At 34.8% G+C, this 62,471-nt stretch overlaps 2 protein-coding genes across 2 annotated transcripts; both read right to left on the reverse strand.

The window, feature by feature from the left end:
- Positions 1-27,639: 27,639 nt before the first annotated feature.
- Positions 27,640-37,278, reverse strand: LOC129253894 (sperm microtubule inner protein 8-like). The gene is made up of 7 exons (XM_054892330.2): positions 36,863-37,278; positions 36,318-36,379; positions 32,802-32,854; positions 32,035-32,099; positions 31,010-31,074; positions 30,330-30,394; positions 27,640-29,244 (listed from the first exon to the last, which is right to left on the reverse strand). The coding sequence occupies exons 1-7, from the start codon at positions 37,044-37,046 to the stop codon at positions 29,181-29,183; spliced, it is 558 nt and encodes a 185-aa protein (XP_054748305.1). The 5' UTR covers positions 37,047-37,278; the 3' UTR covers positions 27,640-29,180.
- Positions 37,279-41,265: 3,987 nt separating this feature from the next.
- Positions 41,266-53,071, reverse strand: LOC129253893 (inositol monophosphatase 1-like). The gene is made up of 7 exons (XM_054892329.2): positions 52,894-53,071; positions 49,605-49,738; positions 48,609-48,713; positions 47,316-47,470; positions 46,832-46,940; positions 45,236-45,387; positions 41,266-44,681 (listed from the first exon to the last, which is right to left on the reverse strand). The coding sequence occupies exons 1-7, from the start codon at positions 52,987-52,989 to the stop codon at positions 44,575-44,577; spliced, it is 858 nt and encodes a 285-aa protein (XP_054748304.1). The 5' UTR covers positions 52,990-53,071; the 3' UTR covers positions 41,266-44,574.
- Positions 53,072-62,471: the final 9,400 nt, after the last annotated feature.

Raw genomic sequence — 62,471 nt, forward strand, 5'->3', positions numbered from 1 at the left:
TTAAGTGTCTTGAATTTACATACAGGAGTATGCACAAATTTATTCTCTTTCTAATTTGCTTGTTCATCGTGTTATAAGTAATTCTATTTTATTAATCTTTGTAAATCATGTACGTTTTATTATCATATTTAAGATTTAGGTTTCTGTTCGTTTACAAGGCCCCTTTGCAAAACAGCCATGCAGCTGAATCTGGTCTTTACCGTGAATGAATAAATAGATGAATCAATTAATTAATCAATCAATTGTGAACATTATGAATCCAATTTTGTTAAAGAAAACAACAAAAAAGTGTTTTGTTTTTCTTATCCGTGAGAGTTCAAGAGAAATCCCATCATCACGTGTCATAGAAAGTACATTCGGTACATGTTCTCTGAATCATTTCACATCTATGCCGCATTTTATTCGTTTCCTCTGGAAGATGCTAGCTTATCCCATCCCTCCCCGATCGAATCATGCCCTGTCATTAGTTGTGGTAGCAGCAGTTGAAGGCCAATTAGGAGCACAGCATCATGATCATTACCACCATCACCACCATCATCATCATCATCATCATCACCACCACCCCCACCGCCAGCATTATCATCATAATCAAAATCACCACCATCATCATTATCACATAGCAGGGCCCGCTGGGAGAACAGTTTTTGGAACTGAAGTGGCTACCCTGGGTAAATATGCCGTTATTATTATTATCATTATTATTATTATTATTATTGTCATCATCATCATCATCATACACCATCATAATGCATATTGTAGTCACTGATGTATTTATCTTGTTTTACCAATGACCCGGGGTATTTCTTTGAACGTCAACATTTATCTTATCGCAATAATCGTTTTGTTCTTACTAAATTCATCGTAACATAAACCAATTATTTTCTCCATCTCTTCATCTACCAAAATAACCTTTTCCACCAACCCATCTCTTCCTCATTCCTTGTCATCTTACTTGCAAATCGACCTTTCCTCCTTCCTGATCATCACCAAAATTTTCCAACACTACAAACCAATCCTCCACCCAATCCCTCTTTCTGCAGCTCTTGACCGCAATCAGTTTACCTGGATGTCTAACAACGACCCCGACAACACGGCCACCACTAGGGCGATCCGAATGAGCTCCACTACCCATTTCGAGACAACTAGGAAACACTGCGGACACTACAACGCCAATCACAACACGTCGGCTATCTAAACAAAACGGAGCAACTTCTTCCAAGGTACGCCACCAGATCAGGTTCCATCTACTGCGCCTACCAGGTCTTGATCGCGCTGCACGATGAATTCGGTGTCTGTGGTGTCGGGTTAACACCGTATAATCACAAGGGTTGCTTCCCATGCAACAAGATCTGTGAATCCTTGCTGAGAATATTTCAATAAATTTCAGCGGCTCAGGTTTTGGACCGACATGGAAAAGGGCGATGGGCTTGAAGTTCGGCTTGTCCTTCATGACGTGCAGCGGTTGGCCAGTATCTAACCTTGGCGTTAGTAGCCTTTGGCACGCTTTGCTCGGTAGAGACAGGAAGAATACACACGACAGGAAAGATGATACATGTTTGCTTTTACATGCTTTGCACACTGCACACTATTATTCGTGGAAAACATCCTGGTAGCCTACCGAAGCATAAAGTTCATCTCATTCAAAAGAAGGGATCATCACTCACTTGAACTTTTAGAATTGGTATTCTGTGTCAAGTAAAGAAGAATCATAAGCAGATATAATAGGAGAGCTTTAATTCTATAGCAAACATTTAAGTGGTGATTGGCTGATCACTGGTCACGTGAGCTTCATGCTTTAATCTCATTGGATGAATTAGTTCACCCTGTTAACCTGGTCCATCCCCCACCCCGAAAATAAAGAAATGGTTTGTCGACCTAACAGGAAAGACCAAACAAGCATATCATTGATAACTTAATCGAGATCGGTTGTAAAATAATTCAATACTGGAAAACATTGTTTCATTTCACAAAAAACATGCAAAATCAAGATTTATATTAGTTTATTGTAACCAAGGGGAGAGCTTCTTTATCATAGGCGTATAGGCGTATCCCGCCACAAGCCTCAGCTTTTAGGGAATACGCCTTCTTCTTTAAACCCGACATTACAAATTGAATTTTGTATGTATTGATGTTTAAGAAAAATGTAATGAAATGGAAGAAATTAAATGTTTATTTGAATTGAATTGAAAATAGGATCTTAAAACAAATTTCGCGAGAGGTATGCACATTATGTAAAATATATTAGTGATCAAGCCGATGCTGTCACGTACCTCTCAATAAACACATCTTGTATTTGGAATATCAAATACACAATTGCTTACAGCCAAAAATATAAAACATTGTTCGATCCCTCAAGAAGCATAAAGTCATCATTCATTACATTTTGTTGTAAATAAGTGGGGAGCTTCATTATTATTATCAAATATTTAAAATGTGAGAAATTTTATATACCTCCCATGGATTAAAAGAAAAGAAAATCATGAGTCCTTGGTATTATGTTTCCCCTATACCGCAAAAAAGTATGTATATAAATATTTTGTGAAGTTAAACAAAATAAATATATAAATAAGATGCAAAATTTTCCCGTTTTTCACATCGGATATGTTTATTAATTCAATTAAGTGATGGATAATATTTCAAACACATACGCACTCTATGGGGGAAACTTGTAACTGAAGGGGACTTGATATTATCTCTAACACAACATGTTTGTTAAAAAACAATAAAACTTAAAACAAATAGAACCTAATTTAATTACTCTTCTTGTTAAAGCAAACAATGAATCTAATTATATCTCTCTCCCCATCCCCCCTCCTCATTTTCCCAGAGTGGCCGGATTTAAGAATGATGGATCCCTTCTTAATTCATCACTAAACAGACATAATCGAATTTAGTGTTTTAAGTTGGGATAATGTATAATCTGCACCGGGCAAATGTTATTGATCATGTTGATTGATTTCAGAAGGTATTTATTTGTTTAAAAATTGAAGTACAATGTATTTATGTTGCATTCTTACCTCTTAAAATAATGTCATTTGTTGCAAATCTATGAAAATACATGTATATTTTCTGTAAATCTGATGCGGATGTTGTACATAATAATATGTTAAGAATCTTGCAAATGTCTCTGTAATACGCTGTCAAATAATTTGGTGTGTTTTGCTTAGCAGTCAGATGAGAAATGACGTCTAGAACCGATTATGTTTTTTTTTTTCATTTTCTTTTTCTTTTTTCATTGGGGGTCCTAATAATGTTCTATATATGTTTTATAATTATGTTAGTTGTTCAATTATGTGTGTTGTCATCGATTTGTATGTCTTTGTAACATCCAATATATTTCGTGTAACCAGCAGAGAAGATATAAATGTATTTGAAAAAAAGATAATGTAAAACATTAAATTGGGGAGGGGTTATTTTGTACTAGGCCCGGATTTCAAAGTAATAGTAATTGAAATAATGATGAAAAGTTTTTAAAATGGTGCAAAATACTAAAAATCGATTAGAAAATAGAATTATACATAACCATAAACGAAAACAAAATTGGGGGAAATTACTTAATTTAAAGCTTTGATAAAAACTTTAGGACATTGCATACATTCAAGAATTTATTTTGAGAATATTACAAAAAAATACCATTAACAGATCCCAACTGAAATAGTCATAGGTTCAGGCAGCCTTGAAAAAAAAAATATGTACAGACCACGTCTGATCTGGGTTACCGTCATTGCCTAACAAATAAAATAGATAAATAAGAGAAGAATCAGTTGGTGAAAATAATTTTTTGAATAAATGAATATATAAAGAAATAAAATAAACATTCAGGTTTTTTTTAAGCCTCAGGGTCTTATGGATTCTGGTTCATGAATATTAATATGTGACAAGGAATAAACCGCCGTTTGGCTGGGAAAAAAAACAAGACGTTTTCATTGACTAACATTGGGAATTTACACCGTAGAGAAGACAATCAATATCTAATAAATGAATGCAAAAACTCTATCAACAGGAACATATGTAAGTTTGCTCACCTAAGAATGAATCAATCTTCATATTGACCACCACTCTTGTAATCTATCTAAATCTATGCCGACGAATACTACTATGCTGATGACCACCACTTTGGACACTTACGCAGAAGACGACATCTTGACTGACCATGTAGCTCTTGAGACTTTCACGCCAATGAAAACGATTATTCAATTATTGACTACTAGTTTGGGCATTTACGACCAAGGGCACAACTGTTTATTTAACTATCACTTCTGACATTTACGTTTAAGAACGCAACTATTCGATTGACAATCGGTTCTGACATTTACGCCAAAGTACACAAATACTCAGTTGACTATCACTTCTGACATTTTTCGCCCAGTAACACACCTTTTCAATTGACAACCAGTTCTGACTTTTACGCACAGGGACACGAGTATTCAAATGACTATCAGTTCTGACGTTTTCGCCAAAGAATACGTCTGTTATGGTTATTGACTATCACTTCTGACATTTTATAATATAAAAATATTTTGTGAAGTTAAACAAAATAAATATATAAATAAGATGCAAAATTTTCCCGTTTTTCACATCGGATATGTTTATTAATTCAATTAAGTGATGGATAATATTTCAAACACATACGCACTCTATGGGGGAAACTTGTAACTGAAGGGGACTTGATATTATCTCTAACACAACATGTTTGTTAAAAAACAATAAAACTTAAAACAAATAGAACCTAATTTAATTACTCTTCTTGTTAAAGCAAACAATGAATCTAATTATATCTCTCTCCCCATCCCCCCTCCTCATTTTCCCAGAGTGGCCGGATTTAAGAATGATGGATCCCTTCTTAATTCATCACTAAACCGACATAATCGAATTTAGTGTTTTAAGTTGGGATAATGTATAATCTGCACCGGGCAAATGTTATTGATCATGTTGATTGATTTCAGAAGGTATTTATTTGTTTAAAAATTGAAGTACAATGTATTTATGTTGCATTCTTACCTCTTAAAATAATGTCATTTGTTGCAAATCTATGAAAATACATGTATATTTTCTGTAAATCTGATGCGGATGTTGTACATAATAATATGTTAAGAATCTTGCAAATGTCTCTGTAATACGCTGTCAAATAATTTGGTGTGTTTTGCTTAGCAGTCAGATGAGAAATGACGTCTAGAACCGATTATGTTTTTTTTTTTCATTTTCTTTTTCTTTTTTCATTGGGGGTCCTAATAATGTTCTATATATGTTTTATAATTATGTTAGTTGTTCAATTATGTGTGTTGTCATCGATTTGTATGTCTTTGTAACATCCAATATATTTCGTGTAACCAGCAGAGAAGATATAAATGTATTTGAAAAAAAGATAATGTAAAACATTAAATTGGGGAGGGGTTATTTTGTAATAGGCCCGGATTTCAAAGTAATAGTAATTGAAATAATGATGAAAAGTTTTTAAAATGGTGCAAAATACTAAAAATCGATTAGAAAATAGAATTATACATAACCATAAACGAAAACAAAATTGGGGGAAATTACTTAATTTAAAGCTTTGATAAAAACTTTAGGACATTGCATACATTCAAGAATTTATTTTGAGAATATTACAAAAAAATACCATTAACAGATCCCAACTGAAATAGTCATAGGTTCAGGCAGCCTTGAAAAAAAAAATATGTACAGACCACGTCTGATCTGGGTTACCGTCATTGCCTAACAAATAAAATAGATAAATAAGAGAAGAATCAGTTGGTGAAAATAATTTTTTGAATAAATGAATATATAAAGAAATAAAATAAACATTCAGGTTTTTTTTAAGCCTCAGGGTCTTATGGATTCTGGTTCATGAATATTAATATGTGACAAGGAATAAACCGCCGTTTGGCTGGGAAAAAAAACAAGACGTTTTCATTGACTAACATTGGGAATTTACACCGTAGAGAAGACAATCAATATCTAATAGATGAATGCAAAAACTCTATCAACAGGAACATATGTAAGTTTGCTCACCTAAGAATGAATCAATCTTCATATTGACCACCACTCTTGTAATCTATCTAAATCTATGCCGACGAATACTACTATGCTGATGACCACCACTTTGGACACTTACGCAGAAGACGACATCTTGACTGACCATGTAGCTCTTGAGACTTTCACGCCAATGAAAACGATTATTCAATTATTGACTACTAGTTTGGGCATTTACGACCAAGGGCACAACTGTTTATTTAACTATCACTTCTGACATTTACGTTTAAGAACGCAACTATTCGATTGACAATCGGTTCTGACATTTACGCCAAAGTACACAAATACTCAGTTGACTATCACTTCTGACATTTTTCGCCCAGTAACACACCTTTTCAATTGACAACCAGTTCTGACTTTTACGCACAGGGACACGAGTATTCAAATGACTATCAGTTCTGACGTTTTCGCCAAAGAATACGTCTGTTATGGTTATTGACTATCACTTCTGACATTTTCGCAAAGGAAGTATCCGTTCGAATATTTACGCCCAAGAACACAATCATTTAATAGACTATCAGTTCTGACACTTACGTTTAGGAACACAACTATTCGAGTGATAAGGAGTTCTGACATTTACGCCTAAGAACACGACTATTGAATTGATTATCATTGATAACATTTACGACCAAGAAGACAGTTTCGATGTTCACGCATAAAAATCCAACTACTGGCTACCAGTTCTGACATTTACGCCCAAGAACACAACTATTGAATTGGCTATCATTGCTAACACAACTTTTTCGATTAAATACCAGTTTTGACATGTTTGCCCAAGAACACAGCTCTGACATTATACGCACAAGAAAACAACTATTCGATAGACTATCATTTCTAACAATTACGCTAAAGAACACACCTATTCCATTAACTATCAGCTCTAATATTTGAGCCCAAGAATACAAATTTTCCATTGACTATAATTTATGACATTTACGCCCAAGAACATAACTATTTATCTGATTATCAGTTCTTACATTACGCTTAGGAACACGACTATGCAATTGACTCTCAGTTCTGACATTTACGCCCAAGAACACGATTGACTATCAGTTCTGACATTTACGCCCAAGAACACAATTGCCTATCAGTTCTGACATTTACGCCTAAGAACACAACTGACTATCAGTTCTGACATATACGCCCAAGAACACAATTGACTATCAGTTCTGACATTTACGCCCAAGAACACAATTGACTATCAGTTCTGACATTTATGCCCAAGAACATAATTATTTATTTGATTATCAGTTTTGACATTACGCTTAGGAACACAACTATGCAATTGACTCTCAGTTCTGACATTTACGCCCAATAACACGATTGACTATCAGTTCTGACATTTACGCCCAAGAACACGACTGACTATCAGTTCTGACATTTACGCCCAAGAACACAATTGCCTATCATTTACGCCCAAGAACACAACTGACTATCAGTTTTGACATATACGCCCAAGAACACAATTGACTATCAGTTCTGACATTTACGCCCAAGAACACGATTGACTATCAGTTCTGACATATACGCCCAAGAACACAATTGACTATCAGTTCTGACATTTACGCCCAAGAACACAATTGACTATCAGTTCTGTCATTTACGCCCAAAAACATAACTATTTATCTGATTATCAGTTTTGACATTTCGCTTAGGAACACAACTATGCAATTGACTCTCAGTTCTGACATTTACGCCCAAGAACACGACTGACTATTAGTTCTGACATATACGCCCAAGAACACAATTGACTATCAGTTCTGACATTTACGCCCAAGAAAACAATTGACTATCAGTTCTGACACTCACGCCCAAGAACACAACTATCAGTTATGACATCTATGCCAAGAACACAAAAATTCAAATGACTATGAGCTCTGACATTTACGCCAAAGAAAAACATTTATTCAATTGACAATCGGTTCATCCAATTGCCAAATTGACTACCACTGTTAACATTACAACATTTACTGCAAAGTAGAGAATACTCAACTCACGTACTATCAAGTTTGTAAATTCACGCCAAATGATTTGGATTTTACGCCGAAGAAAACGAATTATGGTTGTGGTTTAATTTTCAGTTTGGAAATTCACGGCAAGACGATTACTGATTATCGACCGATCGGCCATCATTAAAATGATTAATGCTTAATTCCAATCGATTCAAGAAATACAAAACCTATTACGCTATCACCAATTATAAGATATTAACCATGAATCATGAGTAATTCCGCCGAAGAAGACGTGTTACTGACTATCGCTCCGGACAGTTACGCCCAGCAAAAAAGTACCAATGTGATGACCACAATCATCTCAACATCTAGACCGAAAAGGACTACTATACTAAAGAAGACGACACTCTATTGTCCTGCAGATTGTACATCTACACCGAAGAAGACCACTGCCTCAATAACATGACTCATTTACGCCGAAAATGACGGCTGCGTTATTGACTATCACTCCAGACATCTACGTCAATATGGTTTTGACCCTGACTTTTTTACGCTTAAAGATATTACTCCACTATTCCGTATCACTCCGGACATCTACATCGAAAATGTCACTTACCGAAGAAAACGGCCATACTCTTGACTTTGACACATTAACGCAAAAGACCAAAAACGAATGACCCGTTGACTATTATAATTATTCAGGACATGTACTTTTCACCATGACTCGAGCTTTTCTACATGTTTGGACGCCTGCGCCGAAGACTACAACTATAAATTCTATTGACTCTTGACAGTAGGATATTTTAGCAATCACTCAGACGTTTTCTATAACGCAGATATTCTTTTGTCAAAATCCCTTTACAACAAAACAGCCTTTGTCGAAAATCGGTGAATCAAAACAGCAGTGTCATCCTGGACTGTGCATGGACAAACGACATATTTGCAATGTTTCGTCCGAATCTGAAGAAGATATGCTGTCCCGGTCCACCAACTTTTGTCAATAACCTCTAATCTTTCCATTGTGATTTGACGGGCATTTTCAATAGATTCTGAACGTTGCAGAAAGCGTCTGCGAAATGGATGCTAAAATACGCTAGTAATGCTAAAGATGACTATCCTCTTCACTATTAGCCTACAGATTAATTTTTCTCCACCCCTACCCCCACACTACTCTGAGTCTGTAAATTTCGAGGAGCGTTCCATCATGGAAGGACTTGTCGACGTTTTCTCCAACAGACTCTCCTTTGTACGACAATTACCGTAGTAACATTGCTTCTCGGTCAATCCAAAAATGTATTATTTGCTACGTCTGACAAATATTGATGAAGCGCTCCCCGGATAAACTGACAGCAGCCGGATACAACAACTTCACCATTTGGCAATGTTGACTGTTCTCTAAACGTTACACCCCCATCACTTCCTGCATGTCTTCTTTAGTAAGACTTTTCACTCGGTCTCAACATCTAAACGCAATCTAATGTTGGATATGCCTCTAGACCTAAACAACGCGACTTTTTAGCGACATTTATTCTCAAAATATACCTGGCCCAGTGGACAACTTATTAACTGACTGACAGGCCCTGAAGGATATTGATGTCTGGATGTGTATGCCCTAACGACTGTAACGGAGTGAAAGATATGAAAATTAAGATGCGTTATAGTGAACAAATGTTGAAATTTATTTTTCATCGTATACATGGTTAAAACATTTTACAAGCAAAAAAAATGGCTTTAATTTGTCACGATATGGTCCTTGTATGTTGCTTTCTGATACCAATCAGTGAATGTGATCATTTTTAAAGATAAGAGAGGAGACTAGCTATCTACATGTAAATTTGAATTATCTTGAACTGAAAAATAGAGAAAAAAATAATAGATGTTTTTTAAATAAATAAATTAAATAAATAATGATGATTAAATTATGCGCCCTTGAATATTGAAATCCTAGTGAAGATTTTCCCAATGCGATCAAGATGTGTGAATTCATACATGGACAACATTTACATTACTATCCTATATTTCGATATTTCATTTGAACATGTTTCACAGAATGTATATAAATGTTTGTTTGTACCATCATTGCAATGAGCCAAAAAAAAATTGTGGCATGTTTATGTTGACCAAAAAGATACTGTTGTTAGGTATCACACACGCAACGTGGTCGCATTGCCGATGGGGGGGGGGGGGGGGGGGGTGTCCATAGCATTTGTGCTTTTGGTATTAAGCAGCTCATAATCTGTCCAGTATTTCTCAAACTTTCATCGTTCTTATTTTTATATTTCTCTATTATCACATGACTATGGTTTCCTTCTTCTTAGTTTAAACAACTTAATCTCAGAATGTCACAGAAAATTTAAATCAAACATGTCAAACTATAATTTTCTTATACACCAGTTTTTAACAGTATAACAGTTTAATGTATTAACTATTGTGTGAATAGCAAATATGTTGGTGTATGTTTTTTTCTTTTTACTCAAAAGTTATTGATTTGGAATTATAAAATAAAAAAGATACATTATTGTAATTTCTATTTTGGTGATGTTCACGCAGTCTTGTATTGACCAAACAGAAATAATTAAGGTCACAGGATGGCCAATTTGTAATTTAGTGATTCTACATGTGAGTTTTTGTTAAATTTGTCTTCAAACTATACTCTTATTAATTTTCGACTTGTTTTTAACCAAATTAAACAGGCATTGAAATATAATTATTGGTCTGTGTGACTTTGTTTTTTGTGTATGATCGATGTTACTAAACTAAATAAATGATGATCATGTTTTGCAATGTAAAAAGTTGTTTACTTTTGCTAAGATTTGGAGTAATTTATAAATGGTATCTCCAGATACACCATCATTATATTTATTTCCTAGGCATTTTCTTTGCCAAGATTTAGGTCCCGTTTCATAAAAGCTAACTTGTTATAACAACAGATGCACAATTTCTATAACGCATTTTCTCTAAATAGCCAATCACATCGAAGGATTTCAGTATCTTTTAACTGTTATTGCAAATTGGTTACTATAACAAGTGTTTAATATGAAACAGGTCCCTGATCTTTTTTAATCGAATATTTTCAGATTAATTCAATTTCCTGAAGTTGAATGTTACTATTTGATTTGGAACCATTATTATTATTTTTTTAATTGTTTTTTTGAATAATCTTTTATTCTCTTCTATCATCAAACAAATTTGAACATATCAAAATATTACATTCATGATCATAAATTAAAAAACAATATCAAATCAAATTACGCCATAATTACAAAGCTTGGTTTGAACGTACAATTATTGTGATCAGCACATCCATACATTTAACAATTCTTAACGAAAATGAAGTAAAACAATGTCATGAATAAATTCTAAATCAATTCAATTTGTTCTCAAAATATCTGATATACATTTTTTTCTAACAAGATTGATTTCAAAATTATTCATTTTCCAAGGAATGTATATTCTTTATATATATATATATATATATACATATATATATATATATATCATGAGGAATTTATGCGATTGGCATCTGTCTAGTGTGACCCGGCGCCATTTCATGAGAGCGCCATTATTCTAGCTACACGCCATTATGGAAAGCAAGCTGGTGGGTATTTCAAAAAGCTGTTCGTAAGTTAAGAATGACTCAACTCACGACTTGCGACCCTTTCTTTAGCTATGTGAGATGTCCCTGTGTAGTAGACTTAACATCTAAGAACATGTTCCAGTCTTATGTAAAGTCATGCGTATCTTTACGAACAGCTTTATAAACATCCACCTGGGTCCCGTAACACAAAGGTAAGCGATTAATCGTAAGCTTGATTTATACGATTGATTGTACATTGTAGTCAATGCAATCAATCGTAGAAAAATATTCTACGATCATTGCTAAGCTTTGTGGTACGGGCCCCTGGACAGTACTCACGTGAACAATTGTCTGCCTTTCATCACGCGTATACTATACTACAAACAGGGAAGTGTTACATCCCTGCTACAAAGACCCAGGACCGAGTCTACGGGTCTGCGTTTTGTCGAATCAGTGTTCATCTTTTCATTTATTTAAACCAAATTCCAGGAGTGTGCAGTTTAAGGCCTACGCATTTCAAATAAAGAAAATGATTTATTGGTGTGTGCTTATGATAATGTCCCAATTAACAGAATGGGGTTGACATGGGTACACTTAGTCAACGCGCCTGCGCAATACATTAACATAAGCCCCATAGGTCTGTTCATAAAGAAAAATTCAAACACAGAGACAAATCAAAATGTTAACAAAAAGACAACTATAAATTCAAAGCAAATTTGAGACAGACGATTATTGTCCAGCTTGGCTTTCCATACCATACAGATGTGACGCTTTCATGAAACGGGCCCTGTAGACCAGATTAGAAAAAATCATACGGGGTAGCCAGAAATAACCTCCCAATTGTTGTAATTCCCCCCCCCCCCACACACACATAGCAAACACACCCACCCACACGGTTCAGTGCACCCTCCACCCTCAATCCATCCCTCTGCACTTGCTTCTTCAGCAAGAAGACTTACCCATCATCCCTCCTCAGCACATGCCTATACCATGGACCTATTACAAGGTGCCCCAGTTACCTTCGCTCACCGGATACCTCTTCTTCTTCCAAACTAACATCTGCATCAAGTCCTCCATCTCTATCAATCACACCACCCTCATCATTGCTCTCTCTGTCCCCCACAAATTCCATTCCCATTTTCTCTCAAACATAATTTCTCACTTCCATACAGCATCACTGATCACACAAAACTCTTAATCACCATTCCTTTCAACTTCAAAGGAAATATTTTCCCATGTAATAACTCTCCACAATCCCTCACCTTAACTAATCCAAACCTCCTATCCACACTTACCTCCCCCCCCCCTTACCGTCCCCAAGTTAAGAACATTTTATAGAACACAATTTATATATAAAAATGAATATATAAGTACCATTCAGATGTATACTAATGGCATAATCGTATGGGATATTTTACATTTCATGGGAAGCTCATGGATATGTGAATTACTTGTCAATGTTGAGCCTTCAAACACACACACACACACACACCCTCACACACATTTATACCATGAATTCAAGACGTCTCTGGTCTGAAGGGGTGTCAGTTCAACAACAGAACTTGTGTAATCTAATCACAAATGTTTGCATGCCATCTTATTTAACAAATTCGGAATGAGCCATCATCAATGCAATAAAACTTTGTGAGTGACTTGATTTTTAAAAATTAACATACTTAATAATTATACAAAGAAATATAAATATGTATATTTAAATCAAATTTATAAAAACAAAATTTATATTTATACTACATTCACCCAAACCCTTACCTATTCGTTATACAGTACCTCATGTCACCAATTACCCGGGACGCTTCAGACCAATTAATGTAACTATCGGAGTGCAACAGACGACATAGTTCAATGTAATTGGAATATCAGACTCATGCCATCAAATTACTTAATTCAATAATTAATGAAATCTATGGGTATTGGGAAACAGTAATGATCTTATCACATGAATTTATGTAATATTTAATTGAATAAAGCCAAAATCTAATTGATTTGATTACAGATCATGAGAACTTTTTCTTTCTTTCTTTTATCAAATTGGACAGCAATGACTGAGGAAATAGGAATGGAAAAGGTAACATTCCAAATTGAACAAGAATCGAAATTGTTGCTTTGCTAATTCACTTTAGCAGATGTAAAATAATTCCTTCATTAGAGATTGTGCTTAAAAGGCAATTTGCGAGTTCAACTGAGTCTAAATGTTTTATTGCTGTGATCATGGTGAGTTCAATGAACAGAGAAGAAGTGCACCATTCTTGAATTAAATCCCAAGCTTTTTTGTATATGTATTAAAATAAGATTACATGTCTCTTCATTGAACAAAACATGGTGTCTGTAGCTCGACATAGAACTCATTGCAAGGAATTAAGATCTTGATTAACAAATTACTTTCATTAATACGTATTCTACTTTGTTTTGTTTGCAATGATCTCGTTTCCGTGGTACTAACAATTACAAAGTAAAGTTTTTGAAAATTTAGAGTTAATCTAAAAAGTTTTAAGTTACCATATATGAACCCATTTTTCAAGAATCCCTCTCTCTCACCCCCCCCCCCTCTCTCTCTCTCTCTTCCTTTCATATACACATGTAATATATATAATACATAAATTCCAATTTTTGGATATATATAATATATATATATATAAATGTGTGAAGTTATACATGTACTACGGCTTTGGCAACTATTTTTATTTAAATATTGTAAAGAAATGGAAATTGTTCTCTTCATCCATTTCTTTACAATATATATATATATATATATATATATATGTATGTGTGTAACTATGTGTGTGTGTGGGGGTGAGGGAGAATGTGTGTGTGTGTGTGTGTGTGTGTGAGGGAGTGTGTGTGTATATACTACTTGAGCATAGATGAAGTTTAAAAGTCATCATTTTTAGATATATTATGATTAAATGAAGCACTTATCTTTCAGTAATAGATATTGGAAATTTAATATCAAACAAATCCAGAAATGATACGTATTAAAGTCTTACGCCATCAGTTCCCCTATTTGCATAAATTAAGAGAGAGAAACATCAATGTAGCATCAACATTTTATAGTCGTCTTATACACTAACAGAATTTGATTTTGATATACCGAATTATTTACCCGATAGATTCAAATAAATTGGTTAATGTTTCGTGTTATATTCTACACAGTAAAAGCAAAAATAGCACATTGTTTAAGCCTGTCACTCTAGCAACAAGATGTTTTAACTTTTTTTTTATTATCTAAACTTTTTAAACAACTTGTTTAAAAAGTTTAAACGGTTGTTAAAAAAACGTTTAAACAGATATTTAAAAAGTTTAAACAGTAGTTGTTAGAGTGACGGGCTTAAACAACGTGTTTAAAATATTGAACAGCGTTTGTACAGTGTGTGTAATAGTAGCATCAAAATTGCACGACTTTCTCTTTCTCTATAACCTCTATATATTTAAACATTGATATTCAAGCCAGTCAATTTTGTCAGGACAAACACTTCAAATGTAATTAGCCATGAAGACACGCGCATTTCTTGTATCATGTGTATTGTCTCAGTATTTTTGATTGACATATTCATTCTTCCAAAAGCAATTGTCTTTCAACTGTATTCTTCAAAGAAGGTCACAGGAAATATTTTTTCCCATAAGAGTGTTGTTATCATCATAATGATAATGATGATAATAATTTTATTAAAAATAATAGTAATATAATGAGTATTTCAACTGCCCACTTTCTGACGAATCATCACTCAAGGCGCTGTATATATATATATACATACATATATATATTACATATATATAGAGAGAGAGAGGGGGGAGGGGGAGACGAAACAATGACAATACGATTTGACGTTGCTGATAGACCGCAATTTATTCCAAGCTTTTGGCTTCAAGCCTTCTTCATGGGTTCTATACAGTATAAACAAAATCGAATGAGACATATCAATAGTACAATATATATATATATATATATACATGTATATATATATATATACATTCTGGACATAATCAGAATCATAAACATAACATAAATGTCAGGCACATAGCTACATCCCATACCCTGGTGGTGCGCCAGGGAAACCATGGACCGAAAGGTAATAAATAAGCATACCCTTTTTTCACTTCGGTCTATGATTGATTGATTGATTTTAATCGTCAAGAATATCACTGGAGATTACAATGAAATTGAAAAATACATTGACAGGATAGCCCATGAAAGCCGAAAGGCTTATTTTCAATGGGGTATATAGTTAGTATACATGTAAAACATTAATGTATATATTGTAACAAAAAGTATAAACTAAGACAAGTACTGGAATATGGTATAAAAAAAATACATATACATCAGACAAATAATTTGCAATCATCTGAAGCAAACAATAGTCTTCCCAATATATGAAACAAGATTATATTTCAACATACCCTACATTATCTACAAAACTAGAAACCAACTTTACAAAATGTGTGATTTTTACTGGTAAGACTGTTCTCGAGTAGCTTCCAGTTTTAGGTGCTTCTTTAATGCACTCTTATATTGAGAAAAAAATTTAACCGCTTTTACTTGTTTAGGAAGAGCATTCCGAGATTGGATGCCATTAAAATAAAAAGTGTTCCCTATATGTCCTTCACGATTTGGTAATACAAAATCAAAATTACTATTTCGAGTACTGTACCTATGGATATTTGATACACGGGTGAAATTATTTGCTATATAATGATCTAATGTATCCGAATAGAATATTTTATGCACGTGGTGTAATACTAATTGTTGTGATCTGTGATCTAAATGAAGTAATCCTGCATTTTCAAGTTCTTTACATCCGACATGTGCTCTTGGTCCTAAAACATTTATGTATCTCACAATTTTATTTTGAATTATTCTTAGCTTTTTCTTATCCGTAACACCCAGACTACCGTACCAAGCCGCATTAGCATAGTCGAATAGACATTGTATTAAAGCAAAGCATAAAATACGTCTAGACTTCATATTCAAACAGGTTTGATATCTATACAAAAATTTCAAGCGTGAATTTGCCTTTTTGATGATTGAGTCTACCAAACCCGTCCACGATAGGTTACTTGTCAAATTAATTATTTACTGAATCTCTTCTCTCAATTACCTGATTATTATATGAAACCTTGAACTCGTGTGTATATCTTCACTTTCGTTTCGAACAAAATACAATGCTTCCTGTTTTCCCAACGTGTAAACTAAGTTTGTTGTCAGACATCCATTCGATACAATTTGCCAAATCTGCACTAAGTTTTTTAATCAATTATCTTGGGATTTGTATCTGAATATAGCAAGACACTATCATCAGCATATAAAATTAATTCGTTAATACAAGTAGACATATCATTGATGTAAGACATAAAAAGATTGGGGCCTAAAATGCTTCCCTGAGGGACTCCGCATTTAATAGGCAGTGAATCAGAAAGAACCGTCTGCATGGTAACTACTTGATGACGGTTAGATAAATAGGATCTAAACCATGTCACACATGCAGAGTCTAAACCCATCACTTCTAATTCCTTTAAAAGTATGTTATGATTTACAGTATCAAAGGATTTTTGTAAGTCTATGGATCGTCTTGTCGGCAGGCTGGGGTACAATTGTTTTGTGTACAGAACAATTTATTTACGAGTTTCTTTTTTATGTAACACACAGTTTACCAATGTTCTGATTAATTGAAATGAAACGCATATCTTGTATATTTTGAATGTTTTTTGCGAAGAATAAAAAGTGCAAAGATAAAAAAAAGATATAAGGCATATATTAGGACGTATTCAATACGCTTGAAATTTCATGTACATTGGAAAATACATTTTTAATTTATGATAAAATATCAATTTATAGAATACTGCATATGCGAGCATGAAACAAGTGACGTAATACATCTGAACTTTCAAACATTCACAACTTTGAAATTCCTTTCGCACATTCTTGCAGTTTCCATTGATATGCGTCACTTATTTATCTGATTTTATTACAGAATGGACTTCGTTTAAAGGTATCAAAAAGAATAAAGACTTGTGTATTTTGTTCAGTAATGAAATTCAATTGGTTAATAATTACAACTTTTGAATCCTGACGGTTACAAAATGGAAAATGTGGGTTATGAATCTGAAGTGAATCACAAAAATAAAGTGGAACGGTAATCCGAGTACAATCTACATGAAATTAATATAAAAGTATGCACATACATTTAGTATACAATTCTAGTGAAATTGCAAAATTGTTAATGCGCATAATAAACCAATAGTTGTACGATGGACCATGCTTGTATAAAATGCGACCGCAGCTCAAACGGTACACATTGTGTAAATACAGGAGAAATGACATTTTACATTCATTTCTCAATGACTGTATAATGAGTGGGGATTGCCGATTTTTTAATGAAGTTTTCATTATGATTGGGTTATTCAGTGACGTCTGTCACATAAATAATATAACAAAATCTCTCAGATAACTATATAAATTCGTACTGGGTGCGCGTATCACTGCGGCTTCTTTGATATTTTGATTAAGGATATAGAAGAACACTTTCTTTCAGCTTAACGTGAAAGCATGGATGAGATTGAAACATTAATGTTTTAGACCATTAGATTGTTCATTAATATGTAATCAGATATACAAGCAGACAAGTACGAGTCAGAGCAGAAAACGCTGTCTATTATCAAACGAACCATTTCAAGACTTTCCCCGATCCTACATTGTGAATAAAAAACACAAATTTTTCAAAAAGGTCATTCCAATTATAGTATGAGAACAATGCAAGTATGGCGACAAGGCAAAACCATATTAATTAAAGTTAATTTCTGAGATCCCAATAACAATCAATAAGCAATAAACTAAACAAAAAATATAAAAAAATACTCTCATGGCAAATAAATATTCATGGGCGGAAATCCATGGAGGATGGGAATATATCCCCCACACACTTTTCAGAGAGGGGGTGACATTTACAATCGCCCCCCTAACTTTTCAAGACAGGAACAACATTTTTTAATCATCAAATTATTAATATTACTGTTAATGCGTGGATTCATCTTTAAATGCGGTTTAAGTGCTTCAACAAGCCCAATTTTGCATTCTAAAAATGCAAAATTTCTAGGGCGGTCGCTCCTCTTCCGCGCTCAAACAAATCTTAAAAGATTTTGGCCATGACAAATTCCTACGTTTAGCATATTGAAAATGTTATATCCCCTGCATCATGAGAGTATGATTATAATACGTCCAGTGACTTTTAGATATGGTTATAAGTTTGATCATAAACCAATCAAAATATCCCTTGAGTACACAGGCGTGCATGCGGGGGGGGGGGGCAAACTATCCTAGCATCTTTGTGAAAGCGGGGGATAATTATTTTGTATAAAAAAGGGAAGGCATACTCTATACTTAAAGTTAAGTATACGATTATAGTTACTAATGATACTCACCAAATCAATGCCGTTAATGAAACACAGAGGCAAGTTAGGACAGCAATATTTCCCACACACTTTACAATTTAATCCGTTTATTGGAGACTTTAAATCATAACAAATCCATGACAATCTAATGAATATTACAAATATGAATGTTGTACCAAATTTTGAATGTTGCATCATCTCCCAATACAATCTAAAAGATTATTCAAAATCTTTGTTTTCCTGCGATATTTTTCTTTTTATTTGCATCATTTTGCTAGATTTTCGGAAGTTTATATTGTGGCATGTGATGACCTATAATCATTTCATAAAGCACACTTTAATCCCGATAATAATGATTCCTTTTTCCATTGTCATCTCACCTTTAGTCATCTGTAATTATATGCACATCATTTCAAACGACTGAAGCAATGTTATCAAGGCTCGCCCACTACGCTCACTCGCTGCATTTGAAGTATTGTTCCCATCCTTTAGAAAGCCACGAAATTTCAACTTGACCGGGGCTAAACTTGTGAATATTACAGCTCACCCCCCCCCTCTCTCTCTCTCTCCCTCTCTCTGACTCTCTCTCGCTATCTCAAAAACTCTTTGTATCACTCTATCCTTATGGCAAAAAAGAGGACAGTGACACCTACTCTGAGAGGTAGCATGCAAGTCGATCCATTGTGAATCATTCAAAAATGTTATTGTAACCTTCTGGCAAAAAAAAAGGATAGAGAAAGTAATCTTGATGGAATTACTTTTTCATGTGTCCGTGATCACGTCATGCTACGATGTCATCTTAATCGACTGCCGGGGATTAATCAATGAAATATCCTGTCATGTGTAACCTGTAACATTTCCAAAGTCAAAGTCGATATGCACCAACAGATGCGTCTGCCATTAACCCCCCCCCCCCTTATGGAACAAACGTATCCCCACTCTCCCCATGGACCTACAACATGCTCTATCACAGCCTGATTAGCAATCCTTTCACCTGTTCTTCTGATTAATATCTGCCACGACGTATTAACATTAATGTGGGACTATTGGTAATTTCACGATATACTCTGAGCAAAGCAACCACCTGCCATTGCATGCCAAAGGAGCTGGAAATAATTTAAAAACAGATCTGCTCAACAATAAAAAGAAAATGAATGGTTTCTGAGGGGTGATGATATCAATTTAACCTGGCCCCCAAAGGCACCGTGCTCAATTAAGTAGGGTGATATCGTCGATTGTTTTGGTCAGAATGGCAATATGTGTATAATTTTACTTTTCAACTTGAATCTTGATCTTCTGTATTTCATAAGCATTTATGCAACGTTATTCAAAATAATTACAAAAAATACAAAATTTAGACATGTTTCCTCAATAAAATGTAATGAATATTCACTTATGAAAATGTACTGATACAGCTGAATTTCAGTTGAAAACACAATAATATTCATGTTTTCCGACTGTTAAAAGTATTGGTGAAGTGAATGTGAGAGGATGGGGCGAAAGGAAATAATACTGGGGGCTAATTCACTCCCCCAAATAGGTTGAACTTTTGCCGTAAAGTTTTATGGTTTCAATCTTGAGTCTTGCAAAAAAAAATAGGAAAAAATTTTGAAAACCAAGGTATGTGGTTCCAACTTCAGCATGCTTTTGCGCCAGCATCACATAATATACAGACCCCAAAATTGATCAAACGTGCACGTGATTCATGTTTAGTTGTAAAAATCTAATACAAATTGAATTTCATGTTAAAATTCACGAAATTTTTTTTTTTACTAATAAAAGGTCGTTTCTTTTCAACCGGCTTCTAATAATGATAATAAAATTTCCAACTAAGTATAAAAGCACCTCGAATAAATAACCTTTTATGATAATAAAAAGCATTATATAGTATTTTATGGAATATAATTTTTTTCCGATACCAGTATCTCCTGCCGATATCAATATTGGGTTGATCTTAACCCTGTCCATGGCCCTTGGAACGATTTTTTGAGTGGGGGTGCTGATGTAAATTTGAAAAGCAATATATACATATATTTATATATATCACTACAAAATGAAAGTCATATTGGTCCAGAGAAATTTGAAAAGCAAAAATAAAACATAAAATATGAAGGTCATTTGGGTTATATTTATCCATTTGTTCACACTTTCGAGAATTCCAGGGGCCAAGGTGCTGCCTATGGAAAACAATACATGCAGCACCTCTTAAGAAATTTTTTGGGGTGGGTCACATTGTTATTGCTAGACTGTGTGAACGGACCTAAATTGCCCAATCTCTAGCTTGATTCCTTATTTAATGTGGATTTACAATGACAACTCCTTCGTGTCCAATGGAGATGAGCGAGATTCTGGACTAGAGGGAAGTCCCGAGACATTATTTTTAATCCTGTCGAGATTAAACCGGCGTCTCATCTCTCTCAATTTCCCACTCCCACAATGGGATCAACAACCTAGACAGGCTAGAGGCTCGATAAATTATGTTTCACACAGCAGAATGCAATTTACATTTCAATAAAGTTGAACCGTGTGCCATTGTTCCAGAAGTTGATATCGAATTGAATTGCTACCAGCAACATTTTACCTTTAATTTGCAGGGATTTGTTTGTCAGAAGAAATGAAAGAAAACGGTTGAACCGAGTCTCTCGATAATTATGCAGCCAAATCTTAGCCATTGTTCCGAACTATCATGTAATTATGACCCATATCCAAGGTATAGTACTTGTATCATCCCATGCACGGATCGCACATTCATGGATAGCTTTCGATTAAATTTGAAAGAAATTATGTGGAAAAAACCAAAGTGATCTTGGGGCGACATTAATATTACAAAGAATTAGTGGCCAGTAGAAATTAAATGGAACGCAATGATGGATCAAATTTCTCAGTAATTGTTTCTGACTTTTTTACCAGCATCCCAAATCAAACAATAAGGGAAAGTTTTCTGTAAATTTAAAGTCCAAAATAGTCATTTGGTCTTCAAAATGCGAAAAACAGCTTATCTGCAAGAGTAATTTTTGTTCATAATGTGAACAATTCAAGTTGTAAAGTTTAATAGAAAACAAGACACAAGAGTTTCTTCAAAACAAGTTTATAGGGGGAACTGCTTGGGAGTTTCACTGAGACTGCAAAGTGTGCGAACCCTCAACTTCAAAGATTGTTTTCTCCTTGTTTTTTTAAGCTCTCGTTTAGTTTCTTCTACATTCAACAAGTACTTGTGTGAGTACTTGTCGATCAAGTTTGACTCAAGATGTACTTGGGTCATGGGTGACGACCGTACGGCGACCGTGCCAATTTTCGTCGCGATCACGAGACAACACAAAAATAACCGAAATCTTTGGGGGAGCGCCCCTTGGTTACGCCTTTCAAAATAGCCCTGACAATATAGAATTTTACGTAAATAAATGTGAGACTTCCAGTATACTTGCCTTCAAATCTTGCATTTTACTATACCTTTAAGTTTACACACAATTATCCATTTTTATATTTGCCTGGTTGGACTGTTAATTGTTATATTTGTTTATTCGTGCAATGTACGTGCTATAGTACTTCTTGTTTTGAGTATCATGATTACACAAACGGTCCATGGACATGGTCTCAAGAAATTAACGCCATTTATCACAGAAACATGGAAGCTTTGATTAAATTTGGAAAAAAAACAGATCTAACAAAGAGAGTAAAACTTATTCTGTGCAGACTTGACATCAAGAAAAACATGTTCAACCACTGGCGGATCCAGGGGGAGGGGGGGGGGGCACACCAGGCCCTCCCCTTTCAAAATTTGTAATGTAAAAATGCTGTTAAAACAGAAGTGCCCCCCTCCCCTTCGAAAAATATACCATAGCAGATGGGGGAAGGGGGTAATCATAAAATAAAAATCTGATAGAATGATAAAGAAAAAGTACTTCATGTAACTCGAGTGGAAATAAACATCCGGGAAATGAAAACAACACTATAAAAGAGCAGAGACAATGCGAATTAGATAATTGTATCCGAGGTAAGAATTGTGGAGGAAGAAGAGGAGAAATAAGGCTTACAAAGATGATCAATATGAGCTTTTATTTTGTTATTCTGGCAATGTTGAAAACCTGAAATGACCATGCAGTATTCAGATCTGAAGCACTCTTAAAGGGATGGTCCGGGCTGAAAATATTTATCTTAATACATAGAATATAATTCACTGAGCAAAATGCCGAAAATTTCATCAAAATCGGATAACAAATAATAAAGTTATTGAAGTTTAAAGTTTAGCAATATTTTGTGAAAACAGTCGTCATGAATATTCATTAGGTGGGCTGATGATGTAACATCTCCACTTTCCGTTTTCTTATGTTATTACATAAAATCTTTTTTTTTCTCATTATTTCATACTTATGTAAATAATATGTCTCTCTTATAATGAAATAAGTTGCAGCAATAAATATCTAACGCACTAAATCAATTGTCAATCCATTTTTTCTAGTTCTTGGAGGAAAAAATTTGAATAAACCTAATTTCATATAATAAAATACAAAAGAACAAGTGGAGATGTGACATCATCAGCCCACCTAATGAATATTCATGACGACTGTTTTCACAAAATATTGCTAAACTTTAAAATTCAATAACTTTGTTATTTGTTATCCGATTTTGATGAAATTTTCGGCATTTTGCTTTTGAATTCTACTCTATTTGCTAAGCTAAAAATACTTTCAGCCCGGACCATCCCATTAAGTGCAGAATTCCCCAATTGTATGAGAGAAACTCGTGAAAATTGGAAAGCTGTAGAGTCTACTAGACCATGTAGACAGAGTTACACATCTCCAAGACTTTGAATATTTATCGGTTTATAGATAGGGGAAATGTTTCTTTACAGAGATCAATGTGGGAAATTCACGTATACCTGGGTGATTTTACTACCTCCCTTCCTTCCAAATGACCTTTTCAATTTCGTAAAGAGATTCATCAGATTATCAATGTTCTCATCTTTTCACAATCAATTCGCTGTTACCTTGCTAGCTTTCGCCTTCACTGGAAGGAACTGCAGACTTCTTGAGACTAGCGCTGACTTGGCGTAGCTGGGGTATTTGCAGCGCGAACTTTTGAATTGATTAATGACCAATACAAACTATGTGTTGGAAATGAGAATTGATTAAATCACTAAAGATCCGTGTTAATAATGACACAATTCATACCTTTGTCATTATTGAGATCATCAAATATCCTTCATTTTCTGAGAATATTGTTGTTCACCTTTTTTTCTCGGTAGGGGGTCTGAAACCCAAAATACTCTGAAACTAAGCTGCAGCAACAGTGAAGATAAGTATTCTTGAGCAACTAATAAAGTCCCCATAAAATACTAAAAGGATCAAATGATACTACTTAACTGGATTTATCTGAGGCAGTAATAGTCCCTATTCATGTCCACGTGATAAAAAGTGGGCTAAAAACCACTCTATCAATTGTACTTCCTCAAGTTATCTTTTAGTAGACTAATCTCAATCTCAATTAAAAAAATCACCAACAAATAATTTCTTTATACCAATCGAATCCTCTGACAGGGTTGACATTTTTTTTGTGAACTTTTCTAAATATAAACCTAATTGGGATATATATGTCCACGAGAATAAAGACAATTCTTGATCAAGAATGATTAGATAGGCCCCTTTTTTACAATGTCTTGTGTGTAATACTTAGCAGAAAAGGGGGAAACTGAGAAAGGGGTGATTATTTTGCCAAACGACAAATGATGGTTAATGTGTCCTTGGTGGGTCAATTGCTAACGAATAAAAGGTTGGAAGATCTGGCTAATACAAAAAGCAACAGATGGCTACTGTTTGATCATGAATGTATACGTTGACTGGGATGAGAGATTATTATTTTTCAAGTAAATAGACAGTATTCACTCACCCTCATTAGTCTTAATTTTTAATGGTGGGAAATACCATTTTTTAAACCAGTATTAAAAATTCATCGCTAAACGTGGGTCACTCATTTGAACAGAATAAACATAGGTCTACTGTCAGTACTACGTCAATGATATTGATTGGTCACTAGTCAATGTGTGATTAATTGCCATCCTTTGAGTAAAGGGGCCGCAGAGTCCCATCTTAGTCAATATTTGCTCAGTCATAAGAGTTCAAGTGGGCCATGACCACATGAACTCTGTTCAAACAAATTTATTAGCCCAAGAAATTTTGCAAATTGTAACACAGGTGTCAACATCTTCCAGACACAAGTGACATGATACGGATCACTTTGATTATGAACGCTACAGGGGCCCTTAACACAAAGCTTAGCATATGATCGTATTTAAATTTGTTAACGATTGATTGCATTGACTCTACATTGACTACAATGTACAATCAATCGTGAAAATCAATCGTATCATAATTGCTTAATTCTGTGTTACGGGACCCAAGACACGTACACTAAAGTTCGGTCCCTAGCATATACATGGAAGCGTGGTGGTGCAGCGGTTCCGACTCTCGCCTTGTAATCAAAGGGTTGTGTGTTCGAATGCCACAGCGGCGTAGCGTCCTTTGGCAAGGCGTCAATCAATCCACTCTCTGCCACTCTCCACACGGGTGTTAAATGGGTACCCGGTAGTATGTGAAAGCCTATGTATATGCCTAGCAATTGAGTCTTGGAACTCTTGTTGGAATGCTCCATAGGGAGTGGAGAAGGTGTATACAATGTGTGGGAGCATGCCAGTATCCGAAGACCGGTGTAATAATTCATCTGTAAAGCATTTATAGAGACGTCGCGACGTATCTCGTTCCGATGTATTAACTCCTGTATAAAAGCGGATTATTAGTATTATATTTAAAAAAAATCACTTACAGGCTAACTTCTGTCTAAAATAAAGGCAATCAGCCATGCATGCAACGGTCTAAAGAAATAAATCACTTTTCAAGTTTAGAAGATTATAGTTGTTTTATCACGATAGTTTTTTCTTTTAATTTTCAAACAGCATTACGAGAAATTTCTAGCATTTCGATTCCCCGTCATGCGCGCTCAACCAACTCTGATATCAAGTTATCTCTTTTTTAACATCAATTTATTGACAACACTTTTTTATCAACATAATTCTGGTTGCAATCATGTGGAAAGATTAAGCAATTCAAGTTTTAGAAAAGAGTGAGACAATATGTTACGTGTGGGACATTAATTTTGTACACATTTGTCAAACTTTTTAATATGCCTCTTGTTTGATTGGCTTAAATTAAGTTGAACTTGAACTTGGTCATTGGGAAACGAATATCAACTGTCTGTATAAAATTAATGGAGAAATCCAAGAGTGCTTAATTAGAAAAAATTTATATTCACCTTATTTAGAGCTTCTTAAGACTGCTTTGTTATAAATGTTGATAAATTCAAATAACTAAAGCAAAATATTAGAAAAATTTAGGAATATGAAGAAAAAAAATAATGCAACCATGAAAAATAAAGAAAAAAAATTGTTGAAATGGCTAATTTCCTTTCAATAGAACATTTTAAAAGGAAAGATCTCTTTTATTATTTCCATACTTTACATAATTGATTTTGTTTTCAATCATGGGGAAAATAATTGTATTCATTCTCTATGGGAGACAAAATATCAAATACCTAACTGCCATTTTTAACGTAACATGTCGTAAAATATAGTCGGTAATAAGCCTGATTAGAGGGTTTTGCTTTATGACATGAAACTTGCCTTTGATACCATGGATACTTGGCCTGACTTGAGTGTTATAAGTAGTAGGATTAAATACTTTCAGAGAATTCTCATCTTGAAGAAATGTTATGGAACTATTTGACACGCGAAAGAATTAGGGCTAATTTACTGTTTCAGGTGATGAATTTGATCCATATATACAGGTGCATTATTGATCCAGTCAGGAAATGTCTTTATAAAAAAATGTCGATTTATTTTTAGAATGAACCGGCCAAGGTGCCTTTTTTTAGTCAGATATGGAATGTCAGATATATATCCTATCCCCAGGAAGTATACATTCGACTCCGTTATTTTATCTTTATTCTTATGATTTTTTAAGTGCCACTTTAACACGAGTACTGGTATGATTTATGGGAAATGTTTTACGCGCGTGGTACCCACTGAACTGGAAATACGCATTTCCAGTTCAGAAGTGGTACCTACAATCAACATTATTCAGAGTACTCCACCACAAGGTGGCGCTCTAACACAAACAAAACACTGGCCGCGCCCGGGGCAAAATGTACACACCCTTAATTTGTAAAAAGATCTGTAACTATCACTCATCATCATGGTATTGCCATTTGTCGAACATATGATTAGTCCTCTTTGATATCATGTCATGTGCAGTCCTGGTAAACAGACAGTCTATAAAATGTTGCAAAATCTGATTTTTTTTTTAATAGTAAATATTCAACATAAACATAAAATACTTTGGTAGACAACATTCCCTTTTTGCAACAGTTCAATTGTTTACTCTATCCTATTATATTCAAGGGATTGCCCTCTGTCCAAGATATTGTATCAAGATTACACCCCCCCCCCCAAAATAAAACAAAAAAATCTTCTGTGGCTTTTGTTGATGAATGTTTGCAATCCTAGTAGGATGATGATCGTTCCTGTTTCTAGTCTGGGCGATGTAATGTCTACCTCTTTATCTGATCACCATCCTTTATATCCTATTGGGGTTTTTCTGCACACAAAAACAGACACAGAAACAGCAATTCCACATTCAATTGTCATTTATTGCAAATGTAGTTGACATTAGACATATTATTTACGATGGCACACACAGCAGTGACAGCACACATCATTTTTTTAATGTATTTTATAAACTACCAAACATGCTATACATTAGAACTGTAATTAATAAAATTTGTGATCCTCACAAAAATAACAGAGATATAAAAATCATTCGTTTCATACCCCTAATAGTTATGTTCATATACTGTAAAGTGGACGGAGTAACAACATTGCAAACAATACTTTTCATTAATATTCACACAGTATCAGTTCATTTACAAATAAATCATCCCCCCCTCTCTCTCTCTCTCTCTCTCTTTCTCCGTCTCTCTCCCTCTCTCAAATTTCCTGTACCCATATTTTACTTATCTCCCATTTTAGAATAATCATCCTTGTAAATATTGCTCCTCTTCTGATATAGTGTTCAGTATTTGCATAGCATTGTCATCATCTGTGCGAAAGTTCGCCTATGATTCATCAAAATGATATCAGAGGTTTTATCTAAAGAGCAAAAGTCTAAAAAAATACTGCTACTCAACAATTTTTCATTTTTTTAAAACTTAGCAGAACATCCGTTAGAAGAATCGGAAGGTCAGTCATTGATATAATAAAGTGGGAGTTTGATATCATCTGAGAGCTGAAAACTTAGCTGTACTAAATGGTATTTTACAAAAATAGTAAGTCCGGACGATTTTACTTGTCTGTACTGTTCCTTCTTATTTCTCAAAATCATAAGATTATCGAATATAACATATAAATTATGTCATTATTGGAAAGAAAATTCGATATTCGTTTGCGACATCGTCCTTAATTGCATGGAAAATGAATATTGTGAAGAGCTTTATTTTAAGAAATATATACGGTTGACAACAGAGGCACCAGGCCCAATTTAAATATGCACAGCATATTCAAGAAAATAAAATTAGGCCAAAATAAAGTTCCGAATGAAAAAACAATCTATAGAGACATGTAATAATTGGTTAATCACTTTCCATTACATTACGGATTGAACTACTTTAAAGTTACTGGCAATCTCCCTATCAGTATGAGAAATTATTTTGTGGTTCATTACTTAAATAATTATTTTCTAATTGAATTATTAAAGCACGACATAATTATACAATCCTCCAAACATTGGAAAATGATGAAATGGCAAAATAAACATCATACGCAGCAGTTTAAGCACACATAAACATTTTTTTTCAAATATTTCATATTTTTGTTGATATTTTCCCCATTAATAAGTTCTTTCTAATATCCAGCTTAGAAATACACAACCGATACTTCGAGGTATTTGACTTTAAGTCAATGTAATGCCAATTTTCATAGCTAATTGGGTTGCATGAAATCAATTACAACATCTTTTCTGTGAATCAAAGATGATAATAGTCATTTTGCAACCACTTAGGTCTTCTTAACGCTACATTAGTTCTGTGAAAAAACTCCTTGTTTACAACGGAGGTAACTGGTAGTTAATAAATAATGGAACTATCTGTTGCGGTCGGTGGTATCTGGTCTAGGTTTAACGGAAAGCATCTGTTGACATGTTTCGGCTGTACTGAGGGAATGTGTCTCGATATCGGCTACTGCTTGGCAGGAATGAATGGTCGACAGTAGGTAGAAAAAGAAGAGGGGATAAAAGAACAAGAAAATGCAAAATAATGATTAATAAGTAGCTTTTTTTTTCTTTCGTGTCCATCATCTACAAGTATAAATGAATCTCAGATATTTGGCCAGCCAGACTTTGGGAAATTCATCAAAGAGTGAGAAACAAGCAGTTAAAAGTTTTGATAATTACTTTGAAAGGCATTTAGACTTAATGCCATGCTGGATATCATAATTAGGTTAACATGTTTCTAGTTTCGAACGAGTCGGATAATTATTGGTATCTACAAAGGCCATCGCACACTTTGCGACAGTTCTACGATCCGATTTTGGAACAAATCTTATTTTCCTTATTTTCTGAAAATGTGAATGCATAGAATATTTTTATTTGAGGTTTAAATTAACTCTTAGAATACTAATACCGAAATTTGTTATGATCACAAGCCTTTGTTCTGCAGTCAAGGTCAAATTTGTTTCAAATCGTAGCCTGTCGCACGATTGCTTTGACGTCATTGCGATTAGATATTTAATTTACAGAGTAAGTTATTCCATATCTAGAGATTCGGCACAATGTTTCGACGCTTTATTCCAAAGTCGGGTCGCAAACCATTCGTAAAAGGTGTGCGATGGCCTTTATGGAGCTGGCAACTTTATCTCCTCCGGTAGGCATACGTTTCCATACACGCTCCAATTATTTGTGGAGGCCTTTTTTGTCATGAAATCTAAATACCAAAAAATAGCAAAACGTAATATTTTTTAATCTGAATTCTCGCGGAAGCAAATGTACGATTTTTTTTTTTTTTTTTTTACAAATGAACAATGAACCCCTTCCTTAAAAACAAAACGTTGTACTGTACCCGCTTGAATACGTAACGGAAATTCCAAAAAGATCACAAGAAAAAAAAATGTGCAATAATGAAGATATTCTAAAATGTTATAACATATCTTTTACAAATTCCATACTTCTTTTCGTGAAAAGTTATTTAGCAACATTGAACGCCCGTTTGAATTTAGAGTAAATATGTATATATAGTATGATGTCGGGCAGAATGACTTATGTACTTACTAAATGTTAGCAGGAACTGGACGTTGGCCATATTGATCAAGGCGAGGCTCTTGGGTGAACGTATACTGCAAGGAGAAAATAAAAGATAATTATCAATATTATTATTATTATTATTAACATCCAAAACAAAAAGGAAGGACTGAAAATTCCCTCGTCTTTTAAGGTTCAAATTTTGAAAGTGGAGCTGCCGCTAAAAATATCGGATCCCCATATTGGAGGTCGCATGTGTATATTATCTCTCCGTCCGAATCCAAACTCTTTAACCTCTCCTTATGTCGAAAATAATATGAAAACTGAACAATGAGTTGAGTGTGATACTTGACATCAATCGTATTTCAATTCAAACATTACTGAATAACAAATACTCTTTTCAATGTATCAAAATTTGCGTAATGGTTATAAGATAACTCACGAAAGCATGTTTTGAATATATAGGTTTGAATTCCTTTTGACTTCCAATCAAACATATTAAAATGTTTGTAGAATAAAGAAATGTCAATAACATTATCTGTTAATTACTCTTTTTTTATTGTTATTATTATTATTATTATCATCATCATCATTATTACTATCATTATTATTACTATTATTATTATTTTTATCATTATTATTATTATTATTGTTAATATTAATATTACTAAAATTGTGCATCTGTAGCTTAATAACGTGAATAAACTTACTCTCCATGATCCACTGATTGCTGGTTTCTGATACCTAACTGCGTACCCAGTAAAGCTTAGTTGTCCTGGAAAAGAAAAAGAAAACAATTTATTATTTTATTTCATTCGGCTCATGTCCTCAAACCATATGACTTGAAAACAATTAATGATTTGCTCATTAAAATAATAAATATACAATGTCTATAACAAATTTATCCATTGACATCCAATCAAATTGAATTACTTCAGTAGCTTTAAATGTAATTGCAAATTTGTTATCATAACAAGTTTTATCAAACAGGCCTCAGGATATATTCCTAGCCATGTATAGGCCCTATTCGGGATCTGCGCCTGCCAAGCTGCTTTTATGAGTAAAATTACTGTATATTCTTTTGTTTTTCAAACGGCCTTCAATTTTGTGATTTAGCCAAAAAAAAAAATGAAGGTTAACGATGGTACATATACTAAACACAAAAAGGGCTTATATAGTAAGGTGCATTTGTACATCAGATCTTGTCTTCTATATGCCACATAACTTTCAGGCTCAAAACTGCCATTTTCCCTTTATTCCTATGGTTTGTGTTTTTTTTTTAAGAGCACCCTTCCTCTTGCGATTGGTATGTGTCCCAATTCATTTTTTAAAAATAAATTCATAATCGTCATGACGTCGAAGCAATCGTACGGTAAATGTGACCTTACTCTGAATGAAAGACTTTCAACTTTTTTTACGATTTCGATAATAGTATTTGGAGAGAAGTTTTCTAATTCAGATAGGATGATTTTGTTGTTGTTGTTGATATCATTAGAAAATAAGCGAATGATAATAATCATCTTCGTAAATTAGACGTAAATATAAGTAGGACCCGTTTCATAACTATAGCAAATTTACCATTATGGCAACTATATATACCACGGTAACGTGCCTCTACAGTCCTTTGCAATCAATGCCCCCATGGTAGTTTAATAATGGCAAAGCTGCGTTTAATAGTTGTAAGTCTTTGTGAAATGGGACCCCATTTTAAGGTGAGCGATGTGATGATACGTACCAGAGTTTTCGATTTTTGGTAATTCTTTGATCTCTTTTGCTGCTGCCCAGTCTATGCGTAACGATCTGAAGAAAAGAAAATGATAAAAATGCAAAATGACAAAATAATACGAATGTAAACATGGTTTATTTTTTACAAAGTGATGACAAACGCACCCCCCCCCCGTCCCATCACCCACTCGAATAAAAAAAATAATGTATTACAGGGTGTTCCGATTAAAGGGGGGGGGGGCAAGGCGACCTAAAACTGATGTAATTCTTTATCCACTGATGGCATGTTGGTAATAGGTAGAATGAGAAGATTTTTCATTTCGATACTCATCGTTTTCCGTTTTCTCTTGCTCACATTCCCCTCTCCTCTGACACTACTAGAATAAAGGGGCAGACATCCGGCCCCCAATTTTTAAAGCGCCATCTGATAGCAATATGCATGGGTGGCGTATGAGTATATAGAATGAGTCGGCCGCCCCTACTTTCGTAAAGAATTAGCTTTATTTTGCTTATCACTTAAATTGACCCACATCCCCGGTCCTAGACTCACGCATAAATTATCCCTCTCTCATTTTATTCCTAGTAAATAACCATAAGGGTATGACAAATACTCTACTTTTTCTTCTTTCTCTACATTTTCTTCAATATTCAGTTTTTCTCGTCATCCTTTTCATTTTGTCTTTCTCCTTCTTCATATTTTCTTCTCTCTCCATTTTCCTTTCTCTCTCATTATAAAATGAACCAAGATATATATAATAAAGCATTTTTCTTGCTTACCTGACTTCATCTTTCATTGTTTCACGTAATGATCTCCCGGTGTCTGTGATGTTCTGTATGGAAAACAATAATAGGAGTATTTATATTACAAATGAACTGTAGATTATTTATCATTGGTATTTGAAATGTTTACCATTCATAATAATCCGTGTCATTAAAAGATTTGTCAGCGATTTTTAAATGACTTATTTGTTTTCAACCAATCAATAATTCCAAGCTAGGAAATTTAGTATAACTAAGAACATCTGTCAGAGAAAATCAGTAACAAAAATCTTAAATGAAATGCTCTCTTGACGGGTTACTCTAATCCTTTTAACGCGACAATTTTTTTAAATATCTTTTTAATAAATGAAATTAATAAAACTGACCCTGGTCAACACTTTTATCTAGTTAATCCTAATCAATTTATCAATCAATCGATCTCGCTTCGTTTCATTTTCTGTCAGTGTTTAAAAACAATACCACACGTGCGTAAATAACTTTATTCGGCATAGAGGTTTTGAAAACACATTAAGTCATATTTCTTCAATTATTGTGCCGTCTGGTCTCCATGCTCGATCGGCGGTTGCCAGGGCAACGAATAATACCCCACACGCAGGAATGTGGATTGAATTTCACAGTATTGAATTAAGAATATAAATGGAAATATGAATGGATATAGTATTCCATGTTACATTCTTTCAGTTCTATGCAATTTCCTTTTCGTCTCATGATTATGTAAGAGGGTCGCCCTTCTTTAGCCTGCTCATTGGTAAATTTCACCAGATTTTTTTTTTAGCGTTAAGGTCTATAGTATTGTAGACACTGAATTATCTCAAAAAGATGTTTAATTCATAAACAGATAAAACCTACAGATGAATGGATTGAATGTATACATAATTCTTGCAGTTCCACAAATATTGGCGAATTCGAATGCCAACCGATAGGAAAAGTGAGTGCCATCTATCGTACTCATGTTGATTTCAATTTCGATTTGTTGTACGTCTTCGCTATCATTAATAATGAACGAGCCCTTGTTTATCATTAATCCAACAGACTAACTACAAATAGAACCATACTCCCAATTCTGCGCTTTTCACCTGGACTGTTTTTTTTTCTTCATATGAATCTGCAGCCATGGGCAGCACCTGAATATTTTTATATGAGGGGGGGGGGGCAATATGACCCTCTTGTGTAAGTAATTCTACATGTATTTCTATTTATGGGTATTTGCAGTTATACGATCCAGACGTCCCTTTGTATATTGTGTTCCTCTTTTTTCCTATTTCCTCCTCGTTTATTCCCCCTTTTTTAATACCCAGAAAATCAGGGGATGGATCTCCCCCATTGACCCCCCCCCCCCCATGATGACGTCCCTTCACGTACGTGTAAACGCGCGAGTACACGAAGCAGGTGTCCCAACGGAAACCAAGAGGTGTGCCGTGGCCCGAATGACCCATTAATCAAGTTGATAGCATATTACGTACTCTGTACGAAATAGGAACCCGTTGCAATACAGTATTCTATTATTATATATTAACAGAAAGGGTGAATTCGAGAATGTATTGTTCTTTCTTCGATCTAGAAGTGAGCATTGACTAGACACGAGAGAAGCATGTTAAATCATGTACAGCATCGACAATGTACTCGAGAACTAGAGTTTGATATAGTTGATACATTATTTATAATTTTCCTTTCATTACCGCAGAGCGCCGGGTAGATTTGTTTTTCAAGCACATGGGAACCATGGAGACTTAACGCTATAAAGATTTATTACCACCATAAATCATGTATAAGCATGCATAAATATGTCTAATAAATTTTGGTTCGATCATAAGCGACAAGGAAAATACATGTATAATTACATAATCAAAATCGTTGCAAGAATATCGAAATAGGTAAGATACTCAAATGCTAAAGAAGGGACGATCATAAATGAATAAATATTGCCACTATACACTGTAAAAAATGAAGTGCTAATTTAGCACTTACGGTGCTTGTATAGTGACTGCACTACGAGTGTTGATTTTCTAGTTCAAATTTAAACTAGAAAATCGGCACTCGTAGTGCAGTCACTATACAAGCACCGTAAGTGCTAAATTAGCACTTCATTTTTTACAGTGTAGATTTCAAAATAAATATAGAGGAGTTTTGCATATTGACTACCCGGAAAGTTAATATATTTTTAATATAATTTCCGAATATAATTTTTGTACTAGTAAACGAATGTCAACTGTCTAGACTGCAAGTGTAAGTTCAGCATAATTATTGTCTTGAAGTCTTTGACGATCGATTCCCATAAGCGCGGCATGATTAAAATGTTACCATAGTGACGAGACGATATATTTCGCAGTCACTTAAAGACCTTTCCAAAACAAACTCATACATACAAAATGTTCAATAAAGCAAACATTAAATTGCAAATGAAACTTTGTTTGAAAAAAAACAAGCGAAACGAAAAGAAAAGTCCTGCAAGTATTTATATTTTTCAAGCTAGAAACCACCCACCGTCTTAATTTTACGGTTTTCAATTGTTTAAAACCATTTCATCCCATGTTGAATGATATATATAGATTTAATATAATAAAGGCCATCGCAACTTTTGTTTTCGAATGATATGATTTTCTTCTGTTGACGTAAAAACTGTATGACATGTTGTTGTATATATCGTCGCAAAACAAACTTTGTAGGATTGGTTCACAAGCGTTCGAATGTGTAGAAGTGCATGTCGCAGTGTTTGCATCGATTTTAAATAAACAATTAGGCCTATGAGCACGAAACAAATCAGAGAGATCGGTAAATTTTGGTATAAATATAAAATTCGTTTCCAGACAGTTCTCAACTGTACAGCTTTAAACCCTTCTCCTTGCAGGGGGTAATGTGTTTCTCTAGTTCAAGTACTGTTGCTTTTTTGTCTGTATGGATTTTATCGATATCAATTCGCGTTTGTTTAAGTATTTGCTTTGCGTGGGTCCATGAATGGCTGCTGTCTAAATGATTCTTTCAAAGAATATTACAAGTGGTTCATTGGAATAGTATAATATTCATTTTTAAGGATGACACAATAACAAAGGAAACTAACTATATTTTGCAGTTCATTGGTTTTGTAAAGAGAACTATCAAGGCGTGTGTTTAGACATGGATGGTGAATGAAATGCTCAGTTATTAACAATAATTATTGATATTGAATGAATTTCGCCCAGCGGCGAATGTTAATGGATAAATCAAAACGGAAAGGAGACACAGGGGTGGGGTGGAAGGCTACACATAGATCATGAAATTAAACAACATGTACATGTATCAATATTGTAGATGAGAACTTACGGTTGTTCTAGAGTTTACAGATAGTTTTAAAATGTACCTATGTTCAACTTTAGGTCTATATACAACAGTTTCGAAGTATATGAATATATTTTTTTTTCTTTATTTCATTTTTTTTTTTTTTTTGGGGGGGGGAGATGCAAATAAAGAAGGAATCGTTAAGAGGAAAACGAGGGGTGAATTAAAAGGTTTGATCTTATATAATAATGAACTCACCGCTCCGTTATAAATATTTGCTGGTGGCTGGAAGTATGTTGCTGTGGCGTTCTGAAAGTCAGCTATACAAGGAAATATAAGAAAATATGAAGCACTTTATTCAATAATTGCTTCTCGACTGATTTCTGGTTTAAAACTCTTAAACAAGACGGCAGAAATAGTAAACAAATTGATGAGTTTGGAAGAAGTTGCAGAAAATGGTGTATAAAGAGTGCCAATGTTATGTTACTAACAATGTTGTTCATGTTTTAAGACATCTTTTCTCCAGCGAACAATCTTTGAAACCATTAAGGATATTACATAATAAAGTGAATCGGATACCTTCAAAATAATTTTTCTTCTTCTTCTTCTTTTCTGTCCTATAGTGAGAAATAAAATGCCTTAGTTACAAGGTAAAACAAAAAGATTCAGAATAATTTCTGATCTTGTTTTCTTTAGCTTGCGATCTTTATGAAAATAATCAAATGCTAAAAATGATCAAAAGAGAGGTCTCGATTAGATGTATATTTTCTGAAGAAAAAAAAAACGAAATTTTAAATTCATACCTGGTCCAATACGAGTGGTGGTCCTGCAATGTTCATCTGGTAGTTTATGGGCAGCAGTGTCCATGTCCATTCGCCGGAATGTTGGCAGGGAGGGGTGGTATAGCCCCTCCTTGACCGCCGCCAACTGGGCCCTCCTGAACGTTGGGTACTGGGGAACATAATAAGGAACTTCTACTGCCGGCATTTTTTTTTTTAGATATCAACGATTGCAATAATTAAGAAAATATAATGAAAGATGATCCTCTGCTCTGGTCAGTATTCGGAAATGGTGTATATAAAGGAACGCGGCGAACTTTGACACTCAAGCTAAAGGCGATAAAACGATGAGAATGTTTGTGTTAAACACTACACTTGTTGCCGGTGCGCTAAGGAGTGACTCCGCATGGTAATCCCTGTTATTGTAATCAACTTCTATTGTTACGTACGCACCCAGGTAAGACCGTCCCCCTAGCAACGCATACAACCATGGTGCGAGGACGCATGCGCGGTTTACGTAATAGCTTTTATGACATGTTCGGAACGTTAATGAATGATTCATTGGCTTGTTACGAGGGCTTGGTTGGCACCTTGGCTGGCCGGCTGGGCCTTGCATGAAAGGAGACGACCGTGAATTAATTTTTGTAATGGGATATACCAATTATTATGATTTCATCACTTGCCTGTTGATTAGTCAAGGTGAGCACGAATTTTATTTTAGATTATATTAATTGTCAATAAAAACAAGATGAAAATTTTATCCGGAATTAATCAACAGAACTGGTATCCATCACTCATGGAGTGAGATGATTTGCATCTCATTATCTCTAAAATGTCCCATTATTTTCAAAGAAATTTGAAGAAAAAATCCTACAAGTCGTATTTATCTGTCACCATAAAGATTTTGTCAGGTTCTTTTCTTTCTAATTTCTTTTTGCCATTTTCATCTTCATCAGAGGCATCAATCTTAAAAAGAAAATAATTTTAACAACTAAAAAAAAAGGGAGATATAAAAGTGGGTGACTTATAAAAGAAAAGCAGGGAAGGAGAAACGGGGGAGGGGGGGTAGCGGAATGGGGAGGGGTAGAGAGAGGGGGGTCAAATCGAAATACAGAGGAGTGGTTACGGAAAAGAAACACGTGATAAATGGGATGAATGCTTAAAGGGGAAGTTCACCCTGAAGAAAACTTTGTTGTAAAAATAGCAGAAAAAATAGTAAAAAATATTGGTGAAGGTTTGAGGAAAATCCGTTAAAGAGTAAGAAAGTTATTAGAGTTCAAAGTTTTGGATTTGTGACGTCATAAACGAGCAGCTGCCCCATGTGTTATGTAATAGAAAATGCATGAATTTCAAATTTAGTATGGTTCCTGATGACTTAATTTTGTTTTCTATTCATGATCGGGTGTGAAATGATTTGTCTATTGATATACAAAAGGTACAGTGAAAACCATTTTCAATTTTCTGAGAAAATGACATTTCATTGATTTTTTACCATTCGCTATGTAGGAATGCTGCTCGCATATGACGTCACAAATCAAATAATTGAAATTCTAATAACTTTAATTATTTGATGAATTTTTCTCAAACCTTCGGCAATATTTTTTATTATTTTTTCTGCTATTTTTACATTAAACTTTTTGTCAGGGTGAACTTCTCCTTTAAAGAGGGGAGGAACAAGAAGTTTGCATGAGGGTAAGAATAAAGAGGGGGAAGAACTAGGAGAGGGAAAAGAAGGGGCATAGAAAGAGAAAACGCGGTATATTAGAAACACTGAAGGGGAAGCCATTAGAGGGAGAGGGGTTAAGGGGGGCAGGGAGAGAGAAAGAAGACTCAAAGACGAAGATGAAGGCGTTGACACAATGTTTTGGAGGGATGTGGAAAAAAATGACCAAAATATTCGGCGCGATCTGCACACCGAAAAATATTAAATTTTGTGCTAGGAGAGCGTCGTAAAATTGACAGTTTGTATGATGAACAGTGTATCAATGGTAAGTGTAATGTTTTGTAGTGACTTCCAATTTGCTTTTTGGAATATTTATTTGCATCAGTTTACCAAGTTGACAATTTTGCGGCGAGCTCCGCGAGCAAAATTCTGTATTATGTTTTATTATCATCCCTCTAAACACTCTTCTCTTCTGAAACTTTTTTATCACCCCTCGATCTTTCACTACACCCCTCCCCTTTCTTTATCTATTTCTCCCTCTACCCCCCCCCCTTCTCCTACTCCGCCTTTCCTTTATATCCCAAACATCTTTCCTGGTTTTAACTCCTCTCTTTTTTCTTGTCCTCCTGAGCAACTACTTTTTTTTCCATCCCTCTTTCTACTTTCCACAGATCTCATTTCATCACATCCTTTTTCTAACCGCGTGCTATTTAACCTGTTGCATCAGTGCCATGATGAAAAAAAAAGTTTTGACAATCATAAATACAACAAAAATAGTCGATGAATAAAGTGAAATAATAAAATCTAACTATCAAAGGCTATAACAAAAATAAATAATCATCGAAATCCTCAAAACAGCATTACATTTTCAATACTGTATTTTCTTGACACATATACACAATATTAAAAAAAAACAGCGAATATAATTCAGAAACATTATCATACTAATAAAAATATAATGTAATTATTGGGAGATTTGCCACAAATCCTAATACAATTCTGAAATCGCAGATTCAATTCACATTTCATATGGGGACTAATAAAGGATGATCATCAATAACTGAAGCATGCCTTACACTAAAGATCAATGGAATGTCTCTACCTATATATACACATTCTAAAACACAAACAAGTTATGCTTTCGCTTTGCATTAGAAGTTATCAATACTGAATGCTATTAAAATCAGCAACCTCCAACAAAGTTTCTCCCACAAGCAATTACACGAAATGTTATATGCAGGAGTGGTTTCATAAAGCTTTCCGTCAAGTTATGCAAAGCTTCACACAATACAGGAATATGACAAGCCAATTAGTTTCTCATTTATCATTAGTTTTAATAATAATCATGTTTTACATCGGAATGACATTTTTAAATTCTTTACAGAACTGCCATCTCCAGGGGAGCATTTCATCAACATTTTTGTAAGACAAGTTGTCATTTCCGACAACTTTCCTTGATTTTGATTGGCTGAGAAGCACTGTTACTTTGGTAACTGTCTTATAAGATGAGACAAGTCCTTTCATGAAACGCTCTCCAGGTAGCCCACATTGCTCCTGCATCGTATTTCATTTGCCACGGTATAAAATGAGATTAATGCAAACACTTTTAAACGGAGGACATATACACTGTATATATTTGGGGTCATTTGATACTAAATATTCAATTTTCTTGCAAATTTATGTGCAACAATTCACAACAGCTTCATGAAAAATCTCCAAATGGTTTCAATTTGTAAGGAATGTTGATGCAAATTCTAAAGGTATGCTTATAGTGATCTTTTGTAATTTCCATTGCACATAAAGAAAATAAACCAGCAAAAAACTGTTCACAAAATTACAAATGAATACAAATGTGCAAATAATGGTTAATAAGCTCAAATTAATATACAGTGCGTCCCAGAAAAAACGACACCGAGATTAAGCAATGATTTATCATAACTTAATCACAAATACAATAGACAAATGACCTATCAATGTAAAGCTTAGAATCTCCTCTTTCATCTGATATTATTTAGATTATTCCTTATCCACGCATGAGTGAGCAAAAACAATTTGAAGAAAGGATACCAACAACTCATTTGGCGGGAGGTATCTGAATTTCAAAAAGAAAATCACATGCCTAAAAAGTTCAATATCTGCTCTTTTATTTGATACCTTAATCACAAAAAATGGTCAAGAAGTAAAAAAGTTATGTTCCCTCGAAACAATGCTTGTATTTCCATAATTTCATTAAATAAACGTGTTTTCACCGGTTTCCCACAGAAGCCATCGCATGGTTAACAAAAGACTTAATGCATGGCTGATCGTCAACAAAACGGAGTGTCAAGTGAGTTTAAACGCTAGCCTGTAGAACCTCTTAATTTTATGAAATTATTGAAATTCAAGACTTATTTCAAATAACCATAACTTTGTTATTTTAAGACCATCTCCTGTAATTGAGGTATCATATTAAAGAGCAGATATTGAACTTTTTAAAAATGTGGTTTTCTTTTTGAAACTCAGATACAGCCCGCCAAATGACTTTTTGGTATCCCCTCTTCAAATTGTTTTTTGCTCACTCATCCGTGAATGAGAAATAATCTAATTAATTCCAGATGAAAGAGGAGATTCTAAGCTTTACAATGGTAGGTCATTTGTCTATTGTATTTGTGATTAAGTTATGATAAATCATCGATACATCTCGGTTTCGTTTTTTGTGGGACGCACTGTATATATATATATATATATATATATATATATATATATTATATATATATATATATTTATATTGAGGGCAAGTTCACCCCAACAATTTTAGTTTAATAAAAAGTGGAACATTACTGGTGATTTTTTTTAATGAAATTCATTGATGAAATAAAGAGATTCATGAATTTTAATTTTTTCTGATAGTTAGTCTCACAGTTTCAACAAAGAAATTATTCTGTTTTGTAATATAAAGGAAAGCAAATAAAAAAGGCAACGATAGTCAAAACTGACTAGTTTGCCTATTCAAAATAACAACAACAACATACCCTTTTGCTCCAGTCACACTAACAGACTCCAAACTGACCAATGGTATGTCAAAGGAAATAATAATTGATAGCTTTGGTCAGTATGGATTCAGCCAGTGTGACTGTGGCCTTAGTAAGTTACTAAATAACATTAAAATTACAAACATTAAACTAGGGCTAGTATCCAATTGGATTTTTTTGTATTCTACTTAGCTAAGAATTTAAGCAGAGTCATATTCAATCCAATACTTACCAATTAATTTAAGAGACATTTTGAGCCAAATCTCTTAAAAATATTGTATATATAAAAAAGTGTCTGCCACAGCACTTCCACATTACGTTACTTTGTCTTCTCAAAAATAAAACATGTTGCAAATTGCATGAATCGAATACTAAAATTATTTTTAAAAAGTATTTCATCTCATCTAAATTGATGAATATATTCTGATTTATGTAGCAAACTGAATACTGGCACAAATATGAAGAATGACAATAACTGATATATAAAACAAAATCTTTGCAAGTATATAGGATACAAATTTATCCACTACATTGGCATGATATGAAACTCATAGTGCATGCTCTGGAGTTGAATATACAGCAAACTTTTCATCTACAGCTTCAGATATTTTTTAATGAATCATTAAGGGCAGAATATAAAATAGAAACAAAGTTCTACATCTAGTGATCCAAATTTCATGGTATACATGCATTTGACAATAATAATCAGGTACTATAAGATATAAGGTGGGTAATCAGATATGTAAGAGCTATCAAAATTATTTGTGAAAGAAAATTTATAGAAGAAATTATGTCATTCATTCTCTTGTGACATTTCAAACGGATTACACAACAGTGAGGATTGTGAATGTGACCCATCCAATAACCTTTCCTCATATGACAGAGAGCTAGATCTACATTTCATTTGAAAATATAGACAAAAAAAAACAAAATAGTGGAGATGTCATATCTGAATTTAAGGTCCACAATTCTAAAAGCATGAACATAATATAGATTCAAAGTAGCAATTCAAATCATTTTTATTTTCCCGCAAATCATCTTGAGTTGATATTAATATTGACCCTGAGAAATCTCAATTGAAATCTTTGGCAGTTCACAGCACTGGACCACAAATACACAAACCTATTACATGATATTGAGTTTCAAGAAATCTTCTTAATATCTTGTTAATTGTTGTGTTGCCTGTGTTTTTACTTGCTTATATATTGTAATGCTTGAGTTGAGTATATCCATACATTGCCCAATCACAATTATTATTAACATACATACACTGCAATACTCAGCCAGCATAGGGCTCACTAAAGCATGACATTATGACAAATTTGGTGACAAAACGAGTCATTTCTTTTGATATTGTACATCAACCCATAGTCTTCAAGGTCTAAATCACTCAAGATGGTACATGAGCATGAGCTAAACATTCTAAGTGTCTTGAGGTCCTGGCAATATTAATGTAATGAATGAATGAAAATGTGAGCTAATATTTGAAAGCAATACTGAATGATCCCCCAGCTCAGCCATTAGTCTGTGACTTTCACTAACTATTGTTATAAGCTTACAAATTCCTTGCATTTGATTGGCCCTGAGCAAATTTGTCTGTGAAAATCACTTGACTATTTCCTTCATGAAATCCTCTCCTGGTGAGGACACATACCAACACGTGGAGCGCCTCTGGCAGTCTTGCCTGCATTACGTGATTCAATATAGCAGCAATGCTGACTATGAAAACGAATATATAATAATAATTATTCACAAAAAACACCATTCGTATAATACTAAGTTCATTGACCCTAAATTACATTTGACCTTGATCATGTGACCTAAAACTTATGCAAGATGATCAGTGATACTTGATTACCCCTATGTCCACATTTCATAAACTATATCCATAAACATTCAAAATTATCATGGAAATTTAACAATTGCTCCCAACATGGCCCAAGTTCATTGACCTTAAATAAATAACCTTTGACCTTGGTCATACATATGACCTGAAACTCGCAAGGAATGTTCAGTGATACTTGATTACTCTTAAGTCTAAGTCTTATGAACAAGATAAAAAACTTTCAAAGTTACAATAAAAGAAATACCCCAACATGGCCAAAGTTCATTGACCCTAAATGACTTTTGACCTTGGTCATGTGACCTGAAACTCGGGCAGGGTGATAGGTAATATTTGATTACCCTTATGTCCAAGTTTCATGAACTAGGTCCATATACTTTCTAAGTTATGATGACAATTCAAAAACCTAACCTTAGTTAAGATTTCAATGTTGATTCCCCTAACATGGTCTAAGTTCATTGACCCTAAATGACCTTTGACCTTATTCATGTGACCTGAAACTCAGGCAGGAAGTTCAGTAATACTTGATTACCCTTATGTCAGAGTTTTATGAACTAGGTTCATATACATTCTATTATTCTAAGTTATGATGTCATTTAAAAAACTAAACTTAAGGTTAAGATTTTAATGTTGACGCCGCCGTCAGATAAGAGGTGCCTATAGTCTCGCTCTTTTATGCAGGCGCGACAAAAATATGTATTTTTAAATTTAAATTCAAATTTTCTGCAGGTTTCATAGTTTTTTTTTAAATATATATATACAAATGAATCCATTCTCATCTTGACTTTTATATGCTCAAAATGTAATATGATGTTTATGAACAATGCATGGAAATAAGAGCATGAGTAGTTTGAGTACATATATTTCACACTCTTGACTAGTACTGTATACCATTGCACACTCCCAATAGAGGATTAGTGTGTTCTCTAGGTTGGGATACAATGTTGGAGTTTCTCATTATCCTTTAATAATGCTAGCAATTTCACATGGTTACTGATGCTGCTGCCCTCTCAAGACAGTGTTCCAACTTTCAAGTAACGACAAAAGGAAATGTCACTGACAGTCATGGATGTCTTGTACTTTAAAAAAGAGTTGTCCTAAAACCCATGTTTACAACACTTCATTAACTATATATACATCTAGATAAATTACCAAATATAGTTCTCAAAAATCGATCCTCTGCATACATTAACAGCTGATGAAGTGGTACTTCTTCTGTTCAGTCCCTCTCAAAGTCTATATGAGTGAGCAGTTGGGAGACTGTATGGACCAGCTTTTGGCTGCTTCCGCAGATGATCTGTCTTGACATAATATCCAAGGGGCCCCCTGATTATAAAATGAGATCAGCAAAAAATGATGTTTACTCTTTGAAAGAGTAGATAAAATGTCTTCACACAGCTCAGCATGCTTTTCTCATGCCCCCCCCCCCCCACACACACACACAAAGGGAAACCATGGGCCCATTTCTCAACACTGTCATAAGTCTAATTTCTTGACTAATTTGGAGATAGTGTGCTACTTGTCTGCAAACCATGGCATGAAACCCTCTCTGCATTGATCGAAAAACAACAACTTGACTAAATATTCATGAGAACTCTAACCCTGTCACATTCAATAGTACTATGCACACAAAATATACATACAATTTTGTAAAACATGTTTAAAATCATTGATTAGGAATTTAGCAGATTATGATACAACAAGAAGTGGTGAGATTTTAAATGTTTTTTTTCATCATTTCATTTTCAACTCTTAGTGTCAATTGTTCAGTTGAACAACTTTGCACAATACTTTTTCTACATTGTCATCTACATCACATGGACATCAGGAAACACTTGAATATTAAGTTTTCTTATTTTAGTACACCCAGTATAACCTACCCTTAGGATCTGCACAGACTCCCCCAGCCTCTTCCAGAATCACAGCAGACGCAGCCATATCCCAACAGTGGATGCCATATTCCACATAGAGGTCGCTATCACCACGGGCCACATGACACATGTTCAGAGCTGCAGAGCCAAGCGACCTCACACTGGGGTAAAGGATCAAAAGAAAAGATTCCCAAAATTCATTCATCTGAATTTTATAAAGTCATGGCTGTTAACAGTTTAATCAGTTGTGAGATAACCCAATATTATTAACGGTTGTGTGTGATGATGACAATGTTTCTCGGTGGGTGTGTGTGTGTGAATAAGCATATCGCGCTTTTTCCCCTCTTCATCTGATGTGTACATATTAATTACTGTATTTTTTGGAGGCTTCTTATTTTCAAGTGTAAACTTTTTGCTGCCCTCGTTTTCTTGTACTGATATTTCCATATACGAATGTACAATTTGATGATGTTTTAATTATTATCAAGAATAAATTGAATTTGAATTGAATTGAATAGATCTAAATCAGGGATCGGTCAAAATTCCATCACATGACACATGTTCAGCGCTGCAGAGCCAAGCAATCTCACACTGGGAGGAAAGGATCCAAAGTCAAGTCCTTTTCAGGACAAAACATAAGCCCACACAAGAAAACATGGCGTACCGCGAACCCTCTACATTGATTATATCTTTGCAATGGAAACCTTCAGAAGTTACTTCTCCGCCATCAGTTTTCATGGGGAATTCAATACCAAAGGCCCGTATTCGAAAGTCCAGTTTTACTCAGACCATGATGTAACTCACCACATAAAAAATAACAGGGTTCTGGCTCTTTGAAATAATGTTTGTATTTCCATAATTATTGAACAAATATATTTTAACAGATATCCTATGGTAGAAGACTATGCAAGGCTGATTGTCAACAAATTGGAGTGTCGAAAGTCTGACAGCTTGCAAGTAAAATGTCTTAATTTAATAAAATTATTGAAATTCAAGCTTGATTCCAAATACATGTAAACAGAACTTTATTATTTCTTGACAATTTTCTGTGTTTGAGCTATCAAATTAAATAGCACATATTGAACTTTTTAGACATGTGATTTTCCTATTGAAATTCAGTTACACCAGACTAGTGACTGTTTCTTCAAATTGTTTTTACTCATTCATGCTTGAATGAGGGATCTTCTGAATGTGCACCAGGTAAAAGAAGAAATCCTAAGCCTTACAATGATAGGTATTTTTTCAATTGTATTTGGGATTAAGTTAAGGGGAGGTTGCACGGATGCACTGTACATGTATGCTTGATGTTTTTTTATCATCAAATTTTTTCTTTGACTCAGTATATTTTGGAGAAAATTTGTGGGGTGCATTACGTAATGTTTGTCATAAAACTCATTCTTTCCAGGGGACCACTTTCATGAAAGTTAACAACAATGACAAGTTATCATTTTCCAAAAATTACCAAAGTTACAGTCAGACATTTGAGGATGTCATCCTCTTAAAACCAAAGAAAGGTCTGACAGCTTGTCAAATAAGAAATGTTGATGAAATTCCACCAAGGATGATGGTCAACACCAAGAAGCTGAAAATGATATAATTTCTCACCCATGAACACCATTCTTTACAACTGCCTCTATATTCTTCAGCTTCGCGTCTATGTGCTCTTGCTTCCGACTAGACCCTATCTCTGTCATCACCAGTGACTGTTTTATATCTGAGAAATAATAATCAAATAATTGAAAAATTCAAGAAAATAATGAAAAACAAGATTTGTTAAATACAACTCACCCACTCTGAAATCCTAATTAAATGATTAGCTTTGATTGGATGTGGGCACTAATATGTTTTTTTTGGGGGGACCTTTCATTTTTTTCCTGAGTGGAAAGCATGCTCTATTTGACAGCCCTATTCACTGTTTTTGCCCTTTCTTTTTTCCCTCACTCTCTTTGGTTTTCTCTCACCTCACCAACCACCCCCCCCCCCACTTTCTCTCTCCCTGTCACTCAATTGTTATAGTTAAACACTTTTATACTCTGCTTTCTGGGACACTCTGTATAATCTAATATGATCACTATCATCATTAGAATACCTTCTTGTCCTGAGCAGTGGATCTGAGCATCATTGCAATAAGCCCCCTTGCCTCTGATGGCAGTGAACATTTCATCTAAGATTGCGTTGTATACCACTCCGGCAACTAAGTTTTTGTTGATGGCCAGGCCAATGCAGACAGCAACAAATGGAAAGCTAAATGGAGAAGAAAAGAATATACTCTTTTGTTAGAATCAACTTTGCCACAAATACCTATTATTACCTACTCTTCTAATGATTTTATATCAATGGACTCCAATGATTTAATATGCATCTCCTTCCATATGCATATACATGTTTTGTTAAAGAGAGTCTTGATGTATAAAATTTGTAAATTGGGGTATCAAAATCATGATTTTTTTTTTAATTCAGACACTGTCCTCCATGTGACTTTTTGCTATCCATTTTTCAAATTGTGTTTGCTCACTTTTAATAAGATGGAATGGAAAGAAGAGACTCTGAGCTTTACAATGATGGGTAATTTGTCTAAGATTTTTTTTTATAAAGGTATGATAAACCATTCAAATTCTTGGCTTCATTTATTCTGGGATGCAAAAGTGAACAGAAAGTAATCAAAGGATTCATCGTTGGGGATAAAGGTAAATTATAAGTTGTTCATGTTTCACCAACAACGGTAACACAGCACCTGCTGCGTGATGCCTGCCTATGAAACATGAACAACTTATCATTTACCTTTATCCCCAACGGTGAATCCTTTGATTATCTAATAAAATATGGGATAGTTTGAACCCAGATCACTATTAAAGGGCACTCCGGTGGTCCAGAGGTTATGCCACTGGTGTAGTAATCCAGAAGTCATGGGTTCGAATCCCACCCAGTCTGCATATGATTTGTTTTCATAAGCAGGCATCACGCAGCAAGTGCTGTGTTGACCTTGTGGGTGAAACATGAACAACTTATCATCAACAGAAGTTATTGCAAAAAGGAAGAAAATTAAAAACATGGAAATTTCATGAAATTTTGCAAATTTTCTTTATCAAGTGTGCATTTTTCTAAATAAAAATTAATAAAAAAATAACTCTCCGCAAAAATGCATTCATCATTACTTTTCAATTAGGCTACAAGACATGTATTGTGGGTAACAAGTTTGGTTGTATCAAACTATAAATAAAATCCACGGTTAAATTTGTAAATTTAGGTGATAGACGGAGGAGATCTGAGGAGGCTGTGTCAGTTATAATTGGCTGCTAAGCCCCGTTTCCATGGTAGTTGCTATAATGGCAAATTTACAATAGTTGTAACTCTTACTGACACAAACCCTGATCAAGCTTACCTATGGACAAAGTTTGTAGTTCCGTCAACGGGATCGATGATCCACGTAGGTGCATCAGTTAACTCAATCTTCTGACCTGCAGCTACGCTCTCCTCACCTATAAAGCTGGGTCAAAAAAAATATGGGGAATCATTGAGACTGCATTTTGGAAATGTCTTTTGCATGTTCATCTACTGTACATATAGAGACAGAGGGGAAAGATTTGTTGATGTAGTCACAATCTAAAACAATGATACTACTTCTACCACTACTACTATTTCTGCTGTTGTAACAGCTACTGCCATTATTACCTACTCTATTCTGCACTTACTCATTCTACTGCATTGGTTGCTAACAAACAGCTTTTCTCGTTCTTACCCTCTGATGTCTGTCTGTCTGGTATTGTCATTTTTGTTACAAAAAGTCCATGACTTCACTACTTTGCTACTCATCTTAGTAGTAAGATAAAAATTGTAAAAGGTGCAACCGGTAAATTGCCAATTCGTCTACTGCCAACTCGTCCACTCACCACATGGTCTACTTTAATTTAGTCTAATGCCATTCCGTCCATCGACATTTCGTCTTACAACCATTTGGTCCATTAACCATTTGGTCCATTAACCATTTGGTCCAATCATCACTTCGTCTAATCAACATTTTGTCTATGACCATTTAGTCTCAGTTGGTCTAATATCCATTTCATTTTCATTCATTTTGCACAATTTCACACTTAGTCCAATTAGACCAAATGGCATATAGAATAAATGGCTATTGGACCAACTAGTTATTAGACAGAATGGCATTAAACCAAATGAAAGTAGACCATGTGGTGAGTGGACGAACTGATGGTAGACCAAATGATAGTAGACGAATTGGCATTAGACAAAATGGAAATAAACCGTGCCACCATCATCACATCACAATGCCATTCAATCACTTCACATCATTACAAGAGATGATTTAGTACACTTCTTCTCAATAGCTGGAGGCACATAAATCATGCACTTGATTGCTTACCAATGGTCAGGGAATTTTTCTTGCAGGGTACCTATAATCTTTTTCTCCACTAGCTGATCTGTCTCTGTCACTAGATCTGCAGCGGAACTTTTGATTTCCACCCTCTTCTCAAGAAGATATGCTTCCTTGATTTTCTGTCAAATTAAAAGGGGGGAGAGATTCCAGTACCGTGTGTTAAACAAAGTTCTAAATAATTTCTAATCATTCTATATGTCATATATCTGCAACAAGATTTCATTTCAAAATAAGACAATTAATATTTAATTTGCATAAACATTTTGACATGAAATCACCTTTATGCCAGAGTTCTAGCCCTGAATAATGTAAATGGGCTAGAACTTCATTTCCGACATATATATAGAGGCAGCTACATCATGCCGCCCTCTATATGCGTGTCATACATGTAGCTTAGCTGTACTACTAAAGAGTGTAAGATGGCGGTGTAAACTTCGGTAAGTTACATCCCATCTCATAATAAATTTCTGGGTTTTTAATGTACACGTATATTTTTTTTTAAACACTGTAATCAATAATAAATAAATGTCGGAAATGAAGTTCTAGCCCATTTATCACCCATTACCCAAAGCAAGCAACTCTACCATGGGATAATGAGTCATAAATGCCAACGATAAATGATTACTTTTTAGTATTCTAAAAAGATTGTATCAAAATTACGGGCCAATTTTCCAAAATGAAACGGCACTTCCACTGCCCCACTCACAACTCAAAAATCCATTGCGTAAACACATTTGTAGTGCGAGGTTAGTATAGCATACTAACCTCGCAATACATGTGAGTGATGCTATATGGCAGCGTATCCTATTGCCGCACACCTGTATTTCAGTGCTTTAAAAATGACAATTAGAGGAAATACATGTACAATAAAGAAAAATTCGCACTTGCTATTCCAAATATTATGAAAATTATAAATACGGTATAATTATTTTATATTTACCAACCGTTTTCTTTGCATCGCACTTGCCGCATACCTCTCCGCGAAAAACAATTATTTTTGTGTGTGACAAATAAGCCTACATCATGATTCCGGACGTGCGCCGGACGGTTGAAGATATTCTTGATTAATAATGATGTAATTAAGAATTGGGGTGATGTTTTCTTCATATATCATATCATGAGTGAATTCTAAGTTATTGTTTGCTTTTTCACATCGAATCTGAGTAGATGTTAGTAATAAATTTGCGTTTGCTAACTAATCTTATTGTTCTTTTTAGCTGCATGTTCCATGGCTTTATCCAATGGGTTTCCAATATTATTATGCTCGTTCACGAGTATCAAGTTCTATCGATGCACTGTATACGGTATACCTTGAACTAGCCAGCGCCGTCGATTATCACCCACAATAAACCACACCTCAACATTCGATCGAGGAGTGGACGAGATTGAAATTTTTCTTATTGTACTTCCCCAACGTTACGTGACGCTCGCGTCCGTAACGTTGGGAAGTACAATAGGAAACAAGATGGCGGCGTAAACATCGGGCAAGTCTCTTCCGTCTTTTCACAATATTTTTCTCATTTTTTAAAATGAATTCTTGTTTAAAAATAACAACGGGAGCGTAGAAATGTCGGAAATAAAGTTTTATCCCATATACATCATCATCATCATCAGTAGAGGCGCACGGCCAATATTGGAGACTGTCTCCAATGTGGGAGATTATCTCCAATATCAGAGACTTTTGTAAAGAATTTGGGTATCCAATTTCAGAGTCTCCAGTTTTGGAGACCAATTTCCTTTGTTTACATTTGCTGCAAAATGATTACCTTGGCGGCAAATAAAAATGTGATAAGCAGATTCCTCATGAAAAATTACCCCTTTTCACCGTCTACACTAAAAATTCACCGTCTACTTTTGTTTTGATAAGGATTTTTGTTGTCAATCACAGTTCACACACTAAACAAATGAAATGGGCTTCTGACCTTAGTGAGACAAAAATTTGGGTGGAAAAAATCATGCTTTTGTTGGTGTTGTTTCTTTTGTCCTTTTGCAAAGCAAGTCTCCCATGTGGGAGATTGTCTCCCCTATTTATTGGAGAGAGTCTCCCATATTGGCCGTGCGCCTCTAACTTTACTGATCATGATTTATTTTTTAGAGCTAGATCTTTAGTTTTATTTTTAGAAGGAAAGTAGAAATCTCGGGGGTGAAAGTTTCAGGTTTTGGGGTCCTTCGTGTAGGTGAATAGGAAGGACTCCCTGGCTTCATTGAGAGTAAGCCTACGTTAGTAAATGATTTTTACTCTCAAGAAGCCGCCTGGCTACCACTCCTAGTACCAATGAGGTCCAACATTACATGTATGGACCTCATAGGCGACATCAGTAGTATTTTTGGTTAGAAATCTCTGAGAACAGGATATCTAAACATTATATCACAAGTACAAGCTATAATTCCTTTCTCTTATTTAAATTATAATTTTATAGTGTAAATGCATCGTTAGCAACAACAAAAAATGAAGGGGAACTTACATTTTCACGGCTTTTTCCTGATTTTCTGGGCAGCTGCTCTTCTCTTCTGACTCGCGATCGAAGCTGATATGAAGATCACGTGATTCGCGTTCTCGTCAGCTGATCGGTTGGTTATTCTTTTCGTCAGACGTTAATAATATATATTTTATAATGCTAGCATTCATCGCTAATTTAGGTGAAAGAGATTGAAGTTAAACAGCGCCAGGTCGGAATCATAATTATTTTGGAAGAGTGTATTTATACACTCGATCTCATACCTGACGTAGACGGCGCTATTCAACAAATGCACAATCTTCAATATAAAAAATAAAACAGAAAGAACGCCTTGAACACAGGCCAAAATGCCTAACGATTTCTCCGCGGCATTAACAACTATCGTAAAGGGCGCTCCATTTATCAATAAAGATGGACGCTAAGCTGTCTATGGCGACAAAATTTTCCGCAAATATTTACGAAGAATTGTGAGAAATGGTCTGAAAATGCAACAAAAGAACCGGTGAGTACCGATTAAACATTATTAAATTTGTAAATAGATTATACATACCTTGTAGATTTAGTTTTTAAGGTGATATTAGTGCTTAGTTCTAAGCTAGGGAGGCCCAAACGCGCGTGAGTGGAGTCCCAGTTTATTAGCACGGGTAAGTATTGGGGTGTCGCCTAGAGTGCCTGGCTACGTGTGAGTGATTTCACCAAACTCCCTAGGCCTACTACAACATAAAAATCAACGTATGGGACAAGGAAAACAATAAAAGGCAGCCATAGGGCCTAGCTCAGGCACATTAAATCTACATTGAATAGCTTTATTTTACCTGACCAGCTAGTCTAGCTACGTCAACGGCAGCCTCGAGGAAATTCATCACATCTTCATCATCGAACTTAACCAAATCTGGGGATGCATCAGCCATATTTCCAGATGATATTTGATGTTTTAGTTCAAGTTCAACAGGAAGATATAAACTAAGGTACGTAGAGGGCGTCAACACTTCAACAAGTGGAGGTGCCGTGGCCGAGCGAATGGTCTCAGGCGCATCAACTTGAAGTCCGGAGCTCGATACCCGCCGGCGGAACCTATATATGCCCGTGAGCCCGTGAGCAAGGCATTTAATCGACAATACTCTTTTATCCTGCATTCAGACATGGCCCGGGGAAGCGTGGATGCTGGGATGCTGAAGCACCCTTACGATTTTCATTGGGGGTGTTTTTCACAATTTTTCAATGTGTTGAAATTAATGTCAAATTATGGCATAATTTTGTTTGCCAGAATTTTTGTTTATTCGCCAGAGTTTGTTTGATGAACCAAATTCACACCACAATTAAAAAACGAATAGTAAAACTATATTCTATGCTCCAACGATTTAAAATAGATCCAAATCAGACTGATCAGCTGAATATTAGAATTGGGTTTAGACATTGCGAATTTAGATAGCATGCGACTAAAAGATTTGAAAATAAATCTTTTTAGATTTGAAAGTTAATGATTAAAATTTAAAAGATAAAACGCGGTATTTGGCTGTCCACTTGCTTTTCACTGCCGATCTGGATTAATTTTAAATCCTTGAAATTTAGAGCGTAGGCAAGCTACAATGGAGAAAAAAAATAAAGAGGGGCCGGGGGCTTGTTTCAAACTTACCATAGGAAATAATGGTAAATAATATCGTGGTCGAATGGATAACGGGTCTGGCTGGTAAATCGTGGTTCCGTGGTTCAATGGTTGAAAGCGTGATTCAAAGCTCGCTTGATTTTTGGCGCTAATATTCACTGCTAAATAATACATGCCGTACAGCTAAAACAAAAATAACGACTAGAAAAAGGAAATCTGAGAACTACAACTAAAGACCATTCGGTGAAACTTTCTAAAATCAGAAGCTACCTTGAGCTTGGGAAACCACTGGTAGAAAGTTGGGGTGGGGGGCTTGGGGTCAAGGAAGCTAAAACGACCAGAACAAATGGCGGGAAAACACAGAAAAGGAAAGCAAAATAGGTGGGAAATAATGCTATTTTCTGAATACATGTATAATGACAAAATTTATCACAAAATTAGAGTTTAAGGAGTAAATAAAAGGGTCAATATTTGGAGCTGCTGGCATGATTATGACGTAACAAATTAAAAACTTTAAAAATTCATATCTCTCTTCTTTGACAAATTTTGATAAAACCTTCACCAATATTTTTCGCTACTTTTTCTGCTTTTATTAAAACCAATTTGTAGTCAGGGTGAACTTCCTTTATATTAATGCATTTTTTCTGACTTATGATTTTCATTACAGATCGAGCATGCGATCTTAAACCCATAGGAGTAATGCCGAAAATTTGTTTAAAAATAAAACGAGTCAACCTAAAAGGCGATGTCAGTCCAGCAATTACCCCCAAGACGGCTTAACCACTGAACTATATATAGTGAACAATGGTGTTTGCTAATACCTTGGTCACATTTGTTCTACGGCGGCCGTACGGCGAGCCGAAAACAGTCGTTTTATTCATTTTTATTCAAACCACCTATATGTAGCTGGTACAAAAAAATGTTAAAACGGCTGTTTTCGACTCGCCGTACGGCCGCCGTAGAACAAATGTGGCCAAGGTATTATTAAAGAACACTAGAAAATGGTGATGTGAAAAGACAAGCCTCCTCACGAAGTATAATGCGCCCCTTTCACCTGAGGAGGACACGTTTTCGGTGTTACAAAGTGCCTTTTTTGTATGAGGAGGACCCGTTTTAGGTGTTACCAAGTGTCCTTTCTCGTAAGATAAAAAAAATTGATTTTTGTAATAAAAATGTCGAAATTTTTGCTCGCTCACTTCATTCGCTCGCATTAATTTTTTTAAAATACAATTTTCGCGATACGTTATATCTAGCCCCCTCAAAATGTTTGGCTCATTACACCACTGTCTCAGTGGTATTAAATCTATAGGCAAAAATGAAGACCGATGACAACACCAATCACTTTAAACCGGCGTTGAATTTTAATTGTATAAGTTTTACAACCTTTGATCATGTTGATGTTATTATGACACAGTTTGCTTGTTATTAACACTGTTCGGTGTTCATGCAGTCCTTTACCAATTAATAATAACCGATTTCATTATTTACACTTGTTTTTTGTGTGTGTGTTTTGCAAAATATCATATACCTATAACGAGTTATATTTCAGGGTTACAATCTATTTGTTTAGTCTTGCTAAATAAAAAGAAAAATCCATGATTTCCATTGATGATTTTATAGATTCACAAAGAGAATTTTGAAGAGCGTCCTCACATCTGTCGTTTCTTTTCCCGTCAGACTACTATTTAATCATGACGACATGGATGCGGTTGAATTATGATGCATAATTATTCATGGGATGCCTTCGAGTTATTTAGATTGATAAAGTGGATTTATAGTTTATTATATTGCCTCTTCAGGCATTCTATTATAATCCATTTACTGCTTCACTGATAGGAAAAAAAGTGAACAGAAGACCTGCATCTTTATTCAATCTACTCCTGTATAGATATATAGGCAATATTATATTTTCGTTTATTCGTTCTCTTATTATCTCCTTATTTTATTTTTTTTTTCTTATTCTTTCTCCTGCTCTTACTCCGAATTCTCCTCATCTTCTATTCCTTTCCCTCTCTTCTTCTTCTTCTTCTTCTTGATCCTCTTCTTATTCTTCTTCTCTAAAGGAAAAGTAATGAAATTGAGAAGGAATATACATGTAGAAAGAGGAGAGGAAGGAAACGAGACCAAGAACAAAAAATAATAATTATGGGGAGGAGCATTGGCGGCGGAAGCAAAATAATTTAGGGGGACCACCAAATTCTTTTGACAAGCCATAAAAAAAAAAAAAAAAAAAGGTTATCAACCTAAATTTTAGGGGGGGTCCATTGGAATTAAGGGGGGGGGGACGCAGGAAACAAAATTGACAAGCAAAAAAAAAGGTTATAAACAAAAAAAATTAGGGGGGGACAGGTCCCCCCGCCTCCGCCGCCTATGGGGAGGAGAAGAAAGCAAATAATGATAAAGATCAGCAATACGACGAAAAAGAAACAAGAACTGCAACAGAAACCAGATACTGAAGAAATAAGTTTATCGAGAAGAAAGTTATGATTAAGACTGAGGATGGTTAAAGTTTCATTATGAGTTGAAGGGAAGGATAATCAGCATGTCCGGTGATTCTGGTCCTAAAAAGAGTTAAGAAAAAATATATAGTTGACAGTCTTGACAGTTTGTTTCTGGAAAATGAAATCTTTTGAACAGTGGTAACACGTAACTTGGTTGAAATACATCAGGTGACCTGAAAACTATGACCACCAACTCAGCTGTACGGGTGTTTATTGTGACGTCAGCTCTCAGTTCATGAGCTGAGTTGCTTAGTTAAAAAAAACTGTGTGACAAAAATGATGATTTTCCATGCTTTTAAAAAAGAGACACATGCAACCAAAGAAACAAGCAAGTAACAAACACAAACACACACTGCAAAAATGTTGTTCGAAAATGACACTTTTTAACCAATTTTGGTAATACATTATTTTGAACATAAAAAATATTTGGTCACTAGCTGATCAAAATCGAGAGTTTGCCTAGCCATTGAGATAAGCGTGATCTAATTTACCACAAATAGAACCAAAAAAAAAAAAAGATATACACACCGCCTATTCAATAAAAACAGTAATAAATCATGATTAAAGAATGTATAATTGTGGTGATGATATAGGTTATTTTGGAGAGCGCATATTCTACTTTGCAGATACATTGTCACAAATAAAGGGGCTCGAAACATTTTTTTAAAAGACTCGATCCTATTCTATGTCATGTGTGAGTAATTGAGATTTTACAGGCGTTACTATCAGATATGATTTCTTACATACGGGTGTGACCTTTAACGTCACCATCCGGAAGACAACTAATGCATCAATTTGTAACGTCCCCCCCTCTCCCCCATAGTGTAGATTGGATTATAGGCGCATGAGAAAATGCCCATTTTGTGACTATGGCAGCATGTCATTATGAAGCAAAAAAAAAAACCGGGGTAGCAACAATTTGACATAGCTATTCATATTTTACTGAATTTAAAAAAAAATAGTGCAACACGTGATTTGTTTTGATATTTTGTCATATACTAGGGTTATGTGCATTGCTACACCCCTCCCACACACACCCAAACCACACTTTACGGTGAAAAGGCGACCCCATTCTCCACCTGTTGGTTAATATATGGTTTGGTGGAGTGTTGGTGTGAAACAAATGCCTGTAATTGACATGGGAATGACAGATAAGGCATCCATGTACACAACCAGGAGATGGCTGAAACGAAAAGAGAAGAAGGGGTGGAGAGAAATAATGGGAGGGACAGGGGGAGATTGAGGTAAGGGAGAAAAGAATGTGAGAGGGATCAGATCTAGAGGGGGTGGGAGGAGAGAGGGTGTGCAGGCATGGGATGGATTGAAGATGAAAAAGAAAACGAGGGAGAAGAAGAATGAGAACGAAACAATAAGAAGAATGACAAGACAAAGAAATAAGCAAAAAAAGAGACTCATCTCAGTTTAATTCATCTTGAGATCGTTGCTTTTCTAACATGTATAACTTTTTTAAAAATTAATTTCGTTTGAGCTCACAAGTCGCCATGTATTTTTTTTCTCGGAGCGCTCGTCTTTTAAAAGATAAATTTGATTTGTTTCCATTTCTTTTATTGTTCGCTCCATTCAGAGTCTGAAATCGAATATTTTAAAAATTTACATGGTAATGCAGCAAATAAGGAAAGTAAAATGGGAGTAATGTAATAGCTATGGGAAAACGGAGAAAATACGATTCTGTGCGCATTTCCTTATCACACTGATCATGCTAATGTTTCGGAGAACTGAAGCGTAATGCGAGTACAGTCACACACATCAATCTGACCGATATGGGATGCCGTTGGAAATAGCGTAATATAAATTCTGTTTGTCTGCAATTGATTTTGCCGTTGTGACTATATGGCAAAGAAAAAGTTTGGTATTAAAGTCTGATTTTACTTATAGCTGTTCCTTTGTCCCTTAGTTACGCACGATTTGTGCCCCGTTCTTGGTTGCTACATTTTACGAAGTAAAAACGCTGTTTAATGATTGTTATGTTCAACGCTGTTCAGTTCATGAACTTTGGAATAGTTGTTTAACAGTGCAATCAAATGTTTAAAATCTTAAACAAAAGTTTGATTGTTAGCATAGTAAACAATGTAAAATACTTTAAACAGCGTTTTTAAGGAGTATAACTATTTTCAATCGTTTTGCTTCATCCCCTGCAGAGTTGAAAACGATTTCTGTCGAAAGAAGTGGAAATTCTAAATTCAACATTACATGTCAATTAGACCAAGACGTGTGATGTCACACACTTGTATAACTCCCCAAACATACACAGTAAAAAATGAAGTGCTAATTTAGCTCTTACAGTGCGTGTATAGTGACTGCGCTACGAGTGCTGATATTCTAGTTCAAATTTAAAGTAGAAAATCAGCACTCGTAGTGCAGTTACTATACAAGCACTGTATAAGTACTAAATTGTCACTTCATTTTTTTACAGTGTACACTTTACTCAACTTTTCATTTTCATCAAGGATATTCCGTAGATTAGGCGTTCTGTTCATGGGCGGGGGGACATGTAATATAGGTTGACAGATTATATTAAGGATAAAGTGTTAGAATGTGCAAAGTGCAAACATGCATGCACTGTGAAAGAAATTGGGTAAAATTTTTACCACCACGAGGGTAATTATGTGCCCAACCAATTTGGGGCAGTAATGCACCCAATGCGAGAAGCATATTGTCCAGTAAGGTTAACAAAATAAGCAGCAATTACTTTAGAATTGACAAAATTTTCATCACACTGTATAGATAAAATGCCCAAAAGAAATTCCCAATGGAGCACTTTTACCCAATATTTTTTAGAGTGAGATGTGTTTGGGTATATTTTCAGTGTACAAAGAATGTTGTTACTTCAAAAATCATGGTCGCATGGGCAATGGGGGACCTCCATCATAGCATTTGTGATCCCACCATTCAATTGCTCATAACTTCGTATTATCTTCAATTGTTCTCAAACCTGCAAGGATTTTTAGTTTTTATTTTTCCAAGGGTTACATTCTCATAATCTCCTTTAATAATTATGTCAACCAACATATCTTGGCAATCATTTAAATTGGAGGATAGGCCTGCCTGTATCATGTGTATGGCATGTATGTAGCACGCATAAATCTGTCAGCTGGATCGAAAGTACGAAAATATCACAGATTAGGAAACTTGAGCTCAGGTGACTTGAAGTCATTTTTCAGGTGTGCATATCCATCGTTGCATACATAATTATGTGATGAAAAACATACTGTTAACGTATTTCTTTTAACTTTGGGAACTCCCGGTGTATTTTTTAATACTCTTTTTTTACCCCAATCTAGACTATTGGAATAAATCAAAAGCGTTCTGGAACAGTGTCCCCCAAATTGAGACTGAGGAAATAAGAAAGAAACAAAATTCAAACATCTTCTGAGAGGAAACAAGCTTGATCTTTATTATTTTGTTAAGCGTACAAAAACTGTACATTTGGAACATTTTGTTATCTGTATGTACATGACATTAAATAGTTCATACTCTGAATACATTCTCTTTACATTAGAATACTTTGTTCAATTTACATACGAACAATATTGTGTGACAATTACCCCAAGGTAAATATATATAAACACCCGAGCTACCAGGGTAACAATGAATAGTTTTCAACGAAATGTGTAATAAATAGGAATCGTTCAATTATCCATGTTCTGTGTTCCATATTGCATACAACTTTTATGTACAATAGATATTGACAAATCTGCTCTAATAGTGGTACTATAGGTAAACAAAAATTATAACATTACTCAACAGAAAGTAAAATTCAAGGTTTCCATAAAAGTAACCATTACTGATTAATTTAAACATCGATAATAGGATTTTGTAAAACTGGGGTCCTAATATGATTATATTTCTTGAACAATGACTCTTCCAGGATGCCTGCCAGCTGCTCTGCTAAATCAGTACACACTCGAAGCAGATGCTTTCTCATGGACTACATAATACTATAATCATTTTGAAAGAGAACAAAAGATCAAAGTCAAGGTAACATGGTTAAGAAAAATCATTTACACAAAAGCAATTGAATTTACTATTTGGCTTTGATAAAAAAGTAAATGATGGCTGCCTATAGACTGTTTCGATATCCAAAGTCAGTATTAGATAAATGTATTCGGTTAATTCATCTAAATTTGTGTTATTTAATGCGGGAATATTTTCACAACATCTACACTGTATATGTAATGCAGTGTGTGTATGAGTATGGTATCAGTATCATACCTCCCATTGTCACCATTTCAAATTATATTCTCTCCCATTCGCATTATGAATATTTATGTCTATGGCTTTGACATGATTGAGCTACAAGGCAGCAGACAATGCATTCCGATTCAATATTCAAACTGCTAGTATTAGATCCCGAACACTATAGGCATACTGATACTTGCATTATTATCCCAAGTTCACACTGCTTAGCCCCAAAACATACACGAGGCACACTAAAATGCTATCCACGTCAAAACCACCAGCCTTCGTCAGGTGGAAAAGTCGTTAAAATTAACGCGCAGGACGAGACAAAATTACTACACCAATGTTGCCGCACGACGGCCATCAGGGAAAATTATACGGGAGAGCGTCAATGCGCGAAATGCCAAAATAGAAATTCCTTGAAGGATGCGATCATTAAAATGATCTCCGGAGGAAATGCTGAAGAAATAAGGAATTGAATTTGACTAGAATATTTTCTTTTCATGAATGTCTGAGTCTGCCCGAGGAAAAAGGGAAGTTCAGAGAAAAAAATAATGTGAAATGAATTAATATATGCCGTAGATGGTAATTGCATTAGCAATGATGACCCCCCTAGGAAAATTAATAAAAAATAAATAAAAAATGAAACGATGAATTAGATACGACTGCGTTATTTGATGTCTTGTATATGTACCAAGTTCACGAATAACTTAGCTTCATTTCACAAATGAATAGGAGAGATATAAAACAATAAATAAAACATCTGTTGATTTTCTAGCCACCATTGTCAGAGTCCATGAAGGTGTGCTTATTATGATAAGTCAGGAGAGGGTAAAAGGATAGTTTTATCTAGATTTGTGATGCAAATTCAGCGACGCGGATATTTGGCAAAAATGTCGTTATGCGCTCGCGCAGAACAATTACGTTTTGTCTTGCACATGCGCATACCATTATTTCTCTCCATTAAACACGTCGTAAAAGCTAATAAGGCAAAGGCTACAGCGGTTGTTTAACCAGTTTATAAATTGCCAATAGTTGATGATCTTCCACAAGCGTCGAGTTCAACCGCTGTTCAGTATAACAATTCAGTAAAGTTTTATCTTCATAAATATTTTCATCTATCATGTTTAAGGGCAGTAATATCAGATAAATTTTATGGCGACCTGTAACAGTTTATCATCTCTTATAAAACTCCAATATAGTTCTTCTATTAGTACAGACGACAACTAATCGAACCGATATGTATGCGCTTTTAGACACTGTATGAATTAATTAATATAAATAATTAAACTTAATCGTCTTGCACACCTTAAATAAATATTGGGTAAATTTTTTACCACCACGAGGGTAATCAAAAATGCCCAAAGGAAATGTTGGTTGGACACATAATTTCCCTCATGGAGCACTTTTACCCAATATTTTTTAGAGTGCAATAGTCTGGTTATTTTTACTTTTCCTGCATAACGTTTTATTGGCTTATGGCATTGTGATAAACAGACTCGAACATGGCACCCAATATGCATGTGCATCAGACGTGCACAAGGATGCATTATCACACCACTTTAAACGTGACTTATTCCCCTTTACTTGGTGTGAGACACAAGTCTCTGAGGGCATCCCAACACCCGATGGACCACAAAGCGAGACATCTATTGAGAGGGAGAACGAGACAGATATTCCGTCTGTTATGTCCAATGCATACTAGCAACACAAGTTTCACCTGTAAGCCCCAGGTGTAAACCCCTAACAACCCGTGTCTCCTACACTTTCTAAGAAACGCAGGGGTATATCAATATCCCTACTGGGCAAGACAATTATATCAGTCGTGATCACATTAATAACTGTTACATTGCTTTTCTAGTAATGCGAGTATACCTAAGAGCAGTCCGAATTGGAAGAAAAAAAATCATCACCTGAGTTGCTTTATGCTTTTAACCCAATTCGAGAAAAACATCGATATTGCAAAGTTTCCTTTGTAATAAAGGGATAGATTTTTATCGGGTGTAAATAAACGTTTTTCTTTTGGGCAAATCTTCCCTAGGAATCATCTAACGTTAAAAAGGCTCATCCCATCACACCTTCAGTT

The sequence above is a fragment of the Lytechinus pictus genome, chromosome 2 (assembly GCF_037042905.1).
Source record: "Lytechinus pictus isolate F3 Inbred chromosome 2, Lp3.0, whole genome shotgun sequence".
In the NCBI taxonomy this organism is placed as follows: Eukaryota; Metazoa; Echinodermata; class Echinoidea; order Temnopleuroida; family Toxopneustidae; genus Lytechinus; species Lytechinus pictus.

Coding starts and splice junctions, on each gene's coding strand:
- LOC129253894 (XM_054892330.2), bottom strand. CDS start 37,046: ATGCCGGCAGTAGAAGTTCCTTATTATGTTCCCCAGTACCCAACGTTC. Junction 36,380..36,862: donor CACCACTCGTATTGGACCAG/GTATGAATTTAA, acceptor TTCCTTGTATAG/CTGACTTTCAGAACGCCACA. Junction 31,075..32,034: donor ACCAAAAATCGAAAACTCTG/GTACGTATCATC, acceptor TTTCTTTTCCAG/GACAACTAAGCTTTACTGGG.
- LOC129253893 (XM_054892329.2), bottom strand. CDS start 52,989: ATGGCTGATGCATCCCCAGATTTGGTTAAGTTCGATGATGAAGATGTG. Junction 46,941..47,315: donor CCACTGCTCAGGACAAGAAG/GTATTCTAATGA, acceptor ATTATTTCTCAG/ATATAAAACAGTCACTGGTG. Junction 44,682..45,235: donor AGTCTGTGCAGATCCTAAGG/GTAGGTTATACT, acceptor TTTTATAATCAG/GGGGCCCCTTGGATATTATG.